Source organism: Sorghum bicolor, chromosome 9, assembly GCF_000003195.3.
Source record: "Sorghum bicolor cultivar BTx623 chromosome 9, Sorghum_bicolor_NCBIv3, whole genome shotgun sequence".
In the NCBI taxonomy this organism is placed as follows: domain Eukaryota; kingdom Viridiplantae; phylum Streptophyta; class Magnoliopsida; order Poales; family Poaceae; genus Sorghum; species Sorghum bicolor.
The window spans coordinates 50,299,558-50,369,659 of record NC_012878.2 but is presented as its reverse complement, the minus strand read 5'-3'; the positions used below and the strand labels follow the sequence as shown (position 1 = coordinate 50,369,659).

Genomic DNA, 70,102 nt, shown 5'->3' with positions numbered 1-70,102 from the left:
GATCGGTCCATAAGAACGTGGATTCGCCATTGCCAATCTGCAGAATTGTGGCCGCACGAAAAAGAGCAAACACACGTTGCTCCCTGCATGCGGTTTGCTGCCCACGCTGTCTATCCTTCCAGACCCATCTCACTCTGAGAGCTATCCCTGAACGTCGGAGGTCAGAGATGCCTAGGCCTCCCAATTCCTTAGGCCTGCTGACTTTGGTCCAGGCCACCTTGCATTTTCTAGCGGCAACAGCGTCTGCACCTGCCCAAATGAAAGCACGGCGCAGTCGATCAATGGAGTCCAGTGCCCATGGCGACAGTCCTAGGGCAATGGATGTATGAATGAGTATGGCTGATAGGGTCGATTTCACCAGAGCCGTTCTACCTGCTTCATTGAGTAATTGACCTTTCCACCCTGGAATTTTTGAAGCAACTTTATCAATGATATGCTTATCGTATCTTATAGTCATAAACTCCACTAGTCTTCTATCTCAACATACAAGTTATTAACATCTACAATCTCCTACTAAATGTCACGTCATCTCTAGCTACTAATGTTTAACTTTTTAATGTAAGGTATCTACGCCGTCTCCATAATTACTATTTTTAATAATATAAAAGATATACAAGATATCCATATATTGCTATTTGTTTTATTGTTCCATCGTTTTATAATTCTAGTTCTTTTTTAGATAATGGATATAAAAATCCGGCCTCTACATCCAGGAATGTACACAACCAATTATTACAATTTTTAGATATAAAAAGAAAGAGCAAGCCATGGTCTTTAACAGTGACCAGGATGCTAAAATAAACTGTATAAATGCTTCCGTCCTTTATTTGAAATGTCTAAGGCAATAATCTCCAACTTTTTGCTTATCGCCGAAAGGATGGCTTTAGCTTGCTCATCACGCTGCAGCGGTGCCCAGAAGCGAAGCCAGAATGCTCCCCTGAAAATAACCTGCATAATAGAGTTAGTTTTGAGTTCGTTAAAGATAACATCATTCCGGCATCCCCAAATAGCCCAACAAATGGTAGAACTAGAATTAGTTGTTTTAATGGACTCTTTCATTGCGTTGCCTAATTTTGATAAGAACCGATGCAAGCAGTCACCCAGGAGTGGAGCTAGTTTAGCAGGAGCAGAGCCGCAGAGGAGTGGGCAGCAGCGTGGTTCACGATGGCCATGACACCGCTGGAAGAGGCACGTTTGATGGAAGCAAGAAGGCAGAAGTGCAGAACCACCCCAGATGATATATGAGGGAGTTCGATGAATTCCCTGTGCCGAGGCCATTGCACGTGTATATGATGCTGTTGTGGCAAGGAGTCGCAATAGCTACAAGGGTTTGGCCAGTGGAAGAGGACTAGGAGTCAGCCTCGTGGATAGGCGCGGACGAAAAACTCAGAACTTGCTAGCTCGCTCGACTTACTTATTAGTTATTCGACTCGTTTGAATTTTTAATTAATAAGCCAATTCGGTTAATTAACGAGCAAGGTTGAGTCAACTCGCGAGCCAAAACAACCCAAGATAATTCATATAACAACAACAACAACCCATATATATCTCTCGGTCAGTCCATATATCCCGATTAAACACTAAAATCCTATATCAATAGAGACCATGGCCCCAACCAATCACATCACCGGCCTACCCCACAACATCATATTCATGCAAAATTCATATGTATTTTGTTTCTTTCATTTTAATATGCATGTGATTTGTTTATTGCTAATTTGCGGTTATAATCTCTGTGTATTGTGTTTTTATGTTTTGGCTCGCGAGCCAAACAAGCTCAAGCTCATTAACAAGTCAAGTCGAGCTTATCTTCTAACTCGTTTATATAATAAGCCATAACGAGTCGAGCCATAATGAGATAAGCTATAATGAGTGGAGTCGAGCTGACTCGATATCCGAGCCCTACTCGTTGATGAGGCTGAATTTGAGCGGTGCCTCCATGTTTTGATTTTCTAGGAGTAAAATTTTCTCTCTACTCTCTTTTAAGCATTACTCCCCCAGTCCTCAAATACAGACGTATCCAAGCAACTTTAGGATATATTATGTGGTGAAACAAATGTTGTATGTAGCCCTATTGGATTACCATATTTGGATCGATATATATATATATATTAATGGTAGGTATGCATGTGAATGTTGTTCTTCGAAGGGTACATCTAGAATTCCTTATAATTTAGGACAAATTTGAATGCTTGAAGAGAGAGAGAGGGTAGAATAATCATAGATTTGGTAAGTAATTAATCTAAAACTGTCAAATATGCTCTAGCAATGTCAATAATTGCTCATTCCCAGCGAGACCGGCCTAAAAAAACTCTCAAATATGTATATATTGGGAGTCAGAGTGAGACTGGCTTTTCACATAAGCAAGGTAGAGGGCTTATTTGGTTCCTCTTGCTAAATTTTCGCCAGCTAAAACTACTTTAGCTAGTCTTAGGTGACTAATAGGACTAAACAATTTTAGCTTTTTTTTAGTTAGTGTGTTTGGAAATTTAACTATTAAAATGACTAAAATTTGGCTCGCTAAAATTTAGCAAAAGAGGACCAAACGGACCCTAGAACCATTCGCACCCTAATTATTAGACCGAGGGATTCAAAAAGACCATCAGTTAGCTAGCTTATTTTTATCTCATCTCTCATGTTTATCCTTGAGAAAAAACCAAACTTGCATCTCCACCCACCCAACATATGCATGTATTTTCTCTCCATTCCAAATTGGAAGTCATTCCAAAAATCTTGGAGAGACAAAGAATTTTCACATTTGACTAAAATTTTAGAGAAAAATACTAAGATTTGTAACGTAAAGTGAGTATACTATGAAAATATAATTAAGGAAGAATCTAATGATATTTAGTTGCTATCATAATAATAATTATTTTATCATATAAATTTGGTCAAACTTAGAAAAGTTTGACTCTCCAAGATTCTTGGAATGACTTATAATTTGAGATGGAGGGAGTATGTAGAAGAAAACAAACTGGAGTTGCAAACGGACTAATAAACGGCCTTGAGAGCTAGTATTTTCTGTGCCGATCGAAGTATACTAGTATTAAACTGTTGACCGTACTTACTTTAACAAACCACCTGATTTATTAGAGGCGGGCATAGATTAACTCTGACCTGTGCGGGTGTGCCCGCCTCCACTTTAAAACAAGAAAGAACGTTACATCACGCACACACGCGCACCAAAGCCAGAGCCCAGCACACGACAGTCGACACCACCACCACAGCGCGCACACGCACCGAGCCGCGCGCACACGCACCTCGCGGCGGGAGCGATGGGGAGCAGCGGGGGCAGCAGCGAGCACTTCCTGCGGCAGCTGAGCTCGAGCGACGGCGGCGGCAGCGCGCCGCACCAGCTGGTGCAGCGGGAGTGGGAGTGCGGCGGCGGCGGCACCGGCAGCAGGCGCGGGTCGCGGCGCTGGTCCAGGACGAAGAAGGCCAGCAGGGCGCGGGGACACCGCCGGTTCTGCAGGACGGAGGAGGCTGCGGCGGCGGCTGCGGCGGGGCGGAAGCGGGTGATGGTGGTGGTGGACCAGAGCTCCGGCGCCAAGCACGCCATGATGTGGGCGCTCACCCACGTCGCCAACAAGGGCGACTTCCTCACCCTGCTCCACGTCCTGCCGCCGCAGAGCGGGAGCGGGATCGGGACCAGCGTCGGCGGCGGCCGCGGCGTTGCGGAGGACGCCTCCGCGCTCGCCAACTCCCTCGGCGCGCTTTGCAAGGCCTGCAAGCCTGAGGTGCGTCTGCTTCTTCACTCATGCGCAGCTACAAGTTTGTACAAGCTGTCCACAACGTTACACTACAGCACGCCTCCACTGTTTTCTACAGGCCTGCAACTCCCACACATTTTGTTTCAGAACCTTCAGTTACATTGAACTGAAGAGATAGGTGTTTGACACTTTGACATTCTCTTTTAGGAGCTTCATTTGATTTGGCAAATATAGATATTGATTTGGAGTTCGTTGTAGGAATTTTGAGCATGCCATGAGGTGTTCAACAATGTGCATTATGACCTTAATCTGCGCTAACAATCGTAAGGCATGTTTTCTTTGTAAAAAACTAAAAATGAATTGATTCCTGTAATATACATATACAACTTCTATAAAAATTCCTGCGTTCCAAGGGAGACATAAGTGACTGAACTTTCAAGCTCACAAGTTAAGAGAGCTGAACCCTGATGGAAATAAAAAAAATGCTACCTTTACCGAGTTCGTTAGTCCAAACTCAAAAGCTTTGCTTCTTTATGCAGTGCATGCGGTGAAATTTGTACTTACAGAGTCATGCGGTTGGTTGGTCCTGTGGCTTTTTTTTCTTGGATCAAGTTGTTTGGGTTCTTGGGCCACTGGCTGCCTGGACGCAAGAGTTATGCGAGTAGGTGGCTGTGGCTAGATCAGATCCGAACGTTCATGAAAAGAGATGGCATCATAGCTACCCTTTTATTGATGGATCATGGCAGGCCTAAAGCTAAAAAGGGGTCTCAACTTCCTAAAAAGCAAGATGCTCAGAGTTTTATCCTGATCACACAAACAATTGAGAAAGAAATGCCTTTATTAGGAACTACTAATAACAAGTACTGTACAGTCTCTGCACAAAATTTCCTGAGCTTGTTTACTTAGGAACTAATAACAAGTACAGTCAAACTGTAACTTTTTCCCCTCTTCCCCTTTATGCCTTATCGTTTGTTTGTACTCCCTCCGTCGTCATTCTAAGAATCTTGGAGAGTCAAAGTTTTTCAAGTTTGACCAAATTTATATAGCAAAATAATAAGATTTTTTGTAGCAACCAAGTATCATTAGATTCTTTGTTAGTTATATTTTCATAGTGTACCCATTTTATGACATAAATCTTTATATTTCTCTCTATATTTTTTGTCAAACTTGGAAATGCTTTGGAATGACTTATAATTTGGAACGGAGGGAGTAGTACACAAGAAAAACTACTGTGGCATATTTGAGTGTACTTGAGCCACTGTGTGTTGCAGTGGAAGCATGCGCAGCTGCTCGTCTTTTAGCCCGTGAAACGGGTGTGTGTGCGCTCATGCATCACGGTGTCTGATCTCTGGTGCGATATGATATGATACAAAATTGTTTGGTGATGGACGGTTACAGGTGGAAGTGGAGGCGCTTGTGATCCAGGGGCCCAAGCTGTCGACCATCCTCAGCCAGGTGAAGAAGCTGGAGGCGTCCGTGCTGGTGCTCAGCCAACGCAAGCCCTCGCCTTTCTGCTGGTAAGCACTGCACACAAACACAAGATGCATGTCATGTGCACGCACCTCCACCTCGTCACGGATCGGATCATTCAGTTGGGTTGGCGTGTGCAAAGGTGAAAGATAGAGGGGAGGGAATAGAATCTCGCGGAGCTGGCACAGCCTATCACACTGCTCTTCGCGCCCATTATTCTTCAGAGTTCAGAAACAAATGCCTGAAACTCCCAGAGAGCATCTACAAATTTAGCAGCTGAAGCTGAAGTTTTCTTTCTTGGTAGCAAGAACTGTTTGACAAGCTGTCAACTTTAAGAAGAACAGGGGCTTTACCAGAGAATAGTGCAGGGACAGGGATGGGATGGTCAAAAACTACTAGCAGACAGCAACAGCCATGTGCCATCCATAAACCGGAGAGGCCTTTCCCTTGTCCTTGCAGTTTAAATTCGATGATCCACCGGACGGAGCAACCACAAAGCTTGTCCTTGCAGTTTAAATTCGACCTCCAGAAAGAAAGTTTAAAACCACACGAAAAAAACTTACATACAGCGTCAGAAAATTTACTACAGGGAAAGTTACCTTTTCACCACTTGTATAATCAAATTAAACTGCCATTTTTTGTAGTTGTTTCTGTATCATGCGTGGGTGCCCGTTGTGATTGTGAACAAACATTGCAGCTTCCTGCGGAGCAGCAGCGAGGAGGTGGTGGAGGAGTGCATCAACCGGGCGGAGTGCCTGACGCTGGCGGTGCGGCGGCAGAGCAAGGGCGTCGGCGGCTACCTCGTCAGCACCCGGTGGCAGAAGAACTTCTGGCTCCTCGCTTGAATTGATCCACAAGGCCTCCCCTCCTTGGAACTTGGATGCAAGATTTCACTGCCCGGGCTAAGCTTTGTACAAGGCCAATAAGTAACCACTACTGCATCTACTACTCCAATGTCCTCGGGTTAGAGTACTATTGATCTACTATAACCTCCAATGTCCTTGGGTGTCCAGTCAGCGTGCGTGTGCCTCTCTCTCTCTCTCTCTCTCTCTCTCTCTCTCTCTCTCTCTCTCTCTTATCTGATGTGCTGCTGTATTCTATCGCCTTGGTTTAGCTGTGCCGCTGTAGTCTGTAGCTGTTGTGTAGTGAAGCTGTGCTGCTCCCGTTTACCCTGTCTGTTCTGCCTGCGGGAAATCTGTCTGTTTGTAGAGCAGGGTGTGCAGGAGCGCAGGACGTACGTACGTACACTGCATTGCATTGCATTACGTAAACTAGAATTTAATTGTGTATTGTGCGATGTGTTTGTTTGCTTGCTGAAATGCTGAGTACGGAATGAACTGATGACGATGTGTTTGACCAACTGTCCCCTCTTGCTCCCTTAACATTGTCCTACCCTCTCCAAAACGCTGGAAGCCTGTCGTCGTGTCAAACAAACTCTGATTCCATGTCAAAACTAGGCCCCGGCATTTGACTGGTACTACTACACAGTAATCAAACTGCTAATTGCAGTGACTACAACCTGGCCCAGAATCCATAACGCGCATCAGTGACTGTGGCTCAGATCAGCCAGCCCAGGCTCGTAACACACGGTCGGCATGGTAGCCACCGGCAACGCACGGTGTCCCCGTCCCCAGTCCCGACACCCCAGCCCAGGATCCGAGAACAAACCGGCCGGCATCGGCCTCGGGCCCGACGGACTGGAGCCGATGGACACGGCGACAAATCCGGCAGGGAGTCAGGGACCATCGCTTCCTGGCTCGCCTTGAATCTTCTTCACTGCCGCACAGGGTGAGTATGTGTGGCGCCAGCACAATTATGGCCCCGCCCGCGGACGGAGATGGCAAAGCTGACTGACGGGAGCCGAGCGAGCCGGCTGGATGGATGGCCGATCGCGCGCTCGGCGCTCGGCGGCATCGCAGCGGGCGCGCCATGATGATTGGTGCGGTGCGGTGCGTACCGGGCGGGCGACTGGTGCCGTGGTGCGGCGACGGTACGTAGCTGTGCGCAGGCTTTTGGCACCACGGGTGCTGCTGCAGGCGCGGGCTAGCTCATCATGAATCATCATCATTTCCCGGGAGTTGAAGGCTGGGGGGTTGGTCTCAGTCTCAGGCTCTCGGCAGCTACGCTGTGGTCGTCTGCGGAGCAATTCATCACACTACGGGGCTGCCCTGATTGCGGCGGTTATGTACTACGCTTCCCGGTGGTGCGCGTCGTGATGGTGTACAGCGATCGTCTTTTGCTTTTTCAGTTCTACTGTTTGATCTCGTGCTGGAAGGATGGAGAAGAGGAGGCGGCAGTTACGCTTCGGCCTCGTGATGGTGTTGTACGGTGAACTTTTTGCTTTTTTCGGTTCTACTGTTTGATCTCATGCGGTAAGATGAAGAAGAGGTGGTAATAAGGGTATAGAAGATTGCGCAAACTGACAATGAAAAGAAAATTCTTGGACCCTTTTGAAGGGAGGGATTTTATAGAAATTTCACAGAAAACAGTTTATTTTCATTAAAAAAAATTGTACAAAATAGGAAAAAAATCTCGTATTTAAGGAGAGCCTAAACTGAAAACTGGTTTATAGTACAACATACTAGGCGATGTTGAATCTCTTTAAGGTCATGATTTTTTTCTTTCCTTTTTTTTTCCTTATAGTCGGATTCTCAGCCTTGTTTAGTTTCTATAAATTTTCAAGATTCCCCGTCACATCGAATCTTTGGACGTATGCATGGAGTATTAAATATAAATAAAATAAATAATTAATTTACGAGACGAATCTTTTGAGCCTAGTTAGTTTATATTTGGTCATTAATTATCAAATAAAAACAAAAGTGTTACAGTAGCCAAAGCTGAAATTTTACCTCAACTAAACAAGGCCTTATTGAAAAGAAAAACAAGCATCCTACAAGACGCTTTGATTATTTTTTTTATTGATTTTTTTATCGCCACTTCAGAATTTATTTTAAGAAATCACTTCAGAGATTTGAACTGTACAATCAAGATTTAAGAATCGAAAGAGCCCACGGCATATGATGGTTATAAATGAATTGATTATAAGCTAAAACTAACTCGGCCTAATCGGTTGGAACTTTTGTTTCCTTATTATTAGGGGGAAAAAAACATGGTCTAACAATCGAGCTTGGCTGAGCTCAGCATTTGGAGCCCAGAGGCCAGAACCCGGCTCTGTGTGCCGAGCACTATGGGGCCGCGAGTGTTTGGTTCGCGGGCTTCTCTTTTTTTTTTCCTTTTTTTTTTCCTTTTTGGGATTCGTTTGCGGGCTCTTCTTGGATACAGCGGGAACATGACATGGGCTGGAGATAGCGGCCCATAGACATGGCCCCCCCTGCGCACTGCAGCTCTAGGGGAAGAAATCCACTTTACATCCCTCAATTTATGCGAAAGTTAGTTTTTTCATCTCTGAACTTCGAAACCAGGTAAAATATATTTCTTAACTTTTGAAACTACGCATATTACGTCTCTGACATGGTTATGAGCGGTTTTAAAGGCAGTTTTGTCTTTTTCATTTTTATTTATTTTGGTTAAATATTTACAAAATTATAGTAAATCACATAAAATTTATAAAATAGTAAATCTAATTTTGTTGGACTCTAGATAAGTAGATCTACACAGTGAACATATCATATGGTATGCTTTATTATAAAGTTTTTGTTGTAGCTTTAGATCTGTGTTTTTCTATAATTAATTAGAATAATTCATAGCTATAGTTTGTATGGTCCAATTGTGGTGAATTTTTTATATTGGGTAATTATTATATGTTTAAACAATGTAAAAATTTCATACTCATTAGATCATGATAGCTTAGTTATAGATTTATTAAGATTTAACAAGCATAAACCTAAATAAATCTATAACTAAGTAATACATGATCCAATGAGTATGAAATTTTTACTACAACTCAAGCATAGAATAACTAGCCCACCATATAAATTTTATCACAATTGGACCATGGAAACTGTAGCTATAATTAGTCTAATTAATTTTAGAAAAGCATAGACCTAAAGCTGCATAAAAAAGTTATACTAAAATATACTATATTATATATTCAATGTGATAAAATTTATACGAATCTTTTGATTCTAGTTAGTCCATGATTGAATAATATTTGTTACAAACAAACGAAAGTACTACAGTATCGAAGACTTTTCACTTTTCGGAACTAAACAAGGTCAGCACCACCAACAGCAGCAGCACTGCAGGACGCAACGCAAGTACTACGCCACCTTTCAGACTACAATGACGGAATGACGCGTCTCTGCAGCTGGTGCATCTCGTTGCCAGCTGACCTGACCTTATCACAAAACAAAACCCGGCCATCCCGTCTAGAAATGGCCATTGCCATAGCCAAAAAAAAAAAAAAAAAAAATCGGCTAGAATTCCGAAGGCCCGATGGCGCGCCCCTGATCCATCACGCCAAAGCGAAGTACGTGGAGATAGGCCAGCGGGCACTAGTAGTAGGCAAATTAAAACGTGAGATGTCCATCCCCGCACGCCTCAAGGACCACCAAATATGTATATATATGGCTCACTTATCGATCGGGTCGCCGTCGCCGTCCTAACCTCGGCTACGCACGCCTGCCATTCGGCAGCGCACGCGACGCGGATGCTTACGGGCGAGCACCGGGCGTGCACGACCGGTGAACATTTCAGACGAAATGGTGGTAGATATTATTTATGTACCGGCACGGCACAACTGCCATCCAGTTTTGGGGCATCCCCGGTTTCGACTTTAACGGGAAGGACGCACATGTTCAGTCAAAAAAACACTGCCCATCATCGTCATAAGGTCGCAGTTGTCATCACTGGTCGAACATGGTCGCCGTCCGAACTGAGAGCGGGATGCAGCGACCAACTCTTGTTGTACACTAAAAGCGTGTTTGTTTGAGGGATCGACTCATCTAGCTAGCTAGAAATGCAGTGGTCCATGTCCACTAAATGGCCATCTCTTTTTTTTTCTTGACGGCAAAAGAAGAATTATATTAGATAACAGCTAGGTACATTAACATATTACAAGTACTTTAGATTGTATAAATATTCAGAAAAAAAATCATCTAATCTGTAAATAACTTCAGATCTCAAAACTAGATCTATATCACGCTTTGTAGTATGGATGACCGCACATACAAACACTCGACAAAAGGCCTGACAACAAATGTCCAACAAACGACAGCCAATATTCATGTAGATGGAGTTGAGAAAAAAAATTTTCTCTTTGGTGTCTTTTTTCTTCTTTCTACCAACGAAGAATGAGAAACATTGGTCCAAAACTTATTCTCTCTAGTCCTTTATCGTGGCCAAATCTAACCATGATAAAACGAAGAAAAGATCAAAGAAAATTATTCCATGGCGTCAACATCATATCTGTCTTGATGTCACAGTTTGGAAATAAAAGTCTCCATGTTGTCAAACTGGTGAGAATGTCAACGTTGTAGCTGTTGTCCGCATCTTCAACGGAGCCGTCATGAAGAAAATAATTTTACCCTACCATCTCACCGTCGCCGAGAGGAGGAGGAAATAAATCTCCGTACCTAAGAAACTTGGTATGAAAAGGCTCTAACCCTAAAGACTCGATCTACTTAAAAAACTTATTGAAAACGATGGATTCCTACTCCTTCTAGCCTCCGGTAATATGCTAGAGGAGAGAGGGAAGGGAACCAGCGGTGATGAGAGCGGGAGCGACAGCAACAGAGCCCTAGCGGCAGATATGGCCACGAGCTTATCCAAGTGATTACTCCCACTAAATGGCCATCTAATGAATATTGGTTTGGTTGCTCACTAAGTCACTAGTATTACACTAACACACCCCGTACGCTTGCAAGGGGCCGGGTGAGATGGTGATAGATCGAAATCACCATCTCATTTCAGTATTTTATTCCTCGAAACAAATTAAACTGGTCTCGTCAAAAAGAAAATAAACAAACAGATTGCTGGTTCGGAGCTTATCCATCATCAACCTGTCATTAAGCTGATGAGTACCTTCTAAAAAAAATGTGACTACAAATTAACAAACACAAAGCGCGTGAGAGCGCCGAAGTCATGCAAATGCATATACGATGTTAGATATCTTCTTCTGTTTTCATCAGACCCCCAAAGCCAGATATTCATTCACACAAGAAACGGAACAATCAATTAATAACTGACCAACTTTTATCATATAGACACATAGCAAGCCAGCAGGAGATACGCGGGCATATCCCGTGCCAGCCAATGCTCTGCAAACGTGCCCGTTTCTGCTGCCTCCTCCGTTCCTCCTCATCATCAGGTATAAGTAGCAGAGGAACACACAAGAAAGCAACTGCAAGGAACGATCGAAACTGGTCCGGGAGCCGGGAGAGGTCCAGGCACGCACGACGCCAGCTAGCTGATCGAACACCAAGAAGGATACCGCGTGAAAGCGAGAGAGTGAGAGAGAGAGATAGATGGCCGTCGCCAAGGAGGTAGTAGTCGCCGTCGTGACCCTGCTTCTCGGGCTGACGGCGTGCACGACGACGTCGTCGTCGTCGTCGTCGGCGGCGGCGGCAGGGAGGAGTGCGCGGCGATGGAGGGAGGAGGACTGCGGTGGTGGCGTGCGAGGAGAGGTGACGTACGACCACAGGGCCCTGGTGCTGAACGGCACCAGGAGGATGCTGTTCGCCGGGGAGATGCACTATCCACGGAGCACGCCGGAGGTAATGCTGCTGCTGCTGATGCTGCTGCTGCTGCCCGCCTGCACTTTTTCTTGCATGATTTTGCTCCGTGTAGTGGTCTGATAAGCTAAGATCGATGTCACCCTGTAGTATATTGATAGTGTATATTTAGGGCGGGCGCAGGAATTTTAATTACCTGAGTCGTCAGTCGTGTTTGATTGCGCGTGTTTGTGTTAATTAGAAGAAAATGGATGCATGAGTGACGATATGAAACTTTTAGATTTGTCCGAGACTCTCGGAGCAGAGATCGACGTGGAAGTGGAGAAGTATGCACGGTCGTACGTACGATTAGTCGAGTTCGAGTAGGCGGGGGCACTAGAGACGTAGTACGAGTACGTTCTACGGAGCAAAACAGCATTTCTCTCACAAGTAGTACTCGGCAAAGCATATGAAACTCGGCAAAGTTCCGGTTCCCGAAGCGAGTCACAGATGGAGGACTGCAGCAGGTGCGTTTGCCTCCGCCCCCCACGGCGCTCGGCGCTCGGCGCGGCGTGCGTGTTCCACCGTCCCCCGGTGCTCATATGCGTGCATGGTTCGCGCGCCGGATGCACTGCATGCATGCCCACGGCGCCCTCTTGACCACTGAACCTAGTACCGCAACCATTTTCGCTAGTCCCTAGTGGGAGTTGGAATGGACTATCAACGCCTCCACGACGATCCACGCCCGGCCGGCCGTCCGGCTTTAACGAAAGGTGCCGGCCGGCCGGGAAGCGACGCCGCATGCAGCAGGGCGCAGCTGGCACAACTGCTTGTTTGCGGTTGATTAAACACCATCAGTGTCTGATATGGTCGCCGCGTACTGGAAAGCGCAAAAGCGGAAATAACCTACTAGGTGTACGTCAACGTGATTTGCCAACTGAAAGTGTTGGAGGCCGTGACCTGCGCCCCTGCACTCTTGATCTCTTCTCTGTTCTAACGTATGCTAGTTATTGTCGGGTGCTCTGTCTTGACTTGAGCGAGCATGGTATATGGATGTACATCGTTTAAGTTTATCTACCAAATCTACAAGATATTTAACAATGTTTTTCTCTTACAATAAATTAGTTAACAATACTTTCAGCCATGACACGTTCGAGTTCGAGTTCGAGTTCGAGTTCGAGTGTAGGCTGTGTAGCTAGTAGTCTCTGGCGGTAGTGGTACCATACTCGCTAGGACCGAACTGGACGTTCCGTTGGTTGATGCGCACTTGATTTGAGCATGATATGGCTGACAAATATATACAGTATATATATAGAAATGAGAACATATTCTCTCCGAGTTCTGACACCATTAAAATCGGACTTGCTCGTGAGCATGGCTACATACTGGAACGGCTTGTATTGTATTCCTGGATCGAGGCCACACAAGTGGACGCACGCATTGGCTCCGCCAACGCCGGCCGTCCTCCCTCGTGCAGGTCCAGCATCGTGGGATGCGGCTGCGCCTGCAGTAGCTCGGTGCCTCGGTGTCTCCTTCGATGTTGCAGCATCAAAGCTTCAGGCTCTGCAGCCTGGCAATCTTCAAATTCCTTGATTGCATGTGACATAATTGGCTATTGGTCAACTTATCTAGCGTGGGAACATGGAAAAATTCAGTAGTATTTCACATGCACGTTCGGAATGGAATTTTTTGAATCTATACAACTTCATGGATTCGATCTGTCTTCGCAAATTTCGGACACAGACAGAGCAGAGATATCAGCAACGAGTTTAAGAAACTGAGGCCTTGTTTAGTTCTCAAAAAATTTCAAAATTCTCCGTCACATCGAATCTTATGGCACATGCATAGAGTATTAAATGTAGACAAAACCAAATACTGATTACACAGTTTACCTGTAATTCGTGAGCTGAATCTTTTGAGTCTAGTTAGTCCATAATTGCACAATATTTGTCACAAACAAACAAAAGTGCTACAGTAGCCAAAACCAAAAAATTTCCTCAACTGAACAAGGCCTGAACTGACCTCTGAACTTCGTTTTGAACTTAGTTCTGAAAAGGATGAGTTTCCTATTAAATGGCTTCTGAATTTCATGGCGTGTACTGGCATGGCTTGAAATAAAATGGCAATAGGATATGTGCCTGTGTATTTGAGACCTGACGATAGCCTCCGAGCAGTATCTGTTCGCTTCTGTATTTTCAGCTTACATGCTTAACTAATTTGGTCAGTTCCTCAGCTCTCTAAAAAAATGTCAGTCGTTTGTGTTCTGAAGTTATGCTGTGTGTGTGAACATGTGAACAATTGGACTTTTGATCTTGTCACCTTGCTGTTAAGTCTTAACTGCTGTGATCATGTGCACTTTTGAGAAGGGTGCTGTTATAGTGCTCTAATAATTTTTTAGGCTGCAAGCGATTGATAATTAATATAGATGATTTTATAGAAATATTATATATACATTCATCTAATTAATTTGTATCAAAAAAAGTAACAAAGTGACTTACAAAGATCTTATTAATTCTTGATCATATATGGGTGTGTGCATTAAACAGTTTGCGGTGAAATAGATGGTTTACTACAAGTTTCCATTTACGCGTGTGTTGTGACGTGGTGACCTGGTCATTTGGGTCGCGTGTTTGCTGCATTCATTTGTTTGCACATGTGTACGCATATAGGTCTACGGCTACACAAAATAAAATAAGGATGAACACATCTCGATCTCTGGTCAAATAACACATCTCGATCTAGGGTGCGTGGTATCAGTGTCCACGTAACATGCAGAGAGTTTTGGGATGCCCCGATCACTGCAAATTGCTAGCTCTATCACACGGTTCATCTGAATACACAGCACGAAACCGACAGCAGGTGTAGAATGTAGATAGCATCTTGACTGCAGGCCTTGTTTAGTTCCTAGAAAATTTTGCAAAATTTTTCAGATTTCCCGTCACATCGAATCTTTAGACGCATGCATGGAGTATTAAATATAGACGAAAATAAAAACTAATTACACAGTTCGGTCAAAATTGACGAGACGAATCTTTTGAGTCTAACTAGTCCATGATTGGACAATATTTGTCAAATACAAACAAAAGCGCTAGTGTCGATTTTACAAAAAATTTTGGAACTAAACAAGGCCATCCACACTCCACCACAGCCAATGCGAGGTCTTGAAATTGCCGCTCTCGAGGCTGCACGAGCAGGGGACAAGATGCAAATATATAGTATCTGTAAGCCTATTTGCTGGTTGTAACGTGTTTAGCACTCTACTCTTGTTGGCGGATACGATGCGGTATGAGACCCCAGAGATCTATACTGCATGGGATCACTCGTGTGCCAATTGTTTGCAATGCATACCTTGACCAAAATTTGCAGCGCCGTCGACGAGGTTTGGCAAAAAAGTAGATTAGAGACCCTTAAAGCAGACAAGCATGCATGATTTCCCCAACGTCTCAGCGAGTATATATATATGCATACAAGCTTCTCCCTTTCAACTGACTTGAGCATAGACTGGAAGCTGGCCCTGAAGTATATATCCTAGTGATCATAGAAATGCCAATAAACATTGCCGCCACAGCGTTGCTCGCTGTGTTGGCAGCCTTGTTGTGCATGCCACCGGCCACGGTGGTGGCAGCGATCCGGTGGGTGGAGGAGGAAGATGGGGCGCCAAGACAGGTGTCGCTGGATGCTAGGGCCTTGGTAGTCGATGGCACCAGGAGGCTGCTGTTCGCCGGTGAGATGCACTACACCAGAAGCACCCCTGAGGTCAGTGCACGCCGTTGCCTGGTGGGAAAAAATGCCACAGAAAAAATGTAATCTCTATTATCGGCAATTTATCTTTGCATAATAAGTGATCATAGATATCAAGTTGATTATAATTCGATGCGGTTCAACGCACAACTAGTATGATCATATCAGGGAGCTGATGGACATGAACTGCTCCCAATCACCCAGAGCTACTGATGCATAGTGTACCCACCCCAACTAGTGGTCTGGCCACCGTTATATCAAGCTCAGAGCAGATCTGGAAGAGCTACGGAAATACTTTCTTGCTCATTGCAAAAGAGTGGTTTTACATTAGTTTCTGTATGCCACCAAGCTATTTAAGCCCACGTTTTGAACGGAACGCTCAGGCAGAGAAAAAAAAATATGTGTCTCCTCTAATTGGCCTCACTGACCTTACATATAATATTGTCATTTCTATAAGCACACATGCATATTTTATAAACAATTATAAATCAGAAACTGTGTGTCATACAAATGGCATGTTTTTTCTGTGGTGTACACACTCATTTGGGAACGCCTCAGTATTTTTTTTTTGGTGTGTCATTCAGAGTGACCATCAATCATGAGTTTCAGGATTATGGTAATCACAGCTGAATTGGCTTAGAGGCCAGGGTGCCAGGCATTTCAGAAAATGAGGGCATGCACACACAAAATCCTTTGGTTGAGAGTTATAGACAAGAATATGTAATGCAAACAAAGGTTTTTTGGGACAAACTTCAAATATAATAAATGAACTTAGTAACGTTTTCTGGCTTATGCACTGCATGTTTCAGTTATACCTTTTCTTCTTAAAAAGTTCTCAAAAAATTGCAGATGTGGCCAAAACTCATTGCTAAAGCAAAGGAAGGTGGCCTTGATATGATACAGACCTATGTATTCTGGAATGTTCATGAGCCTGTGCAGGGCCAGGTAGATGCTCTTCTCATTTTCATATGAACACCTGTCAAAGCACCTGAAAAATATCCTGTGAGTGAGACGCCAAGTACTAAGATGTGTAAATGGTATCATTTCACCAGTACAACTTCGAGGGAAGATATGATCTTGTCAGGTTCATCAAGGAAATTCAAGCTCAAGGCCTCTACGTAAGCCTCAGGATTGGTCCCTTCATAGAGTCCGAATGGAAATATGGGTATGAATGAAATAAATACAAATAAAGCATATATTCTCGCTGACCTAAAATATTTTAGAGAAGCATCACAAAAAATTATTTAAGGGACTAAATAACATCTAAGTAAAATAAAACTGGATATTACCTCAACAAATGCTGAATACCTTTTGTTTGGTCCATGCAGAGGATTTCCGTTTTGGCTACATGATGTCCCAAACATTACCTTCCGGAGTGACAATGAACCCTTTAAGGTAAGCAAACTTGTGATGCGGGATTTTTAAACTCACTTTTTCTTTTTTTTTTAAATGAAAGACCAGACAAATAGTAGGGTTTAATTTACCAAGATCCAAATGAAGCACTACTTTAGTACTTTCATCAATAATTTATCATGGTAAAACCTGTTTTAAGGCATCATACTAAATTACTTACATTTGATCTATGCAGCAACATATGCAAAGATTTGTTACAGATATAGTAAACATGATGAAACATGAAGGGCTTTACTACCCACAAGGAGGCCCCATTATAACTTCTCAGGTCTGTAAAACAACAAAGTTATCAATTTTTGGCGTGCACGTCATCTAACTACATAAATTACATGCAGATTGAGAACGAATACCAAATGGTTGAGCATGCATTTGGCTCAAGTGGGCAGCGTTATGTCAGTTGGGCAGCTGCAATGGCTGTAGACCGACAAACAGGTGTTCCCTGGACGATGTGCAAGCAAAATGATGCTCCAGATCCAGTTGTCGGTATTCATTCTCATACTATTCCACTTGACTTCCCCAATGCTAGCAGAAAGTTCCAACGAGTCTAATAACAACTTCATGATTAGATCAATACATGCAACGGGCTCATTTGTGGAGAAACATTTGTTGGACCAAACTCAGCTAACAAGCCTGCATTATGGACAGAAAATTGGACCTCACGGTATATGTGCTACAATATTTTCACTTGTTAATTTAACATTTTCTAATCGTGATGGAATATAACATGCTTAATGGTAGAGTGTTCATGCATCCAGCTATCTTATATACGGTAATGATACAAAATTGAGGTCTCCAGAAGATATCGCCTTTGCAGTTGTGTACTTTATAGCAAGGAAGAATGGAAGCTATGTGAGCTACTACATGGTATTAACTTCCTGAAAAATAATTGAATATTTCCTAGAAATACATCTCAGCTTCTCATTTTTTTTGTTGATTATCATAAATGACTTGTTGTTGTCTACTGATTATGATAAAGTATCATGGAGGAACAAACTTCGGGAGGTTTGCTTCTTCATATGTAACAACAAGCTACTATGATGCAGCTCCTCTTGATGAATATGGTAAATATTTGCACAAAATAGAAGCGTGCTAAACATATTTACACAATTCTTATGACAAATTATCACACTAATAAATTTAATTGAATCATATCCAGGTTTGATTTGGCAACCAACATGGGGTCATCTCAGAGAACTGCATGCTGCAGTAAAACAGTCATCAGAGCCACTACTATTTGGGACATACTCCTATCTTTCTTTAGGTCAAGAACAAGAGGTAAAATTACAGAAAGGAAAAGTTGATGCTTTATTTCAATAGACTCCACCAAGATAAGGACATAATGTATGATGTACTACAGGCACATATTTTTGAAACAGAATCACAATGTGTGGCTTTCCTAGTCAACTTTGACCGGCATCATATATCAGAAGTAGTATTTCGTAATATATCACTGGAACTGGCCCCCAAATCGATCAGCATTCTCTCGGACTGTAAGAGAGTAGTTTTTGAAACAGCTAAGGTGAGTAAACCTACATACCCTTTATGGCATATCCTTTATTTTTTCCCTCTATAGCCACAGGATAGAGGAAGATGTCTTCATTGTCCGATTTTTGCGTGTGTGTCACAGGTAACTGCTCAGCATGGATCAAGAACAGCTGAAGAAGTGCAGTCTTTCAGTGACATTAATACTTGGACGGCATTCAAGGAACCAATTCCACAAGATGTGAGTAAAGCTATGTACAGTGGAAACCGGCTCTTTGAACATCTATCAACCACTAAAGATGATACCGATTATCTATGGTACATTGTTGGGTAAGATAAAGTTTCCCAAAGATCTTTTGCTTCATCGTTTGATCTTCTTTATCACAGTTACTTGTTTCATCACTATCTTAAACACGTGATAAGGGAAAACTCTCTCAAATGCAGCTATGAATATACACCGAGTGATGATGACCAGCCTGTGCTGATTAATGTTGAGTCACGAGCACATATATTGCATGCCTTTGTCAACAATGCATATGTGGGCAAGTATCTTACTATCTTATTAAATTACTGTAGTTTTCCCAAAGTTCTTCAAGTATATTTATCTCTTTATGAAACCATACAATGTTCCAGATTACACTATTCTCTTTGTTACAATTAATGCGTTAAATTATATGTATGCTCTTGCTCTGGGAGTGTTCCCTCTTATCTAATTTGTGTTTGATACAAGTCTTTTCCATAACATTTTAGGTAGAATACATGGGAGCCATGGTGGACCTGCCAATATCATTCTCAACACGAATATTTCTCTAAAGGAAGGGCCAAACACCATATCATTGCTAAGTGCTATGGTTGGATCACCGGTATAAATCATATAACCCTACTATGTAGTGAACTATACATAGTGAACTATAAAGAATTAGCAATTAGAGAAACTAAAAGTGGGGATCAAGATGTTCTACAATGGCCAATAGGTTCTCCATATACAAAGTAAATATTGTATCAAACTTGTGATAAAACTTTGTTATCCAATCAGCTTTACATAACATATATTGTCAAAGTAAATGGCGTATCAAACTCATGAAAAAAACGTTGTTATCACATCTATTTTACATAGCATATATTGTCAGGCACAAGTACCAAAACTTTCAAAACTATATCTCATTGAATAACATGCATTCAATATACTGAGCTTTCATCTACTAACTTAAAGGATTCCGGTGCTCATATGGAAAGGAGAGTATTTGGACTTCAGAAAGTGAGCATACAACAGGGACAAGAGCCAGAAAATCTGCTAAACAACGAGCTATGGGGGTACCAAGTATGTCCAAATAAAGTTCATATTAGAAATGAAAATAGAGGCCAATATTAGATGCATGATTTTGAGTTTTCTGACTAAATGCAGGTTGGCTTATTTGGGGAAAGGAATAGCATCTACACACAAGAAGGATCAAAAAGTGTTGAATGGACAACTATCTACAATTTGGCATATAGCCCACTTACTTGGTACAAGGTATAGAGTACAGACAATGGCTCACAAATCACAATTCCTGTCTGTCCACTATTTACAGAAAGTAACCATAATCAGTATCATTTGTTCTGTGACCCAGACTACATTTTCCACACCCGCGGGAAATGACGCAGTGACACTGAACCTTACTGGTATGGGTAAGGGCGAAGTATGGGTCAACGGAGAGAGCATCGGACGATACTGGGTCTCTTTCAAGGCTCCTAGCGGCAATCCTTCACAATCTCTGTAAGTAGAGTTAGTTCCCAACTCCCGCTCTCTCGCCACTATATCCTTCCCTTCCCTACAATCTCACAAGCAAATGTTTCACTGACCCAACATTCCTAAGGTATCACATACCACGACAATTTCTAAACCCTCAAGACAATATCCTGGTCCTTTTTGAGGAAATGGGAGGCAACCCACAGCAGATAACAGTGAACACAGTGTCGGTCACAAGAGTATGTGTCAATGTGAATGAGCTCTCTGCTCCATCGCTTCAATACAAGAATAAGGAACCAGCAGTAGATCTCAGGTGTCAGGAAGGCAAACAGATCTCGGCAATTGAGTTTGCAAGCTACGGAAATCCTATAGGTGACTGCAAAAAAATTCGTTTCGGAAGCTGCCATGCAGGATCATCAGAATCTGTTGTAAAACAGGTCAGAACACAGCCAAATCATCTCTAAGCTATCCACAGCTATGCCATAATGTTCTGTCATGTTAGCTAGTTTTTATAACTTCTTTTATCTTTTTCAGGCTTGCTTGGGTAAAAGTGGGTGCTCTATTCCCATAACACCTATCAAATTCGGAGGCGATCCATGCCCTGGAATCAAAAAATCCCTTCTAGTTGTGGCGAATTGCAGATGACACAAGACAGTCATACAAGTATACATCACAACAAAGAAATTAGACAAGTATTAAAAAATAAAAAAGATAAGTTGCAAAATCAGCGAGCAGCAGAGAGGAAGGGGAGCATAAATCAAAACAAAGCAGCAATTTTTATTAGGCAGGCAGTTGATGAATTGAGCGTAGTTGGTAGACCCCATGTACCAGATGTTTTGACCTGGCATAGATACGTGTTATCTGTACATCGATTTTGCCTGAATGACGGCTCATTGTTTTATGGTTTATTGTGATTTATAAATAATACGCGATATCATTCATTTGTTGCGCCTCCCACATTCGGCTCATTGTCTTATATGATTCAGAAATACGCTATGTAATTCATTTCTAGCGCCTCCCATTCGATCTGATCGCATCCCCTCGCGCACCGTCCAACTGCCACCGGAAACCCAATCCCTTTCGCGTCACCGGAAGTGCGGCGACATCAAGGATCAACTAAGGGGAAATAACATTCACGTATAAGATTGTCAGGGAGGCAGGGACAAGAGAAGGAATCACTTACAACAGCGGTCGTCGCTGCCCAAAGCAACCACCAATCCATCCCCGCTGGAGATCCCTGGAACGGAGGCGCTCGACGATCTCCTCGGAGGGACCGAGAGAGGTGGGGTGGGGGCTAGCGCCGGCCACAGCTTCCAAGAGTGTAGCTGTAGGATCGGGGAGGCGGGCCGGGATCGGAATCGGGATCGGGGGGATCGAAACCGCGGCGGCCCGCGCGGGCGGACGCAGCGGCCCGTCTACTTGCTCGAGTCCTGTACTACATGTGATTGGTTTTGAGGACGAGTCGATCCCGTGTCCAGAGATTTTTTTTTTTTCCCCGAATGCGTCCAGAGATGTTTGATTTAGGAACACCAGGATTAGAGATCACAATAGATATGAATGAAATTTTGATGGTATTAGTATATTATTTCACGATCTTATTCTTGTGGCTATACAATTTGATGGTATTGTAGTATATTATTTCTATGAATGAAATTTTGCATCGATCTATTATTTTTATATATATGCAATATACTAGATATATGGAGATTTGTTGATTTCATATCCTTAGATCATATAAGTTGATGTCTTTTTGTTGATCTACTAGTTGTCTATCTGTGGTTGATTTTGTAAGAAGCTTACATGGGAATGGAGAATCTCCGTCAGGAATAGGGATAGGGAAGAAATGATCCCCTATGACAACTGTGGGGACGAGGAAAGGAAAATTCTCCTCTATGGAGACAAGGACGAGAACTTACGATGTGAAATTCTCTATTAACATCCTAGGAATATGCTCATTCTTAACCCCTTCTGTTAGTGGCTTGTCCCTAGTTTACTGTCCCTGACCCAAATAAAAATGAGGGATGGCTCCATCTCTTCACAATAAAATAGAAAATTGGACCATCGTAACCCAAAAAAATGGATTTATCCCATTCTATTTGTTCCCAAAACCAAACTTTAAAAGACAAACCATCAATATGTGTGTAGTGTGGCTATTCCTTCCTTTCCAATCTATCCAACTCAACCTTTGTTGTTAAAAATAAAAAAACTCAACCTTTCCTTGCTATCGTGGATATGGTGTAGAGTGGGAAACGATCTACAGTCGGCAAATTAATTTACTGATTAATGTCGAGAACTACTACTGGCTTTTAGCCTGCTACCATGTCAGGCCTTGTTTAATTCACCCAAAAACCAAAAAAAATTTAAAATTTCTCGTTACATTGAATCTTGTGGCACATGCATGGAGCATTAAATATAAATAAAAATAAAAACTAATTGTACAGTTTGTCTGTAAATTACGAGATGAATCTTTTAAGCCTAGTTATTCCATAATTGGATAATATTTGTTAAATAAAAATAAAAGTGTTACAATGTCAAAATCTAAAAGTTTTTTAATGGGCCTCAGCTTATCGCCAAATTGAGTTCCCAATAGAACCCTATATGCGTTGAGCAGCCCACTGGATGCTATATTTGCAATTTCCAGAACTTACCATCCTTTTCTGCAATTAATCATTAAAAATTATTAAAAATCTAACATAGGAGGATGAGGACAAAAATACTACCCCGAGAAAAGGACTAGTACCACCTATGGCTCAACACCATAATAAAGTGACCAAAAACTTTTTTTCCCGTTGTTCGTGATGATATCTCAGATTTTTTTTTTATTGATTTTTGCTGCATTTTTTCCTTAGAATTTGCGCCTTCTGCCGACACTCCAGCAAATAACAACAAATCCGGCCTTAATCTGGTGATTCGGAGTCAAAGATGATGTCTCCGAGCCATTCATTCTCAGAGATAGTATCTTGCATGTTACATCAGGTCATTCGCTGATGGCAAAATATCGGCATCGAGGGTGAATTTAGGAAAGTTGTGTGATGTCAAATTCCAAGCTAATAGTCTAATCCATTAAGTAGATTTTAATTCCTTCAAAATAAAGGATCCAAACACCCTTAACAGATATTAGGCATTTGTGCTTAGAACATCCGCAACTGCAGAACCACGGCACAGCAATGGCAATGCCGCTTCCCCAAAAAATTCCCTCTCCTCTCTAATCTTTGGAGCTCAATAGTGTGGATGTTATCTTAATCACCTCTCTCTCTCTCTCTCTCTCTCGCTCTCTCTCTCTCTCTCTCTCTCTAAAAATGCGAATAGCCTGCCTTATGTAAAGGAAATCATTAACCTGACACTTACTTCAATTTATTTAATTAACTGATTGTGAGCTGATGGTGCTTTGTATGATTGTGACTGCACACACCTGATTCCTCGCATCTAATATAAGCTGGGTCTCACTGACCTGAAAATCATTATCAGAATATCAGGTGACAATATTTTAACTACCCGTTGCTCTAATAATAACAATGCTATCCGTTGGGATATGGATACGTTTACATCAAGGACAAGTTGATAATAATATCAGCACATCTTTAAAGAACCACATTCTCACCTTTCACTACGTGAAAAACTTACTAAGAGAGCGCCCCCCCCACACACTGTAGGGGCGGCTAACATTTGAACCGCCCTTACAGTGTGGGCAGCCAACCAGGAAGCCAACCGCCCTTGCAATGTTCTCTATAGGAGCGGTTGGTGTTAACAGCCGCCCTTACAGGGGTGGTTGGTGTTACCAGCCGCCCTTACAGTGGAGGAGGAACTGTAGGGGCGGCTGGTCTGTAGCATAAGTAGCCAGTCTACTCTTCTTCCTCCCCGAGCCACTCACTTCCACTCGCAAAAAAAGATTTGGGAGGCCTTGGGCACCTCCCTAAAATCACTCTAGGAAGGGGAAGAGGTTTTGAACTTTAAATCCTTTGGTGGAGAGCTTGTTTAAGGTAAGAAAATGCTATTCCCACCCTCTAATCCATGTTTTATTGGTTGGTTAGTGAGCAATTTACATTTTGGTTTTCTCTCTCTTCCATGGAGCTTGAGCTTTGTATTAACCAAATTAGAGCTTATCTACGATGCTATTAGTGTAGAATAGGTAGAGACACCACCTTGCACCATCAATTAGGTGATATAGCTTGATTTTATTGGAGATTAATTGTAGTTTCATGTATGGAGAGAAAAGGCATTCTAGATCTAGGGTTTCCTTTTTTGTTTTTGTTTCATGAATTTGGAATGTGGTTGGCATGAATAGTTATTGGTAAACTAATAGTTGTTGTTAATATTAATTGTTTCTAATAATGGTAGATAATAATTGGTAATATTAATTATGTCTAATAATCGTTTCTAACACAATTATTATTAATAATGATAGCTAATAATTGTTGCTAATAATGGTAGATAATAATTGTTACTTATTAATTGTTGCTAATAATGGTAGATAATAATTGGTAATATTAATTATGTCTAATAATCGTTTCTAACACAATTATTACTAATAATGATAGCTAATAATTGTTGCTAATAATGGTAGATAATAATTGTTACTTATTAATTGTTGCTAATAATGGTAGATAATAATTGGTAATATTAATTATGTCTAATAATCGTTTCTAACACAATTATTACTAATAATGATAGCTAATAATTGTTGCTAATAATGGTAGATAATAATTGTTACTTATTAATTGTCTAGGGTCCCGAAAACGTGCGTGTAGCAGTGAAAAATTGAAATTTCAAAAATTTCGTGGTACAAACCATCTCAGATGAAAAGTTGACCATTACACCAAATGTGTATCTTGATAAGGGGAACAAACTTTGTATTCATGACTTTTGCATCTGAGACCATCTCCGGTCCGGTCAAAGTGTATTTTGTCAAAAATCCAATGTTTGACTTGGTCAAACTAGGTCAAACTAGGCAATAAAATAACTCAAATGAAAAAAATTTGAATACAACATAGTTAGACCTCATCAAGGTCTACCTTTGATACACAATACATTTTTGCATTTGGAAAAGTTATAGTAAACTCAGTTCACATGTTTGGAAAACCCAAGGCGTGGCTTGGTCAAAGCTGGTCAAACAAGGGAGTAAATGACCTCAAATGAAAAACTTCTGAATACAAGGTTGTTAGAGCTCATCAAGATACCCATTTCATACATAGGACATTTTTGCATTTGAGAAAGTGTTTGTAAACTCTAGTCACAAAGTCTTGAATCACACGTAGACTTTATGAAACTACATGTGGGACTTGTGGATTTAGAAATGCACTTTCTTAACGCTTTGTCAAATGCAAAAATGTCCTATATATAAAATGTAGATCTTGATGAGTGGAACAAACTTGCTATTCATGACTTTCAGAGTTGGGGCCGTCTAGGGTCCCGAAAACGTGCGTGTAGCAGTGAAAATTTGAAATTTCAAAATTTTTGTGGTCCAAACCATCTCAGATGAAAAGTTGACCATTACACCAAATGTGTATCTTGATAAGGGGAACAAACTTTGTATTCATGACTTTTGCATCTGAGACCATCTCCGGTCCGGTCAAAGTGTATTTTGTCAAAAATCCAATGTTTGACTTGGTCAAACTAGGTCAAACTAGGCAATAAAATAACTCAAATGAAAAAAATTTGAATACAACATAGTTAGACCTCATCAAGGTTTACCTTTGATACACAATACATTTTTGCATTTGGAAAAGTTATAGTAAACTCAGTGCACATGTTTTGAAAACCCAAGGCGTGGCTTGGTTAAAGCTGGTCAAACAAGGGAGTAAATGACCTGCAATGAAAAACTTTTGAATACAAGGTAGTTAGAGCTCATCAAGATACACATTTCATACATAGGACATTTTTGCATTTGAGAAAGTGTTTGTAAACTCTAGTCACAAAGTCTTGAATCACACATAGACTTTATGAAACTACATGTAGGACTTGTGGATTTAGAACTGCACTTTCTTAACGCTTTGTCAAATGCAAAAATATCCTATATATCAAATGTAGGTCTTGATGAGTGGAACAAACTTGCTATTCATGACTTTCGGAGTTGGGGCCGTCTAGGGTCCCGAAAACGTGCGTGTAGTAGTGAAAATTTGAAATTTCAAAATTTTCGTGGTCCAAACCATCTCAGATGACAAGTTGACCATTACACCAAATGTGTATCTTGATAAGGGGAACAAACTTTGTATTCATGACTTTTGCATCTGAGACCATCTCGGGTCCGGTCAAAGTGTATTTTGTCCAAAATCCAATGTTTAACTTGGTCAAACTAGGTCAAACTAGGCAATAAAATAACTCAAATGATTCAAATTATTCAAATTACATAAATTATTCAAATTTACATAAATTTGATTTTTATTTCTAAAAACTTGATTTTTATTTTTTAAAAAAACATGGAATAGTTCAAAATTATACACTTCATATAAATAAATCAAAATTATACACTTCAAAATTATACACATCAAAATTATACAATTCAAAATTATACACTTCATATAGACAATTGTTTAAATCTATTCTATTTAAAAAAATTAAAATTTTGAAAAAAACCACTGTAAGGGCGGTTCTAGACCTCAACCGCCCTTACACTGCTCGTGCCCTAAATAAATAGTGACCGCCGCCGCTAGGGCTATTCGGCTAAGTCCTGGGCGTGACTCTCTTCTTCTTACGCCGCCGCCAGGCTGCCAAACTCGCCCGCCGGCGCCGCCGCAGCCACAGCCGCGAGCACTCCTCCCCCCCTTCGTCTCCGCCTCCTCCACTCCCCGAGCTCTCCTTGGTCCCCGTGCCGCGCACCACTCCGCTACAGGTCACCGGTCGGTCGGAACCCTAGCCGCCGCAGCCACAGCCGCGAGCACTCCTCCCCCCCTTCGCCTCCGCCTCCTCCACTCCCCTAGCTCTCCTCCCCCCTTCGCCGGTCCCCGTGCCGCGCACCACTCCGCTATAGGTCACCGGCCGGTCGGAACCCTAGCTGCCGCCGGGAGCCAGAGATCCGCGCACGGCGGACCGCCCGCACGCGTCCACGAGCCGGGGACCTCCGTCGTCCCTCTTCTTCCACGAGCTTGGCGACCTGCTCCGTCCGCGACCTTGGCGACCTGCTCTGTCCGCGAACCCTAGATGTCGTTGGTGGGCCGGAGCTCCACGCGTGGCGACTTGGCCGCCCGTGTCTTCTTCCTGTCGCCTACAACACCACACAAACGCGCGCGACTGATCTCATCTCGTTCCGGCGCAGGTAACCCCAAGCTCTCTGATCCAGTCTCTGATCCAGTCTCATGTTTGTGCTTTAACAGTAGGATTTGTGAATGGTGTCCAGTCTCTGATCCAGTCTCATGTCTCTGATCCAGAAAATATGAGCGCTTAACTTATTTAATTGTCACCGATACAAACAAGCTAAAGATCAACCCAAATTGGATAGCAGAAATTCTTGTATCTCTATCCTGATATCTAAGAATTTGATATGTGCTAATATCATTTCTATGTCATACCACACCAGTTTTGTATATCATAGATTCAGAGTTTAGTATGTAAAGCATTCATAAATTACATATGTTTGAGAATGGTGTATAATCTATGATTTGGTTGAAAGCATCTACGGTTAATTTTAATTGCTAATAGCTATCTATTCGTTCTGTCTAATTTCTATCTGAGAGATTTGATGATCTAGATAGTGTTAGGGTTTTTATTAGTGTGTATTGTTGATAGACTGTGATTTGATGATCTGGATAGTAGTAGAGATTTGATGCATCATTAACACTGAATTTTTTTAGCTACTAGTAGTGTTTGTGTTTGCTCGAGTTTAGAACCATGAATGCAGCATGCATCATTATTGTCCAATTGTGTTGATTTGTGGTAGCTTACTGTCCAATCCTACTACAACTGCTTTTGTACTCCAACTGTACTACTACTCTGTACTAATCATACATCATGACAGTTTTATATACTGAGGCATAATTACTGTTGTTTATATACAGGCTGCTTATATGCCATTGCTCTCTACTACTATTTGTGGTGGCTTACTGGCATAATTTTGAATTGATGACATTTTTTGAACTGTGCTCCTCTATACTACTACTATACTCTCTCTCCTCTACTATTATTTTACCGATGATGAAATTGTCTAATTCAATACATTATTTTAGAATATGAGCTGATGATCCAAAACTTATGAGTAACTTGGCATCATTACTAGCCGCCTCTATAGTGCCTTCTTCTCTGTTTTGATGCCTTGATGCTCCAAGTTATTGATCAAATGATGCTAGACATGTTTCTGAGACCTTTTTTAAACCTTTCCCTCTCCTCACCTCTCCCTCCTCTCTGCTCCTTCTATCTCTCTTCTATTTCTACTCTCATCCTCTCTCCAACACTACTGCACTAGTCTACTACTAGTGCTAGCTGTTGCTCTACTCTAGTACTCTACTAGTACTACACTACTGTTGGGGCTTACTGTAATCCTACTACTACTCCTGTTGTGCCCAACTCTACTACTACCCTCTCTATGACAGTTTTATAAACTGTGCTCCTCTATACTACTACTACTCCTCTCCTCTTCTATTTTTCTTCTATCCTTTGTTTTGCCGATGATGAGATTGTCTAAGTCCATTCATTATATGGAATATGAGCTGATGATCAAGAACTTGTGAGGAACTTGGCATCGTTACCAGCGGCCCCTATATGACCTCATCTTCTCTATTACGATGCCTTTATGCTCCAAGTTCATGATCAAATGATGATTGACATGGTACTGAGGCCTTTACTACTTGTACTACTAGTTTTTTTTCCAAAATTTCTTGCTCGATGATACAAAAGGTGTAGTGAGACAACATGACAGTCAAATACCCATAGCTTCTCCTAGACCGAAAGCTTCTGTGGGAAACTCGTCTCGAATGGAGTGCCATTGGATACTAGCCTCCCCAAGAGGTTTTCGGTCTTGTAGTGCAAATGGGTTTTCTCTTAACCTATTACTGACTGTCATGTAAGTCTATGATCTATGCTCACCACAGAGCAGCGGATGGCTCTATAAAGCAGCAACCCGCTAATTTGAGGGCACATGAGTTTCTTCTTCTTCTACTACTACTACCGATTACAAATTTGTCTCCTTTGTCTGTTCTCTCTCCTATCTTCTCCTCTCTTCTGGTGCTGCTACTACTAAAGCACTGCTATTACTACTAAAGCACTGCTGCTCTCTCTTCTCCTCTCTTCAACTTACTTCTCTGTTTTGATGCCTTGATGCTCCAAGTTCTTGATCAAATGATGGTAGACATGTTTCTAAGGCCTTTTTTAAACCTTTCTCTCTCCTCACCTCTCCTTCCTCTCTGCTCCTTCTATCTCTCTTCTCTTTTCTACTCTCATCCTCTCTCCAACACTACTTCACTAGTCTACTACTAGTCCTAGCTGCTGCTCTACTCTAGTACTCTACTAGTACTACACTACTGTTGGGGCTTACTGTCATTTTAATTTGTGGCTTACTGTAATCCTACTACTATTGTTGTGCTCCAACTCTACTACTAATGCACTAGTCTACTACTAGTGCTAGCTGCTGCTCTACTCTAGTCCTAATTCTACTACTCTTCTCTCCTACTTCTATGATTTTTCTTCTCTCCTTTGTTTTGCCGATGATTAGATTGTCTAAGTCCATTCATTATATGGAATATGAGCTGATGATCAAGAACTTGTGAGGAACTTGGCATCGTTACCAAATGATGATTGACATGGTACTGAGGCCTTCTCTGTTTTGATGCCTTCTTCTTTATTTTGATGCCTTGATGCTCCAAGTTCATGATCAAATGATGGTAGACATGTTTCTGAGGCCTTTTTTAAACACTACTACTACTACTACTACTACTACTACTACTACTACTACTACTACTACTACTACTACTACTACTACTACTACTACTACTACTACTACTACTACTACTACTGCTACTACTACTGCTACTACTGCTACTACTGCTACTACTACTACTACTACTACTACTACTACTACTACTACTACTACTACTACTACTACTACTACTACTACTACTACTACTACTACTACTACTATAGCACTGCTGCTGCTACTACTACTAAAGCACTGCTGCTACTACTAAAGCACTACTGCTCTCTCTTCTCCTCTCTTCAACCTACTACTACTACTACTAAAGCACTGTTGCTCTCTCTTCTCCTCTCTTCAACCTACTACTACTACTACTACTAAAGCACTGCTGCTCTCTCTTCTCCTCTCTTCAACCTACTACTACTACTACTAAAGCACTGCTGCTACTACTACTACTAAAGCACGGCTGCTGCTGCTACTACTACTACTAATGCTGCTGCTGCTACTACTACTACTACTACTACTACTACTACTACTACTACTACTACTACTACTACTACTACTACTACTACTACTACTACTAAAGCACTGCTGCTCTCTCTTCTCCTCTCTTCAACCTACTACTACTACTACTAAAGCACTGCTGCTACTACTACTACTACTACTAAAGCACTGCTGCTGCTGCTACTACTACTAATGCTGCTGCTGCTGCTGCTGCTACTACTACTACTAAAGCACACTTTATTCCTTTCATCTGTTAGAACAAATCACGAAATGACACAGACAACAAGCAATGCAGCCCGATCCAACGAACATGAAGAGCACCCTAGCCCTAGAGAGCAAGAAATACATGATCAGTTTTCTCAGGAACAGTTTGATGAAGAAGTGGGCAATGGTGTAGCATTTATGCTTACTCAGGAGGAGTCTGGCAAGGAGCAAGGGGGAGAAGCGGGAAGAGGAGAGACTGATGAAGGATCTAGCAAGGACGATGACTCAACCTCGGGATATGAAAGTCTTGAGGATCCACACACATGTGAACCTAGACGGAAGCCAACGACAGATGAGTTGGACAAGGACTTTGACCCAAACGAGGAGGTAGGGATATAAAGGTCACTTAGTAAATCATAAATTTTGGTAACGATATGGCTGTGTTACCTCTACTAACACTTTGACCTGTTGTTTATACAGGTCCTCCTAAACCTCCAAAAAGACCACGTCGGCGTCCGACACGTTTCGCCGGACACGACGGGGCAAGGGAAAGGAGGGCAGAGGCAACAGGCATAGAGACTACCATTGTGGCCTCTGCTCCGCAACCTGAAGGCACAACCTCGGCCTTGACTACCAAAGTGAAAAGGAAAGGAGGGGTCAGAAAACCAAACCACTATCCAAATGCAAAAAATGGTTTATGTGATTGATGAGGTTGGGGAAGAAGGGCAGATCCTTAAGCCAAAGGAGTTCCAATCAAAATTTCGCAATGCAATTGGGGCCCTAGTTAGAGACAAGTTGAACCCATCAATCCGTAATTGGCACGACTATCCAGAGGACATAAAGGATGACCTATGGAAAAATCGTCTGTTGGTCAATTTTAATTTTAGGATTCCGGCAGAGAAGCTACCCCTAGTAAGACGACGTGCTATGAAGATGATGGGAGAATCCTTCCGACGTTGGAGGAATGAGCTGAACACCGAGTACATCAAAAAGGGGTTAACTCCGTACCATAAGTATGGACACATCACTCCTGCTATCTGGGCGTTGCTCGTGGCTGAGAAGACTGCACCAGAATCTTTGGCCTTAAGTGAAAAGAACAGCTTGCAGGCGAAGAAGAACATCCACCACCCTCGTCTAGGCCCCAGTGGCTACGAGGGCAAGGAAGAGATGTTTAGAAAGATGGAAGAGGAGGCCGTAGCTGCTAGGAATACAAAAGTAATGAAATTGAAGCCACGCACCAAGCATTGGGTCTTTGCAAGGAATCTTGAAGAATCAAGCAGCAGTCTGAAATTTGCCAAGCCAGAGACCGAGGAGGCAGTGTCAAGGATAATGAAATACTCCCTCCGTATCTGAATTAGAGGACGTTTAGGACATAAGTGTGATTACCAAGGAGTCATTAATTAGAGGGTATTTTTCCTTCTTTGCCCTTATTAAATAGAGCTGTGGATGAAAACTAGACGTGAAACAAACTGAGTCCAATTGGCTATTGTAGTGAGGAGTTGGTCCTAGACATCAAGGTCACGGGGTCGATCCTTGGTGCCCACAGTTTTTTCATTTTGCATGTGCATGAAAATTTTGCATAGCACTGTTGCGCGGGAGTGGGATGCCGCTGCATGGCGCCTTTTTATAAGGATTCGGAAACAATTTTTTTCAGCATTTGCATGGCGCGTCTGGGCGCGTTTTTTTGCAGCAATTTTTCCCTTGCGTGCTTGAGCATGCCTGGCTGACACTTGAGTACCTGTACACTGCTTGTGGCTATTTAACACACCTCCTTGCTTCTGCAGACAATGTCATTTCTCTTCTCCACACTCCTCTTCTCCACACATGGCCAATTCTTTTGATCTGAACATCCCATTACAAGATGAAGACAATGTCTTTGATCTGAACATTCCATTAGAAGATGAAGACAACGTCTTTGATCCGGATGCTCCCTTAGAAGAAAATAATGGTAATACGATTCTTTGTTTGATTTTGTTGTTTCCTTCAAACCCCATATTTTCTTAGCTTCTTATTTTTTGTTTGGACAGGCTTTGATTTAAACATCCCACTTGATGAATTTGGTGCCGTTGATTCCAACTATGTACAAAACCTCACTGGTATGCATGCAGTTGCTACTATTAAACGTGCTTGTTTTTGTCCTTATTTTTTTCTCTATAAATACAGCATGCTGTGGATAATTAGAGCTGGTTTTTTTCCTAGCTAATAAAAGAAATTGATGTGAAGATCATGTTCAGCATGCTCTTGCTGTTGCCTATCGTACCATGCATGCCGAGTAGTACTTGCTATTGCTATGAACAAACTACATTATTTTTTCTCTACAAATTATTTGCTCTTGCTGTTGCCGTACAGTGTCATGCACGCGGAGTAGTTTGTTGATGCATTTCTGTTCTTGCTGTTGCTCTACAAATTATTTGCTCTTGCTGTTGCCGTATAGTGCTCTTGCTCTCTTGCTGTTGCCGTACAATGTCATGCATGCTAACAACACTAATTATTTTTGTTTAACAGAACATGTCCAGCAGCCCCGTCGAAATAAAGAGATGACAGACCACCTCCGCAAACAAGTTTTTCAAACTTTGTTGGCTAGAAGTAAAAATGGCAAGCTAGGCAAGAAGGACACCACCATTGTTGCCGAGCAATTTGGACTCAAAATTCGGGCAGTTCAAAAATTATGGAAAAGAGGTAAAACACAACTTGCAAACTCCATTCCGGTTGACGTTTCAAGTCTAAAGAAGGGTAGAGTAGGCCGCAAGCAAATCCCTGTTGACTTAGATGCATTGAGAAACATTCCTCTCAAACAAAGAATGACTATAGAGGATGTGTGCAAGGCACTAAATTTGAGCAAATGGCAGATTCAAAGGTTTTTGAAAAAAGGGTATCTTAGGCGCCACTCTAGTAGCATCAAACCCTATCTCACTGAAACTAACAATAGGGGTAGGTTACAGTGGTGTGTTGACATGGTTAATAGAGAGTTGCTTCATGATCCAAAGTTTAAGGAGTTGTATGACTTTATTTTCATTGATGAGAAATGGTTTTACCTACATCAAAAAAATGAAAGGTATTATTTGCTACCCGAAGAAGATGTACCACATCAGACTTGTAAGAACAAGAACTACATCCCTAGGCTAATGTTCTTGTGTGCTTGTGCACGACCAAGGTTTAGGGATGGGGTTTGCACTTTTGATGGTAAGATTGGATGTTTCCCACTTGTTCATTTTGAACCAGCTATGAGAAGTAATGAGAGGACCGGTCATGTTCGTGGAGACATGGTTATGAAGCCAATTACATCGATCACTAGAGATGTGATTAGGGACTTCATGATCAACAAAGTGTTGCCGGCTATTAGAGAAAAATGGCCAAGAGAAGATTTGGGTAGACCAATCTTCATTCAACAAGACAATGCACCCTCTCATTTGAAGTTGGATGACCCGGAGTTTTGTGCGGCCGCTAAGCTAGGAGGATTTGATATTCGCCTAATTTGTCAACCACCAAACTCTCCGGATTTCAACATTCTTGACTTGGGTTTCTTTCGAGCAATACAAGCAATTCAATATAAGAAGGAGGCAAAAACTATTGAGGCTCTAGTTCTAGCCGTCAAAGAGGTAAATTGCATAATTCACTACAACATCAATTCACACATGTTTTGTTGCACAATTGTTTTCTCATTCAATCATTTGTTGCACAATTATTTTGTAGGCATTCATGGAGTACTCGCCACACCTTGCGAACCGGATGTTTCTAACACTACAAGGTGTCTTCATAGAAGCAATGAAAGTGAATGGTTGCAACAATTATCAGATACCTCACATGAAAAAAGAAACACTAGAAAGTGAAGATCGGCTGCCATCTTGCTTGCCTTGTGATCCATCGTTGCTTCATGAAGCCGAAGCTACTCTTGCTGCATGAAAAAATTATAATGATGCTAGTTAGCTTAAGTAGTAGAGTCAAATCTTGTAACAATTAAATTAAAACTTCAGCTAGTTATCTTACCGAGTCGCAATTATCATCCTTCCTGGCAGCAAGCTCGTTGAGCTTATTGACCACATGAGCAGGTAACACGACATTGTCGAGATCATGAAAAAGCTTGCAATCGAACTCGCGCTGGCCATTTAGCATGGCCCAGGCTATGTATTCTATGTGGACGAGCCCACAACGAGAGCATGGCCAGAACGTTGAGTGTGCACGATTCCACGCTTGGCGATCCTCATGGACGAGATGACATCAACCGCATACAAAAGCACCCGGCGGCAAGGAATCCGGTACTACCTCCATGGAGTCCGCAGCAAGAAGTTCCGGCGTGACGGAGTCCACAACGAGCAGCGCGTCGGAGTCCGCGGCGAGCAGCGCGTCGGAGTCCGCAGCGAGCAGCGCGTCGGAGTCTGCGGCGAGCAGCGCGTCAGAGTCCAGCAGCAGCATCGGGTCGGAGTCGATGCCGTCCAGCGGTTCCTGCGAGTCCAGCAGCAGCATCTCGTCGGAGTCGACGCCGTCTAGCGGTTCCTGCGAGCCTAGCGGCAGCAGCTTCGGGTCGGAGTCCACACCGTCCGCGACGAACAGCGGCTCGATGACGTTCACCGTGGCAACCTCCGACTCTAGCCCGGCGCCGTCCGCTCCTCCGGTCTCCATAGCGCCACCAGTGTCCATGGCAGATTTGTGGAGACAAATAGACGCGAGGTAGGAGAAGCTAGCAGTGAGATAGGAGAAGCTAATACGACGCGAGGCTCCAGTGCTAGAGTGAGGGAGATGAAGCAGGCGTGCGAGCAATCCCTTCACTCGAGGACGGCGCGGTTAATGACGAGCATGTGAACAGGCTTGCTGGCGCTCGCGATTAATGACAAGAGCATGCTAACGGCTCGCTGGCTCTTGCGAGTAACTGACGAGAGCATGCGAGGGGCATGAGCGTCCAAACTAACATTGAAATGGGTGAACGTCATCCTTTCACACAAATGACTTCAAACACACGGCGTCCTCCTTTTAGGATACGGAGGGAGTATTCTGAAGACATCGAGAAGGGCTCATTCACTCCTTCTAGAGAGAAGGACGAGCTTAGCCTTGGCTTGGGAAACCCCGAGCACCCAGGCCGTGTCAGGGGGTTAGGGAAACATAAGACCTGGAAGGAAGGATTTCGAGAGGATGTGGAGATGTACAAGAAACATGGTAGAAACTGGGAGGAGAGTCTTGCCACCCTAGTGAAGACCCTAGTTGCCAAGGAACTACATGAGCAAGGACTGTCTACTGAGCGACGGTCACAAATGGAGCCGCCTAGGGATTTGGTTCTAGTTGGTAGCCCTCCAAATGTTCAAAGCAGCCAAGGTTCCAATGCAGCCTCCGCCTCAGTCGATCACATACGGGTGCCAACTCGTTGCATCCTGTTGATTCCCATCGGTAGGGGACAGGAGATGGCTGAGGTGGCAACGGGTCTGGCACATCCTCCAATTCCAGGCGACATCTGGCACCATAAACCGGTCCCGGCTGACTATAGTAAGGTTGAGGTGCATACCGTGAATCTCGAGTACGCGAAGCATAAGATTGAACACCCAACTAGCGAGGGGATTCGTGAGCTTGGACTACTCATGAAACAGTTCATCCTCTGGTACAAAAAGGATATTGTGTTGAATGTTTCCTCGCCAACTCCAAGTGATGTACACCTGGAGAGAGTCCACCTTGAGGATGGAGAGGTGTATTCACCGTCTCATGAGGACCACTTGATGCATGAGAGGGTACCAGCTTCTCCAACCGCTGGTGAGGAAGGGGTCGAGCCAGGGCATGATGAGACGCCACATGAGCCTTAAATAGGTGAACCTTCTCTAGCTCGTGCGAAGCTAGAGCATGAGACGCCACATGTGCCTCAGAGTCCGCAACCTTCTACAGCTCGTGCCGAGCCAAAGCGTGACGAGACACCACATGTGCCTCATAGCCCAAAACCTTCTACAGCTCGTGCCGAGTCAGAGCATGACGAGACACCACATGTGCCTCCTAAGCCACAACATTCTCCAGCTCGCCCCGAGTAAGGCCATGATGAGATGGCACAGACTTTTCAACAAGCATCGCCGACACATGAAGAACTACTCCCTCTAGTATGTGAAGCTCGTGAAAAGATCCCCATCATGATAAGGTCGACAGGGTCAAAATCTTTTGTGGATATGAACGTCTCGGGTATGTACAAGTGGTATGCTCATGACCAGTTCAAGCCTGAGAACCAAGGCCCGAACAAATTTGCCTACAGGATGCCCACTGACACCTCAGACTACACAACGATAACAAAGTATCCAGATGTTGAAACCATCAAATGGTCAAAGGATTGCCCGAAAGAATATGTAAAAGGCAAACGTTTCCTACCAAACCGGGTCTTGTGTAAGATGCCATATGGAATGAGAAGGTTCCATGATTGGTACTACTTGCATGTTTCACGTACAGAACTGAATGTGTTGGAAGCAGTAATACCTGCTCGCACATTTGGAGGCCCTGCTTCGGGTATTGCCTTTGACTTCAGCGACATCCAATCATGCTTTCACCTTAGTTCAATGTCGATGAATCTGATTCGCACTTAGTGCCTGTAAGTCCTCTTCCTCTTGATATGATCTGAAAGTAACCTAGTTGGATTTTGCTAAAACTAACTTACGTCATGATTTTTAGAATGCAAGCAAACTTTATGAAATCTACACGCTCAATGAAAGCCGGGTATGTAGACCCTATGCCTATAGCACAAATAAATTTTAATTACCCATCGAGATGGGAATTGGATGCGCCACAGCTAGCTGCTGGAGGGACGTTGGCGGAGAAAGAAAAGATCCGTGCGGCCAAAATAAGAGAAGAGTCTCTTAAGGTTGCGGCGTGGATTGCCGTATGTTTAAAGAATCTCCAACACTTCGAAACAATATGGATTCCATACCACTTCAAGTAAGTTCGATTAATTGTATACTTAACGATTGTTCGGTTTATCTTATTTTGATGCAAAGGTACTTATGTGTTTATTTAAAATTGTTGTAGCAATCACTGGATAGTCATAGGTGTCGATGTCGGGATGAACATGGCATGGATTTGTGATTCTGCAGATTTTGACCCTCACACATATAAAGACTTCATGTCAATTCTCATTACGTAAGCAAATTTGTAATCCTAGTAAGCTTATATGATTCACTTTAATATCGACTTCTGCATACTATAAGTCACATCGATTCTCATTCAAACAGGGCATTCAGGGCCTATGTCAAGAATCACAAAGGAAGGCATGATCCAGGTCTGGGGAGCCACTTGCGTTTCAAATCTCTGTGTTCGGTAAGTGCGACTTAGTTTGGCATAAAATTACTAATTTTTTCAGTACTTATACTTGACACATCTTCATTTGCAAATTGAAACAAAGTTTCCCAAGCAAAGGCCAGGGAGTCTGCATTGTGGATACTATGTATGTGCTTTCATCAGTAACACAAAAGGCTACAGGAGACACCCTGAATTGGTAAGTTTGAATCTCTTAGTGGGTTGTAGTATGAAAACATAGTATTTCTCACTTAGCTTTGCAATCTTTTCTTTACACTAGACCTAAACTTGTCTTTTACGATCTTGTAGTGGAAAGAAGAAAAAGGACTAAAAAGGGATGTCTACAGGGATGATGACCTCTTAGAGATTGTGGGTGACCTTTGCAACTTTATAATGGACCATGTTGTTTATTACAAAGGTGATTACCATAACCCACAGTCCGACTTAGGTAGCAATCCTCTTTACGAGCACCTCCGTCAGTGGGATAGGCTATGTCTAGGTCGTTGATTACATGTGAACTTGTTGGAATGGACTGTGATCGATTTGTGTACTTGAAAAATTTCGGACTCTTTTGGATGGATTTGTAATGGACTTGGAAACATTTTGGACTTGAAATGTGTTACTATAAATGTGGTGCTGTGTATATGTATGAATATTTATGTTGTGAATCTGTGATGTTGAGAATCTGATTATATATGTATATATGTATGTGGTGCTGTGCTGTGCTGTCAACTCGATTATTGTAATTTTTATTTTTTTTCTGAAAAATAACTGTAGGGGCGGTTCTAGATTGAGCCGCCCTTGCAAATGCAAACAATAGAGGCGGCTGAGACACAAGCCGCCCTTACTAATGCTCACTATAAGGGCGGCTGGAAGCACCAGCCGCTCTTACAGTGGTCACTAGTAAGGGCGGTTGTTGTTTCCAACCGCCCTTACAGTGGGCCACTGTAAGGGCGGCTGGTATTGAACCGCCCTTACATTGCATAAGGGCGACTGGGCAAAAAACAGAGCTTATTTAGCCGCTCCTGCTGTACCTGACTGTAGTAGTGTTTGCATACCAAAAACACAGAAAGTAGGTGCAATGATTGGGAAATTCAGAGACTGAAGATGTAGTACATGTAAGGCCTTGTTTAGTTCCCAGAAAATTTTACAAAATTTTTCACATTCCCCGTCACATCGAATATTTAGACGTATGCATGAAATATTAAATATAGACGAAAATAAAAACTAATTGCACAGTTTGGTCGAAATTGACGAGACGAATCTTTTAAGCCTAGTTAGTCCATAATTGGATAATATTTGTCAAATACAAACGAAAGTGCTACAGTGTCAATTTTCCAAAAATTTTCGGAACTAAACAAGGCCTAAGATTTACAACTTGGACACTGCCTGATGTACAATCGTATCATCGTCATCTGCTTCGTGTCGCCTGTGGGGTAGCTTTTTGTGACCGCAACTAATTTTTTCCACGTGTTGTGTGGCCGCATTGGCTCCAGGGAGATAAGTTCATGACGTGTAAGCTGGAAATACCTCACGGATCTAGATCAAGAATCCTATAAATCTTCATTTCTTCAAGGTTTTTCCCCCCTTTCTTTAAGTCCGTATGTATAGATTTTTCACATTCTTGTGTGGGGCTGAAGTGACCCCCTACCTACAAGCAAGCAGTTTCTACTCTCTTGGCCCTTGCACACTTGTCTCTATCTTCTTTGCTCTCCGTGACTCCGACATCCCATTTCTCTAGAGTAATGTTCAATTAGATGTTGCGAGGATTTTTCAGGGAGCAGTAACTTATGGATGGAGCTGTAAAAAAATGCTAGAAATTGTCCTACTCGTTACATGGATCGTCAGAGGTTTAGATGGCAATGAGTAATAATCATTTCAGGAGACTCATTTCCGCTCCCCTTGTACCCCTCGCTTTCGACATGCACACATGCGTGCTTGGATCTTGACAAAAGTTACACACTGCCGCCGTACGACCCCAAGTGTACGAGTCTTTTTGTTCGGCTGCATTTCGGTTCAGAGTTTTCACCTTCTGCCGACAATCCAATGGATGAAAAAAAATAACCTAATAAATACAGGGGGGCCTTAATCTGGTGATTCAGATAAATGCTTGGCCTGACGATTGACGTAGTACAAAGTGTACAGCACGAGATTAGCGTTTCTGCACGCACCAGAATACCAGATGGCTGAAAACGCCACTGTGCTGGCCGGTTCAGTTGCAACTTACAAGTGCCGCAGCCCTGCGTGCTCCGGCCGGCTGCCGGGCTCGCCTGCGTTGTTTTGGTCGCACGCACCTGACAAGTACAGCAACGCAAACGGACAGCGTCCGGAACTGTACGTGTTCCCACGTACAGTACGGTACTACGGTGTTTGCTCCGGCAAGCAAACGTGCATCTCATGGCCAAGAGAGGTCGACGCTACCACTGTTAAAATAGTAGAGTTCTCCTAATATTTCTAGTCAGTAATAAAACACTTCCACTACTCAAAACACTAGAAAATTTTCATTATAAGACATTTACTAGAGAAATTTTATACTAATTTTTGAATACTAAAACATTAGAAAAACCCCATATCACTAAAAGAAATTGTAAAATCTGAACTTGACTTTCAAAACCATCTTCGTCCATCTAATCGAATGTCCTATCAACTTGTACAAGCTTATCTGCTCTGTCAATAATGTCTTTTTCACATAATAAATCAGCGAACGAAACGAACAGCACAACAGCTACTCGTAAGTGGCAGCGCGCAGTGGCTGAGTGACTGCTCCGGCCATATCCAACATTTGCTGGCAGGTTCGACAGTCGACACATGCATGATATGATGCAGGGCCCTCGCCACGGCCACAGTAATGTCTCCCAACCAATCCTTTGCCAAAGAACATTTGCAGGCCTGCTCCCAGCAGACCCCTTGCGCGCGCGGCGCCTTCCCCGACCTCTCGCTCGCTCGCTCGCCCACCCACACCTGACGCCTGGCGAATGGCAATGGCGCATTGGCGGCCCAGTCCTCCACACGTTCCGACAAGGCATGCATGTCATCATCCATCTCCCCCAGCCCCTTGTTGCCCTACACGTCCCACACCCACAGCCACTTGTGCGCGCCTCGCTCTCGCACCAACCGCCGGCGCCCGGCCGATCGATCAGCCCCGCTCCCGCGCGTTCCTTTCTCCCTTGGTCTGGTCCTTCCCTTCCCATGTCTCTCTCTCGGCAGTCCAAGCATCATCTCTCGATCCACTCACTACCCTCTCAGCTCGCTGCCCCCCCGTTATAGCAGTGACAGGCTACCGCACCCTCCTGAATCCTCTCACAGTCTCACACGCACGCACGCACGCACGCACTCGCTCTGCTAGCTGTTCGTCCATCCGTGTCTTTCTCGGGCGCTGACGAGCGGCGAGGCTACAGGGCCGGGTGGTGGCCGGCCAATGGGGAAGGGGGACAAGCCGCCGCCGGAGCTCTACTACGAGATCCTGCACGTTGCCAGGGACGCCTCGCCGCAGGGGGTCAGGGCGGCGTACAGGAGCCTGGTCCGCCAATGGCACCCCGACAAGCACCCGCCGGAGTCCAGGCCGGAGGCGGAGGCCCGGTTCAAGGCCATCACCGAGGCCTACGAGGTCGTCCGTTGTTCTTGTTCATGACGCCACTGAATTCTCTTGCTGCGCGTGCGGTGGCGCTGTGACTGCTGATTAATTATATCGTCGTGTACCGTCTTGCATGCACGCAGGCGCTGCTGGACCAGCAGGTGAACAGGGCGGCGGCGTTCGCGGCGCGCGACGGCGGGAGGAGGAGGAGCAGCAGCCCCGCTGACAAGGACCACCGTGCCGCGGCGGCGGCGGTGCCAGGCATGGCGGCACGGAGCAGCGAGAAGGCCGGCGGCGGCGCCGCGCCCTGCACGCCGGCGCGGGAGGAGCCGCCGCTGCCGGTCAAGAAGGTGTACAGCGCCTGCAGCAACGTCGGCCGGGGCCGGCGCGCGTTCGCCGAGTTCTCCAGCTACGTGGTGCGCAAGGCGCCGCCGCTGGAGCGCAGGGTGGAGTGCACCCTCGAGGAGCTCTGCAGCGGGTGCAACAAGGAGGTCAGGTACACCCGCGACGTCGTCACCAAGAACGGGTAAGCTGTCGCTCACCTATGATCGCGTAGAGACGAGCCGTAGGACAAATTAAATAGTGACATCATCCATTCATGCATGTATATGTCGGTGCAATTTTAACTTTTTATAACTCTGCGTATACGTATATGCTAGCACCTAGTTTCCTTTTCTGTTTGACTAGATTAAATATTCACCGTACAGTGTAACATTTTGGTAGGCGCTATCCTGGTGACATTCTGGTATAGCTCAACTTTACTCGTGAAGTTGTTATTTTTTTTAAAAGACACTAAAAAAATTATTGTGACCTTTTGAAAACACTCTACGAGGCGGACAAAAATTTCAACCGCCTCGATTAGTGCTAGCCATTAACCGAGACGGTAATTTTTATGAGCAACTTTCTAGATAAAGCTAAGCTGTTTTGAAAAAGTTGTTTGACAAAATAATTTCACCAATAACTTTATGCATGGCTGAAAGAAAGAAATAGAGGAGATAGTTAGGATAAGCTACTTTTTTACGCTTCATTTCAACTCATATCTTTATGAGAGGAGAGTAAAAATAGCTTCATATAACTGTTTTAGAAAAGAGTGTTTAGCAAAAAAAAACAATAAGCTGTGTCAAACAGAGCCTTCTTTTTGCAAAAGGGTAAAAGAAGCTTGTATTTTGAACGATTCGGGCAAACTGGCTATGCAAGCAGAGCTACTACTACTACTGTGACACCAAATCCACTTTTATGCCAAGTCATGCGGTGTGTTTAATGCAACAAAATCTTAACAAGCTCTCCACTTAATATTTGTTAGAATGCCTTGACTTCGGAGACTAGCACCTATTAGAAGTGGTCCTTTGGGGCATTAGGTGGTGTGTAATCCTTCGCTGCCTCTGCTTGCATGTGAGGACGCTGGCCGATCGAACAGGGACAAGCTACAGACACTGACCCTGCACTTCCCTGCCTTGTGCTGCTGATTGGACTGGACTGACCACTCACTTACCGTGCTCTCATTTCATTCACGCTAGCTAGCTAGCTAATGACGGATCAACCTCAACCTCGTACATTTTCCTGTCCTGATGACCAGACTGATCACCAAGAAGGAGGTGACGCAGACGGTCCGGGTGAAGCCCGGGATGAGGAAAGGCGCGGCGGTGACGCTGGAGGGCGCCGGCGACGAGCGGCCGGGCTGCCTGACGGGCGACGCCGTGTTCGTCATCTCCGAGAAGAGGCACAAGCGGTTCAAGCGGCTCGGCGACGACCTGGTGCTCAGGGCCCGGGTGCCGCTGGTCAGCGCGCTCACCGGGTGGCAGCTCTCGTTCAGGCTGCTCGGCGGCGACAAGTTCAGGTACGCGTTCCGGGACGAGGTCATCTGCCCCGGCTACGTCAAGGTCGTCAAGGGCCACGGCATGCCCGTCGCCGGCGGGGACAGAGGCGCGCACGGGGACCTCATGGTGAAGTTCGACGTCGTGTTCCCTGAGAACCTCACGGACCAGCAGCGGAAGGGGCTCGCCGAGATCCTCAGAGGCTGCGACTGAAGCTTGCTGATGATGATGGACCGAAACTGAAACTGAAACTGCGTCCTGTGACGGCTTCGTGTCGTGTAAAATTTTGGTAGGCGCTTCTGTTGCTGTTGATAGACAACTCGGGACAGGACTCTACAGCGTGTACATAGATTAGAGGTTCTGTTTTTCAACTAATAATGTACATGGTTGTAAAAATTTACAAGAGCGGGATACGGCGCATCTTTGTCGTCTGTTTCTCATACGTCGCTCCATGCCTCCATCTGTTTCAGTTACTCCGTGACAGGTTCAATTTCTAGAGTTGTTAAGTCAAACCTTTAAAACTTTGATCGAATTTTTAAAAATATTAAGATTTATAGTATTATTAGATTTATCATGTAATATATTTTCATAAATATTCATTTTATATTATAGATATTGATAATCTTTTATATAAAATTGGTCAAACTTAAAAAAGCTTGACTGCCACGAATTATAGAAATTAAAACTCTCAGGACAGAGGGACGAGGGAGTACCTTACTCAAAGATCGCGTATCATGTATGTTTGCACAGATCATCAAACATGACAACAATCTTGCTGCACGGTAAACACCAACCTTGCATTCATTACGCCGTTACACAGTTTTAATTAATACTATCTCCAGTCCATTTTATCTGGTGCACACGTATATCAAGATTCAAACTTTAAATTTTTTTATTAATAATTAGGTTAATAATTTTTAAATAATATAAAACAAACTTTATATATTATAAAATAAACTTTATATAATTAGAATCCAACGATTATAAGTTTATAAGTATAAATAATATAATATAAAGTAAATGAATGTCAAAATGTAACCTCGAGATTGTGTCATTCTAACTTGTACATGATAAAATGGACCGGAACAAGTATACAACAGTAAAAACAAAAGCTGTTCCAAGGTGCCTGACAGTTCGAGAGAGCCAAGAGGGCAGAGACACAGCTGCAGCTACTATTACTGATGAACAGATCTTATACTGTTCCAAGCTACTATTAGCTAAGAAAAAGCAAAATACCGTAAGTTGGTACAGAGCAATTCAGATCTGTTGAGAGATTTCACGAACCTCACGTAGGGTACAAGAAAGCTGAATCAACTTGGATTGCACACCATGGCCAGCTGCAGGATTCGTGTCTGCCAAGGAGTAGGCTTTTAACCAGGGATTGCATGCCGATGATGGAAGCGCGGATCACATAAACAACAAGGATAGCTTGGGCAACCACTTTAGATATGTCCTGCCACCGGTGTTTGCTCGTCCATAACTGCATTGCAACCCGCAGACTTATCGGAAATGCTAAATTTGACACTAACCAAATGAGAATATACTCGTCCCAGCTGTTTGCAGGGTCCAATGTCAGCCCAACTACCGCTGCAAATGCGATGACCATGGACAGGACTGCTCCAAAAACCAGTGCAGCAGACAAAATGAGGTGAAAACGGCGGTGCCTCGTTAGTCTGGCAAACACAAACAGAATTATCGCTATTGTCGATAGATGGAAGGACATGCTGTTTGCAACCATGAATATCCAGAAACCTGTTCTTTCTCCAAATACTGGCTTACCGGCATCCTTGCCTTCTGCAATATAGCCACCAGGTGGAGTGCAAGCAGCAGTGACTGAACCAACTACAATAAATATAGAGATGTATAAAATGCTCCTGGACACATTAGCATAGCTGCTTGATTCCTTCTTTTCTTCCAAGCACCACTTATCTGTCAAATTTCTAGCCTGGTGGCATGGGCTGCCGGAAGCTTCACAGAGGGTTAAGCATGTGATGATGGAAGTGTTCGTGAACTGCATGAAAAGAGAAACAGAGTAAGAAAAAAATGTTTTTTTAAACAAAAAACAAATGAAATTTTGGAAGAGCGGAATGCACACAATGGTAACTTACTGATGAAAAAGTATAATCACTGTGTAACGTACTGAAGGCAACATCTAGAGGTGTTAATCCCTCATTGTTCATAATGTCAAGATTAACCATAGTATCCATCATGAGTAAGGAGAAGATCAGTGTGTGCCCCTTCTTTACAGCCAGATGTAGTGGCGTGTTTCCTTCACCATCCCTTGCATTCATCATCCTTGCAGACTTTGGATTTCTGCAGATGTGCCACACCACCTGAATCCTGCCATGTTCAACGGCGCAATGTAGAATATTTCTGCGTTTGTTGTCAAGCAATTCATCATAGTTCAGGCATATCTCCATGAACTTGCAGACAATATTAACGTTACCCACTATAGAGGCAATGTGCACAGGATATAGACCCTCATTATCTGGAATGTATGCAAGAGAGCTGTTTGCTAATAAATGTTTCACTGGTCCAATGTTTTTAGCTAATGTTGCATAGTGAAGGGCAGTTCTCCCATAATCATCGGCCACTGTGGCAAGTGTTGGATCCCAACATTGCAGGGACTCGCCTATTTCTAAAATCAGAAAGAAAACATGATTACCACTTGACAAAATCCAAATTACTCATCAAAATGAGAACCAAGATGATGAACTAATCCATGCAACACATATCTATAAGGCATCTTCAATGCAAAGAGTCCAAAATGGCCCTAACTGTACACATAGATTTTGCTAGTTGCTATAAACACAATGTTGAGGAGTTCTCATGGACTCTAATATTGGAACCTAATATTTGGACTGCTGGTAAAGTAGGGATGAATGTAATGTCAGACATAATGTTACTGTACACCGTTTGCCTGCTAGGAGGTAATAGCTCAAAACAATTTGAGCCATTGATTGTTACATTTTATAAATTAATTAAATAAATAAATAACCTTAAAAAATCTTATCAAATATAGTAATCACAGGAGAACACAGAGGCAGGGGTTACATTAAGCACAGAAAATATAAAACAGAGAATAGCTTCAGCATGATTAATTTTATCAAGTTTTGCTCTCAGATACAGGTTACTACTCTAGGTAGCCTTCCATGGTCATATTGGCTATCTTAGATCTCATAATAGTTTGAAAGTTCCAATTAGACAATTTAAGGTTTTAGACTAACAATTAAAGGCTAACAACAAAGGTATATTACCAGACAATCAATTTAAATATTTAACAACAGCTGCAAACTATATGATGATTATATTGGAGTCATGCATAAGTAATGTGCTACAGGAGGTAATATAATTCTTCATCAGCAAAAGAATGAACACCCTGAAACCTTCTGATTGATACTATCACACATTCACACTAATCATCAGTAAGATGCTATCACCATTGAGCAATAAAGCGCTGCTCACAGCGTCACAGTCATGCAATCATCCCCGCCTCCAAAAGAAGTAGCAAATTGGATGATTAGGCAAACATTTAAACTGACTAAGGCAACAAGGGAACTCAATCTGTATGCCTAAGCGGGAAGGCCCAGTGAAAATGGTGGTTCAGTCCCGGAAGATCCACCTCACTGATCACGTCAAGGAACATCAACGAGGGATCAATGGGAGACACTAAGGTGTGGACCAGACTGTGCTGCTCGGTCCAAAATGCCGGTCTGCTTTCCCTTTTCCTTTTTTTTTTGTATTTCATTTTATTTCCATGTTATCTTTTCTCACAGAAAAAATAAATGGGAAACCCTCATACATTGGACTACAACTAAGATCACTTAGTGCTTAGTTACAGGCCACTTTCTCTTCCCAATGGAGACACTTGCATTCACTTTTTCTTCACTTTCATTTCTGCACTAGATAAGTACCTTTTTTCTTTGAGATTGTCCTGTAAGCAGGCTTATCTAGTTTTTTTGTGGGTCAGTGGGCTTATCTTTTGTCAACAATAAGTCATACTATTATTCAGTAGATCAACATCCAGTTAAATAACCAGTTAGTCCTAACAGAGATCCAACGACCACAAAAAGATGCTTTGATTTTTTTTTTTAGAAAAAAACAGACGATTTATGGGTAGTAATTTGGTCTGAATTCTTGCAAGAATTTATTTTATGAGAAAATGCTACACTAGCTTTTGAGTGTACAGAGTTCATGGCTCCAATAGAACTGTAAGAATTCAAGTTACCTCTGCTGATGTAGACTGCAGCATGCAATGCAGTTTGTCCATCTGGCCCAGAGTAGCTCACCGGTGTCACACTGTTTGAAGATTCTCCAATCAAGACTTTGACCATGTCTGCCCGATTGGATGCAACCGCCAAGTAAAGCGGAGACACATGTCTCTCATCTTCTACTGCAGCCAGCCCGCTATCCTTCGACATGAGTCTCTGCAACAAAAGCACATGGCCATTCCTGACCGCTTCATGCATTGCAGTCGCCCCATCCAAATTCCTCGCCCTCAAATCTTCTTGCTCATTGATAGCACACTCCATGAGGTAATCAGCTACATCTACATGCCCAGCCCTCGCAGCACAAATCAGAGGTGTATCACACAGATTATTCCTTGCCTTGACAAGCGAGATGTCCTGAGCACAGACCATCTTGACAAGCTCCAGGTACCCACAGCTGGCTGCAATGTGGAGCGCCGAGCTTCCCTCTGCCGTGACTCCTTTGAGGCAGCTCTCTTCTCCCTGCTCAACTGTTGCTGAAGACTGTAAGCCTAGAACTTGTTCTAATAGGCCTGCATCGCCTGTGGAAACAGCTTTGAGCAATTCGTGCTTCATTGTGTGTGGAGTGTGCCTTGTTGCTGCCATGTATTCCAGTGCCAGATGAAGAAGTTGCAATGGAATACATTTGCATAGCCAGAATTGCTATGTTCGTCTTTAACTTCTCATATATACATAGGGCCGCGTGGGTACTAATGGCTAACGGAACTTCCTAGCAAGCTCCTTCTTTGTTAGTAACGAAGTCAAACAATTGACACAACATTTTGCTCTAGTTATTCGGTTGCTTAGAATAATGTCCACTATACATACAATCTGGCAGATCAGACTTGTGAGGCCACTAATTTGCAAAGAAAAAGACAAACCTAGCAAGCTGTGACCAACTTCATGCTTAAATTAATCAGGTGGATCTGGGTTTACACTGTCCCAAACAAAAATAAAGCATCCAGCACAACCTAATCCAGTATCATATTCCCTCTGTAGTTCTACGCCCTTGACGTATGATACAACTAGTGAAGGTTTAGTTAAGTATCACCTCTGAGTACACACAGACACAGCTCAGCTGCAGCCTGCAGGCACAAGTTCATTGTATTGAAATATCGGTGACCGATACAACAAGTCCAAAATCACGCATAACTGCAACTCAGGTACACGCCTTAGCTGAAATCAACATCACACATTGCGATCGCAAGGCCTCCATTTTCATTATGTCCTTCCTATTGCGAAACCACAAACCCCTCAACCCCCAACCAAAGATAATCAATAGATGAAATGGCGAAGAGGGTAGAAAGTTGATTACCGAGCTGCTTGCTCAGCCACCGGCAGCGGCGCCAATTACAGTAATCCCTCATTGCCCGCGCGCGGGGCGGGGCGCTGGCCGTCCGCCCCCTCACCTCCTAGGGTTACACGGTGCCAGCAAGAAGTAACCTTGCGGCTGCTCTTCCCGTCTGTGGTCTGCCCGAAAGCCGGCAAGAAGCAAGGCCGCAGGAGGCAGGACGCAGGAGCAGAGAGCGGCCGCGCTCGAGCCTGGACGGGGCTGCATGACTTGGATGGGCTGGGCTGGCGGCGGGCTACAGGACTGACAAAGCGTATAGACGACAAATGTCCTAAAGTTCGGCCCAGATTCTGGAAAAACTGCAGAAACCCCCTATATGCCGATTTGATTTTGTTTTCCCCCCTATATAAATCATTTTGTGGCAAAAGTACTCCTGGTATTTTCAATATGATTTGATTTTCCTCCATTTTCATTGGTGTAATATAATTGGGCGATTGTTTATTACTTCATGATATGTATGGGCATGGTAATTGGCTACTATCATAAGCATAAAGATGTAGATTCAGTGGCGAACCAGGGGCTAGCAGGGGCAGTGCCTCCAAAGCCTAGTCATTCCTTTAAATACCTATATAAATATTAATATTTATAGTATAAAAAATATCAATTTTATCTATTTTTTGTTCAAATATGATGACTTTAGTAAGAAATAGTGTAGTATTTGTGGGGGTATAAACCCCTATACCCTCATAGGCCTATATGGGTCGCACCGTCAGAGGTGGCTTGGCCCACAGGATGAAGACGTGCGGCGCACGACTGGTCGGCGTGCACCGCAAGACTACAAGATATTATACCAAATAGGATACTTTGCTTGTAACTCTGTCCCTTCAGGATATATAAGGAGGGGCAGAGGTCCCCTAGAGGACAGATCATACACATATTCTCTCAACACAAATCAATACAACCAGACGCAGTACGTAGGTATTACGCCAACTCGGCGGCCGAACCTGGATAAAAAGCTTGTCCGTGTATTACGTCACCATCAAGTTCGTAGTTTGCGCACCGTCTACCGATAAACTACTAGCCGACCAGCTTTCGTCGACAGTGGCGCGCCAGGTAGAGGGTGTGCGTACAGCTTCCTAGACGAACTAGATGGAAATTTTATTCATCAACGTCAATTGCGGTGACTCGCTTCTGGCGTCAAACATCTTCGGGCAACACGTTAAGACGTGAGGATCTTGATCGACATGTCATTGGGCTTTGGCGGCGGCATACCAAGAAGTAACTCGACCCTCGCTGATCGGATTTGATCCCTTCACGATGCCCTGGCTAACTCGTCTATGACACGATCCAATCTGGCTTGTGATCGATCGGCATCCAACCAAGTAAAGGAAAGGACGACGTACACCTTGAGGCTCATGCAAGATATAATTACTGGTATTAGTGACTCGGATGAAGCTTACATGGGCTGTCAAAGCATGCGTGCATCAAACCCGAGGTTTTCATCAAGATCAAGGAGCAACGCATACAATTAAATCCGAATCTTGGTCGACGATCATCAATCCACGTCGGCGACAACAGCCAAATCGAAGAAGGCCAAGCTGCATGATAAGTCTGAGACCAACTTTCATTGACATGTATCACATATGCAAGCTTCACGTACTTACATCTACATGCGCAAGTAGCTACTCGGCCTTGATCAAGCAGCGATATGCAAGCAAATAAGGAAGGCGTACGTACATACAAACCGACTACGACGACTTGCATGCGCATATGCATCTATCATGCATACTTACCTACTGATATACACTGTTGAGCCATCAAAAGCAGCAGGCGAGCAAGTTAGCCATCCACGAGCCAGTCGAGCCTTTAGTCTGCCACATCAATCCGTCCACGCTGTCAAGCAAACCATTGAGCTCCATCTGAACTGTCGTGTAACACATCCGAGCAAGTGATCCATCCGAACTCTTAAGCGATCGATCCAAGATGCCAGCGAGATGCTCCGTCTACTTGTTCGGACCACCAGCCGTGTCGTAATGATGATAGTTACCGTGCTACCACAATCGCGACCACCGTTACGACGACAAGTCAAAAAGCTCGGGAGCCAGATAATTTTGTCAATACCGACCAGACTTCCGTCCAAAGATAAGTGTACTTCTAATATTTTATTATTTTTGGCATAATATTTTTTATTATCCTTCAAAAACAACTTTTTGTTTAGCCACACTAATTTTTTCTCCTACACGAGTTTTCCAGAGCCGGTAGTGTCTCCGACTCCTCCCTACACGTGCATGAGATCCGTCCTCTGCGTTCCGGGTGGTCGGCAGTAGCTCTCTGGTGAGGCTGGCAATCCCACGCGTGTCTAGGTTCCGCACCTCATGCTGATTGTTGGCTAGACCAGAGCTGGTACAAGCTCTAGGATGAATTAACTACTTGTGCTAATTTTATAACAAAAAATCTAAAACTTATCTCAGTACTGATTTTTATCTAGAGTTTATTTATACATCATGTACTACCTATTCTCTATATTTATTTTTCAGGAGTTTGGTCCAGTCGACAAGCTACGCTCGGGGACTCGTCGACTATTCCCTACGCTGTGCCCGGGGACTGCTCCGACCACCGAGCACGTTTACGTTCTCAACCACGCTCGGGAACTTGTCGACTATTCTCTACGCTGTGCTTGAAGACTGTGCCGACCACCGAGCACGTTTACGTTCCCAACCACACTAAGGGACTTGTCTACCAGTCTCTACGCCGTGCTCGGGGACTGTGCCGACCATCGAGCACGTTTACGTTCCCAACCACGCTCGGGAACTGGTCGATCAGTCTCTATGTCGTTCGGGGACTGTGCTGACTACCGATCGTGCTCGGAGATTCATCAATCACTACCTGCGCTGTGTTCGGGACTTGCTTTGATCACTCTCCGACCGCAGCTTGGGGACTGCTTTTCTTAGTTACATATGAATTGGACTAGGTAATTTTAATTTTTTAGACCTTGCTACAAGGCTCATACTTCGCCTTCCAGCAAGCTCGGGGACTACATCGGTACGATGCATCTAGCGATGCATGTTAGTATCAGAAATTTTAAGATGATTTTCTTTTTAGACCCTGGCACCACGTGCCTACGTCACCTACTACCAGGCTCGGGGACTAAGTGGGCACACTTCACCTTGCGGTTAATATGCTTGCTTTTTTTAGGTCAATACTTTTCAGAAAAGTAAAGTGGACACACTTCACCAGGAAAGAAATCTTTTTTAATTTAGAGTACCATGCATTCTTCGAACAACCTGCTTCTTCGATGTCAATGTTGATCAACTGTCTTTTGAGTTGGTCAAAATACCGTTGCAACTGTTTGGGCGACTTTTCTCCTTATTAAAGACGTCAAGCCTCACTGATCGAAGAAGCTCAAAACGACGTGTACATCACAATACATGGTGCTCGGGGACTAGCTGTGGGGGTATAAACCCCTATACCCTCATGGGCCTATATGGGTCGCACCGTCAGAGGTGGCTCGGCCCATAGGATGAAGACGTGCGGCGCACGACTGGTCGGCGTGCACCGTAAGGCTACAAGATATTGTACCAAATAGGATACTTTGCTTGTAACTCTGTCCCTTCAGGATATATAAGGAGGGGCAGGGGTCCCCTAGAGGACAGATCATACACATATTCTCTCAACACAAATCAATACAACCAGACGCAGGACGTAGGTATTACGCCAACTCGGCGGCCGAACCTGGATAAAAAGCTTGTCCGTGTCTTGCGTCACCATCAAGTTCGTAGTTTGCGCACCGTCTACCGATAAACTACTACCGTGGGTATACCCCAAGGTAGACTGCCGACCAGCTTTCGTCGACAGTATTTTTTTTAAAATTTCTCCAAACATATAATTATGTATATTTTATCACACTAAAAAATATGGTCGTATTTATTTGGCCCCTCTTAATCAAACTCGCTGGTTTTGATGGATATACATGGACATACAAGTTCCATTAACAATGGTTCATGCTACCACCATGAGTTATGCTAGTTTTGATGGATATACATGGACATGTCCATTTCAGATTCCTTTCGTCCTCTGCCTTTCTCACCTCTTCCTCTCAAATTCATTTTCGTCAAGGTTTCCTGCAACAATTCCGACAGATTCGATGACCTTAAGCGAGAGATCTAGCTACCCAAAGTCAAGCAAAAGTTGGCGATTAGGATTTCAAGGTTTCCATTTTGGGTTAAGGGTTGCTATATTTTCTAATAACAAAGAGAATTTTTCGTAGGTTGGTTGACCCGCGATGGAGCGTAGTATATGTGTTGCCCATAGGGGCAGTTGAAAAGGCTAGTTGGGTGATGTAGGTGGCGGGATGCGTCACCATACGGGAGGGAGTAGAAGAATATTGTGATTAGGGCTAGTGTAGAGGAGGCAACGTTTCGCTGCAGGTGGTGGTGATGGCAGGCGTGAGCAACCTCCTCTCAATTAGTGGAGGGATAGGATGGAGAGCACTGAAGGGTGGTGGGTGGTATGAACAACAATGATGATAATATTGTTGGTCGAGGACGGCAATAGGGGATAATGATGGCCGGGTTAGTTTGGTCAACACACTAGCAAGGACGAAAACATGTTACAACTAGAGGGTGCAAATGTACCCCTCTCAAAAATAGAAAAATAGTAATTTGAGCTAAAATTCTACAATATACACACCTCTAGACATATGTCGAACTCAATGCATACGACGTGTTCCAACGTCAAGCAAAAAATACTAAAAGATATAAATCATAATTATGAGTTATATTTTTGAATAAAAATACCAAAATAAAAATCATTATGACTTTTCAATTCTAGCATGGAATGCAAATGCAAAATGGTCAGTCTTGCATGACCAAAATTGAATACCTATTTAGATATAAGATAGGCTAATTGTTAGTTAGCTAAAAGAATTTAATGCGTCTAAATAAGAAGGCTAATATGTGGGTTATTTTTTAGCTAAATTTTCAATTAGTTGTTAGCTAACTAGCTAATTAACTCTAACTAATTTAGAATATTTTTTAGCTCTAATTGGTAACTAGCTTTAGGGATCGGAACATGCCCTTAGCAATGTCAACAAAGCTCCACTATCTACAAGCCCAACCGACCATGTCGAACTTCAAATACACAAATGCAACTATGATGTCATGAAAAATAAGAAGTTGAGAATCCTTGAGAGAACAACGTCACCTATCTATCCCTCTCTATCTCTGCCTCAGAGCAACCCCTACGTAGACCACAACTAGGAGTTTGAGTTGAGCAAAAGATTACTACCATATAGGCTTTTGAACATGTGGAACAATTATTGTCGCAACGCAACATAAGTAGGAGTGTTGTTTCACTCTATCCCTTTACTCGACGCGCGCGCCATTTGAGATAGCAGAGCACACGCCATCCTCACAACGTCTTCCTACTCTAGCCATCTTACCCTTTCCCCTCCACCTAGGCCACCATGATCCTACCCTTCTCTAACACTGCGATCGGTCGCCCCCACCACCGACCCTGCCCCACCAGTATGCCTCTATTGCTCGGTCGGTGGCACCACCACCGCTACGCCTTGCTACCTTCGAACTGCCACTATCACCCCCACTCATCCCCTCTAGGGTCTAAGAAAATTGGAGATTTCTTCAACACTCCAACCTTAACCTAAGACCATCTTCCTCGCCGCCGCTCGCGGCTAGTGGAGAGGATGTCGTCACGTTGCTTCACTCGCCTCCAACCCGCTCCACGCGCCTACTACCCTCTCCTAACCAAGAGGAAGACGTCTGAGCTTTCCTACTACTGCTCGCCGCGCTGCTCCGCCGCGCCTCACAACCGCCCAAGTGCTCGCCACCCTCTACTAACCAATAGGAAGACACCATGCATCGATAATAGTACTGGCACACATGCGTCCAATAAGATTTTGGAATTTGGTATTTCACTTGTACACCCAGCTCAACAATAGAGACTTCCTTTTCTCTCATCCATATTCTTCCCTTTTCTCAATCCTCTACTTTTTCCGATCAAGCTATAAATACTTATATAACATCTCTACTAGACTATGGCCTTGTTTAGTTCACCCCAAAAACCAAAAACTTTTCAAGATTTCACATCAAATATTGCGACACATGCATAGAATATTAAATATAGATAAAAAATAACTAATTGCACAGTTTGCCTGTAATTTGTGAGACGAATCTTTTGAGTCTAGTTAGAGCATCCCCACCATTTGGCAAATAGACTTTGCATTCATGTATTTGTAAAAAAAATATAAAAAACACATATCCAATAGTGTGGCAATTGAGCTTTGCAATTTTGTTAACTTGGCAAATAGAGAGGAAGGACTCCCATATATGCCAAGCTCCTCCGCGCTTGGCATCGCGTCCCTCGCGCGAAATTCATTGCCCCCGCGCGTGGTCGCACGAGTACTCCCTCCTCCCACCGTCAGGTTTTCTTTTTTGCCAAGTGATTAATGTCAAACCATTGAAGATTGCCTCTTTCCACCTTTGTCATATTTATTTGAGACTTAGCAAACTTCCTAATTTGCCAAACAAACTATGCAAAATGGTTGGAGATGCTCTTAGTTTATAATTAGACAATAATTATCAATAGAAACAAAAGTGCTATGATAAAAAAAACTTTTTGCCTACTCAACTAAACAAGGGCCTTGTTTAGATGTGAAAATTTTTGGATTTCGCTACTGTAGCACTTTCGTTTGTTTGTGGTAAAAATTGTCTAATTATAGACTAACTAGGGTCAAAAGATTCGTCTTGCGATTTACAGTTAAATTATGTGATTAGTTTTTGTTTTCGTCTATATTTAATGCTTCATGTATGTGCCGCAAGATTCGATGTGACAGAAAATCTTGAAAACTTTTTGAATTTCGGAGTGAACTAAACAAGGCAAAGGTCTATGAAACCACAATTCCACACACTCTTTTATCCGTGCAGCATTCGAGCCAGCCAATAAGACTAGCCTCGCATGTCCTATTTCTGCATATGTCCGAGTTCCTCTTCCCTAAAAAGGTACATAACCCATATGGAAGGATTGAAAAGGTCAGGCTTTGTTTAGGCTCTATTTGGTTGGTTTAACTTCTGTCATATCGAATGTTTGGGCATATGCATAAAGTACTAAATATAGACTATTTATGGAACTAAAAATGGTAATTTACGAGACGGGTCTTTTAAGTCTAATTAGTCTATAATTAGACAATAATTACCAAATAAGATAAAAATACTACAACTATTAAACTTTAATACCCTCAACCAAACACCTTCTTTCACCTAAAACCTCAAAAACATTTCAAAATTCCTCATTATATTGATCTCGCGATACATATATAAAATATTAAATATAATAAAAATAAATAATTACATAATTTAAACGAATATTTTAAATCTAGTTATTTTATAAAATAATAATTATTAAATCTCCTACAACTAAAAAGAGAGAAAGTAAGACCATAGTTTGGTGTGACATTGAATCGTTCCCTCGGTCCGCTGCACCCCTACAACCACACCTTCCCTCCCATCGTGACTTCCCGTGCGATTGAGATCTCCTCCTCCAGTCACGCGACTCTAGATGCGATCCTCCCGCAATCCCCTGCTCAGATGGCTCGATCCCTCTCCCCCGCGCCCTCGCCTTTCCTCCCGCAACGCAAGGCTCGATCCCTCTCCATCACTTTGCACTTGCGCTCGTCGCACCCGTGCCGTCACCCTCGCTGCGGGAAATTGGGCCAAGGCACCTGTCTGCACTGCTGCACACCGCCAACGCTGCCGTGCCTCGTTCTGCTCTGTCGCGACGCCGCCACAAGGTCGAGCCACCGCCGCAAGGCCATCATCCCGACCTATGTTGCCGCCTCACCCATTCCCGATCCGCACCTGTCATTCCCTTTCCCTGGACGGAGCAATGAGGAGAAGATGGCACCACCTTACGCAAGGTGCTTAGGTCTACATCGGGCCCTCCGTCGATGACGAGCACCCAACAGGTATGCCCACCAGACCACCCTTATCTTCCCTTCGTGTTGTGCGAAATCAAGCACATGAACCCTGGAGTCCTTTGAATTCAGATCCGTTCTTTGATATCTAGCGACTCCATCAATAAAGGGATGCTCTTGTCGTATATAACTTGCCTTGCAAAATGTGTGCACAAGAAATTAGATTCCCTCATCCAATCCAGTTAGTACCATAGTTACTGTAGTTTGAGGTTTCAGAGTGGGAAGAAGAAGGGGCAGTTCTTTATGATCACACAGATGTAGATGTTGCAAGGCATGAACTTGACGGTCAAGAATTTCATGGACGCCGCATAGTTGTTGATTTTGCAAGGGCACGTAAGCTCTTGCCACCACTGTTCTCTACTACATACATGTCATGTGGCATTTTAATAAATTCTGTTCACTAAATGTTGTGTGTTTTGGAGCTACACCAGAGCTTCACTGAATGTTGTCCAGAACAATAGAGTTAATTGGTTATTCTTTTTGGTTGCTCTATCCATTTATACTTTTTCTGCCCTTTGTTGATCTTGCCCTAATCTCTTCCTGATTTCAAAGCTGTCTGGGAAGAAAGGTGTTACTTGTGTGGAGAAAGGGATCATCTCAAAAGAAACTACCTGAACAGTTCTATGGGTTTCAGGTATTTCCTTTAATTCTTATTTTTTATCAAATTGCAGGAGATTTCGTTGAACACTCCAGCTAAATTGCATATGCCTTTCTTTCTTTAGTAGACAGTTTTGATTGTTTCCCAAGTACAGGAGGGGGAGAAGCTACTTAAGGTCCCCATCTCCTCGTCATGGGTGGGACCAAAGCTGGAATTTCAGGAGCTGTAGGAGAGTTACACAGGTCTTCTGTTCAACCTTGTATGAAGGATAATCTTGTGACTATATTTTGCAGTTGTGTCATTCTTAGTTGCTTGTGCTTGTTGGGGGAAAGTGAAATGCATGTTGTATATGTTGATGTGGTAAGAAAATATTGTTTCAATATTCTATTTGGTAGTTCATACTCTCAACTAACATTTAAATTGAATGCTTACACATGTGACCTGTTAAAACTGCTGCATTAGGTTTCTAAGGGAAAAGCTTGCTCAAAAACTACAACTGCTGAATTATTTTGTATAATGCATAGCATATGAAAGTTTGGCTTTCCATTTCTTTTTGTTAATGGTTGCTTTTGTAACAGGACCATAATTAGATGTGTGTTTCTTGTTAACAGTGAGTTGCTATCCCTAAATAGGAGGAACAGTAATGCTGGGGGCGAAGAATCGACGTCAAGAGATCTCCCAGAACACATGGAAGACCCTGCAAGAGCCTCCCACCAAGAGCGCAAGCTCAATGTGGTGGTTCATATCATGGTGGCAGTCGCAGCCCTATCATCAATGATTAAAGCAATTATGACAAACATCATGTCTGAAGAGTCTTGGTCATTACTGTGCACCTTACCTTGTGTGAGGATTAGGTTCTGCATTCTCAGAAAAGCTCTCTATAGACATGTGGCATGATGTTTGAAGAATTTTGGCTGGATTTGGTGATATGTGCTGCACTTCTGAAGGCTATTGTGACCTTGAGCATCAATTGTGTCAAGTTTTGGTTTGTGAACATCTAAGTTGTGAAGAAGCCTGTATTCGTAGATGCATATGTTGGATGGACACTGCTATCTGAAGCATGCTGGATTGCTATTGATCAAGCGATGATTCACATTGCTGTTCTGCAGACTCATGCATCTCTGGCTATGTTGGGATTATAAATCATGTGTTGCATATTAGCATATTTTTTTTAGTGCTACTTGTGTGCAAAAGTATAGAAGTCAAATATTATCACATTCAATATCTATCTATTTTGTATTCGCAAAAATAGGTATCTATCTATTTTGGTTGAGTAGGTGCTCTTCCTATTGGGTCCTTGGTTTCTATAGTTGCACGATGTTTGATTTTGTCGTCTGACTTTTGACGAGTTTGGGTGTGGTAAATGACTTACGTGTTGTTCAGAAGTTATGGTGTGGGGCCGAATGTTTGGAAAGCCACCAAACAGCAGCAGGAAGTGCAGCGTCGGAGGTGCTATGAAATCTGGCGAAATGTGTGGGAAGCAACCAAACACACACTTCATTTGCGATCTATATGTTTTTGGCATAAAAATTTAGTTGTTGACAACGCACGGTCACGCTAACTACTGAAAATAAAAGCGCTAAACTACCGGATGCCATTCGTCACGTCGGCAACCGAGCCGGCTGAACAAATAGCAGGTGTAGGCCACACCGAACAGAGTACCTACCAACCCCCGTGCGCTCTCTCGCCTCGCCTCGAGTCGGCTGGCCACTCTGCTTCCGTGCTTCGCTTGCTCGCTTGCCTTCCCCGTCTCGACTCCTCGCATTCGCAGCGGCGTCAACGCGTCTTCCTTCCCGCGGTCTCTCTTCCTCCGCCTCTCAGATCCGGCGGCCATGGCGAGGAACCCGGGCTGCACCGTCTTCATAGGTGAGATCTCGCCTCCTCCCCGCGCGCCCCCTTCCTGCTCGGCTGCTCGAGCTCCGAGTCGCCCGGGACGCTCCGGTGACTCCCGCGGAGGCTCAGTATATTTCCCTTTCCTCAAATTCTTCCGTGGTTACGTTGATTTTGCGTGCGGAGGTTAGAACCTAGGAATCTAACCTTCCTAGGGTCGCTGTCCATATGCTTATCCTCTCATCGGCGGCTGGAGGTCTTGCTTCCGCCCCCAAATAGGGACGTTCCGTACTTGCTCCTCTGGTCCGCCGTTGGCGCTCTGTTTACTAGGAAATTTGGTGGGTTCCGCCTTGTATTTTGCCGCTCAGTTAATTGAAATGGTGGTTTGCTAAGGTTCCGGTCTGCCCTCCCGGACTCTTATGTTAGGTTGGTGATTGTCCCCGCGGATCCAAATATAGCAGGAGCTATTTCCCAAACCAGAATTGAGACTTTATCTGGGTTAATTGCATGAGCTTCCTGTCTTCTCTTGTAATTTTTTCCCCTGTGAAGAAGACTTAGGTAGAACCGTAGAAATCCCTTAGGCCTCGTTTGGATGTAGTCGGATTCACATCAATCCACATGTGTTGTGTTGAGGTGGATTGTAGTGGAACTTGAACTAAATTCCACCCCAACCCACAACAACACACATGGATTGAAGTGAATCCGACAACATCCAAACAAGGCCTTACTTGTAAGTAAACATCTCTTGGTGCCATCGATGGAAATTGGACATCAGTGTATTGAAGGGATTATGATGCTATCATGTTGCAGTTCAGCTTGGGTAATTTTAAGCAGTTACAGCGAAGATCTTGATCCTATAATCCTTTCCAAGTAAGGAATAAGAAATAATTGCCTCATGTCAGACTCATCTGTTATGTTCTTTGTTTGACTAGTAGGTGTTCTCAGGCTGCCTGTTTTCTTATTCCTTGCTTCACTCAGGCTTCCTTCTGTATGAACTTCTTTTTGCGGTGTTATGTGTAGCTTCATGTCTATGTTATGCTATTCTGCTACCTATTATGGTTGTTGCTTGTTGCGCAGCTCTGATACTACTTAACGTCTTAACCTATGTGGTTGTTTTGTTATTCTACCTCTTGTTTTTGTTGTCAGACATAATATATTAGTGTTGTGTGTTATTTTTCTTAAATAGGTAACTTGGACGACAGGGTTCCTGAGAGGGTTCTGTACGAAATTCTTATTCAGGTAGGTCGTGTTGTAGACCTGCACATACCTCGTGACAAGGAAACTAGCCGACCAAAAGGTTATGCTTTTGCTGAGTATGAAACAGAGGAGATTGCCCAGTATGCTGTTAAGCTATTTTCTGGCCTTGTTCGACTTCAAAATAAAACACTTAGATTTGCGGTGCGTTTCTTTTTGCTCCCTTATTTTACACATGTTACATTAGTATAGCTGTATAGTTGAATTCTACTGTCCCTTTTTCATGGTATATAAGATTCCCTCCATCCTTAAATGTTTGATGTTGGTTAGTTCAAAATTAAGCTGACCAACGTCAAGCATTTACAGATGGTGGAAGTTTCTATTATGTATGCATGTGTTGGGACTTGGGACTCAGTCTTAGCCCAGCCCTATATATTTTTGTACTTTACTAACTGAGGTACTTTCACTTACTATATTTTTTGTTAGTGTCAGCATAAGAATCAACTCTGAAATTACTGCAATTTTTGACAGATCTCTGGGCAAGATAAACCATCATCAAATGGCAATATCCCTGTAACTCCTAGGTTAAACTCTGTGCCACAGCCAAAGCATCCTCAACATATGAGGTCTAGTGATACTCCTTTGCCACAGCATACAGCAACGAATGGCAGGAGTACTGGGTATGGTATCTCACCAAATCATTCATATGACGCACACTCTCAAGGTGAGGGTAACTCTGGTCATTTTGGAATGCAAGACATTTATTGTTGAATTATGTGCTAAGTCTCACAACTCCCCTTTTGACCAGCACCATCAAGTGGGTTACCGAATAGAGGACTAAGCAACGGTACGTATGAATATAGTAGACGTGTATTTGGTTCTGTCCTGAATGATGTTAGCCGTCAAGCTACCAGGGAAGCTATTCCATATCCGTCCTACTAGCATGTTGGGCTCCCGTCCTACTAGCATGTTGGGCTCTGGTGACTGTGACTCAATATGCTGACAGAAAAGGTCTTTGAAGATGTTGTCTGTTGTCTCAGCCACCTGTAAGGTTATCTCTGTACTCACCATTTCATGCCTGTAAATATGGGTTATGGTGGTAGGACATATGGGTTGTTCTGTTCTTTGCATTGTAGTGAGACTTTTCGCTGATGGTTAGGTCCCTCTCATTCCCTAGTGTGAAGGCCATGCCTCCACTATTGGCTGCACTAGGAATTACCATGCCTAGTTACATGAATGGGTGGCAATATGCTCGCAATTGTGTTTTAACATTAAGTGCCATTAGCTGTTTTAATGTTATAGCAGGGTGTGTTTGTGTTTGAGATATTAGTATTTGGTGGATTGTGCCTTTCATCCTGATCTGGGACATCTGAAGGAGAAACATCGTTTTAAAAGAAAATTGTGAAATCAGTCCCACAATTTATGATGTTTGATTATATGATTATTTGGTTATATATGACTTGTTTGCTTGAGCTGTATGTCTGTCCAGCACAAGCATTCATTATCGCCCAACTGGCTCTCAGGGTGATCAAGTTATACCTTTTCTGTTACTAGCTGCTGTCTGGTATTGCAAGTTGATCTGTTGTCATTTCCAAGTTCATTAGCGTGGAAGCTGATCCTGCTGGATTTTCGCTTCACTGGTGAATTGTCTAGATAATGTTATAATGCTGCTCCATCTTCTTAGTCAGAAATCAGCTGGCTTTCTGAGTTGCAAACCTATTCGTTTGACTGATAAGCTATGGCTAAAAATACTGTTCGATGATTTGTTGTGAGAAAAAAAATACTGTTGAATGACTGACAATTTCGGCAGATAAGCTCAAGTGAACATTGTTGGTGGGTCAGATACTGCCCTTTTCTCATCGGGTTATATCTGGAAGACCATTAATGCGATTGTGGGCTCCGTATCTGTGACTTTTGTATCTGCCTGTGCTCATGTATCTGCAGTAGGTGGAGAAACTGTACTGCAGCACTACTTCAGAAGCCTTTTTCAGCGAAAGAATAATATTTTCTCTCACGCATTTCACCATCACCATAAGCCAAATTTCAGTTGTCAGAGTTTGCAATAGAGGCTCAGACTACGAAATCAATTTGGGACCCAAAAAAAATGACAGTGCACCATTTACCATTACGATACTACTTTTATGGTGGAACAACCTTCGTGGTGATCGGAACCTCAAGTTGCGTAACTGCAGAATTGAACCATCGTTCCGAGACACCAAATTTTGCTTTTGAGGCTGCTGTGTTGCCTGCAGTTTCGGGATAAACGTGGACACCACTCGCCGGTAGGCGGTAGCACAGTAAAGGACTTCGGCCCCTGCATTGGCAACGCCGATGATAGACGTGTACATGAAACGGACTGTTACACTGTTACTATCTTTCGTCCATCAACATGTGCTGCAAGTTATGTTGCACAAGTATTAAAATTTCCGTGGATAAACTTAGTAGCAATTAATAAAATTATTTATCTTTATTCTCTACTCATGTTGTTACACAATAACCATTTAGATGTTTCATAATCTCTACACAGTTGTTAAAAATTTACCAATTACTACGCATGTTCTAATATGTCTTTGCAACTATTGTATTGCACCTTCATAGATTTTAATATGTATTTATTTAAAAGTTTTAGCTTAATCTCTATAAGCTTTTGTTGCATCTTTTTTGTGACAAGTGTTAAGTTCAAACTCTAATATTGATTATATTTTTATTCAAAAATTCCTTTTAGTTTTTTTTATTACAAATGGACTGTTTGTCCTAGACTATAGTTGTAGTTACTTTATCTTGTTTTTTTATGTGGTAGAGGACTAGAGGTGAGTAAGTTATTTAGAAAATGAAATGCATACAACAATTTTATATCAATGGTAATTGGGTCAGATATTTAATATTTTTTTATTTATGTGGGAATTTCTAAAATTCTAGCATGTCTTATGAGTATTAACGTGGAGATCTGATTAGTAATATTATTTATTGTCATCCTTGCATTGTACCTATGTAGGTTTATTTTTTATATGTATTTAGTTGAAATCTAAGTTTAAGTTCTATAAGCTCTTGCTACATTTTTTATGTCATCATAAATCTATATTTTGGATTCCAACTTACGACATTATTAGTTGTTCATTTTTTCATCCCTGTTTTAACTTAAAGATCGAGTGTTCTTTTGTTTTTTATCATAAAATTGTTTTATTTTTATTTAATATTACAGATTCTAGACAACACAACAGTATAAACAATCATTTTATCTTACATGTGGCACTTAAGATGTTAAATATGCTATATCAAAGAATTATATGGGTAGCAAAACTGTTTTATGAAAACTTACCGTGCTTAAAGTTGAATTACCACAATTGATATGTCTACTTCAGTCAAAATTTATAAAAATATTAGTGTAAAAAATTTCAAAATCAGGGAGTATTAATATACTTCGCAAGTATCAATATCTCCTCCTATGGAACCTCTTATCTGACTTTTGCAGCCTGAATGTATGGTGACTTGCTTCAAATGGTCAATATTCTACTAAATCAGCTTAGGGCCTATTTTTTGGGATCTATATTTTTTTGAGCCATGGAAAAAAATTTAGAAGACTTGGGCACTACCCAAAAGTCATTTTTTATGTGGTTGGTTGCTCATAATAGATGTTGGACAGCGGACCGTTTAGTTCGCTGGGGTCTCCCTGCTGTCCTTTTTTTGACCAGACAGCCAAAACCATTGATTATCTCCTCATTGGTTGTCTCTTCACAAGAGAGTTCTGGTTCTATTTCCTGTCACAAGCTGGCCTGCAATCCCATTTCTAGATGGAAAATGTCTACATAAGCCCACAAACTATCTAGGGTGGATTATTTTACCTCCTAAACTATAAAATCAAATATTCTACCCCCTGAACTTTTCAAAATCGGTACAATAACCCTTTTGAGCGGTTTTAGAGGATGGTTTTGTCTTTTTCTTTTTTATTTATTTATGTTGAATCTTTGAAAAATCATAATAAATCATAGAAAAATCATAAAATGAAAAAAATCTAAGCTTATTGGACTCCACATGAGTAAATTTGCATAGTGAACATATAATATGGTATGTTTTAGTACAAAGTTTTTGTTATAACTTTAAATCTATATTTTTCTATAATTAAATAGAATAATTTATATATGAAGTTTCTATGGTCTAATTATGGTGAACCTTTTTTGATGAGCTAATTATTGTATGATTAAAGTATAATAGAAAGTTTGTACCTATTGGATCACATATAACTTAGTTATAGATTTATTTAGCTTTATTCTTGTTAAATCTATGCTTTATCTATAACTAAGTTATACGTGATCCAATGAGTATGGAACTTTTACCAAGTTCAAGCATACAATAATAAGCCCACCCGTAAAAATTTCACCATAATTGGACCATAGAAACGACATATATAAATTATTCTAATTAATTATAAAAAATATAGATTTAAAGCTACAACAAAAACTTTGCACTAAAGTATACCATAATATATATTTACTTTGTAGATCTACTCAACGAGAGTCTAACAAAATTAGATTTTTCATTTTATGATTTTTCTATGATTTATTATGTTTTTAAAGATTTGATGTTAATAAATAAAAAAGAAAAAACAAAATCACCCTCCAAAACCACTTGAGGGGGTATTTAACCGGTTCAAAAAGTTTAGAGGGTAGAATATCCGGTTTTATAGTTCAGCGGGTGAAGTAGACTACACTAGATAGTCGAGGAGGTTAGGTAGACTTTTTTCTTTCTAGATTGGTGGGATAGAGTGAGTAGTGCTGCTAGTGAGTTACTAATGCAAGGAATCAATTCTCTTATAGTTTTTGGAGCATGGACTATATGGACTCATCGTAATAGGTGTGTTTTTGATGGAGCAGCCCTTGATATTGCAAGAAGATTGTTGCTGGAGAGGAGTGAAAACTATGGTCATTAGCAGGGGCTCGGGGAATTTCTCTCCTGACTGACCGTTATTCAGAAAGCTAAGATCCTAGTGCTATTGTCGATCGTCCTTTGAAACAGACATGAGCACGCTTCTATGCTTAAGATCGGAAGTACGGGTGAGTTTTGTGTGAGTTGGCGTGAGTCGGTGTGAGTGTGCGGGCTTACCTTATTGGCTAGCCTGGGGTGTGCTGTATGGGTTCTTTTCCTTTTCCTTTTACTTTTTAATATAATGATGCACAACTCTCTTGTGTTTTTCAAGAAAAAAAAATCAATGTCATTGATATATGGTTTGATATGAGAACATTTTTCCATGCTCCATAAACTATTAAAAACAATTACTTATCCTAATGCATGCATGCATGTTTACTTATCTATAGATAGTGTATAGCATTATGCTTATCTTTAATGTAATAATAGGAGAAGTGTTTAATGTAGTAAACATACACAATCAAAGTATTTATATTTAAATTTTGAGAGATTTTTATTTAGTTTGTACAACCACACATGTGGGTAGTTTAGATATAAACTGAGTGTATAACTTTTATATTATTTGTTTAATTGTGTGTGTAATTTAGATGTAAACTTAGGAATTATTTATAGCATTTTAAGTAGGGGTGGACTTTTAGATATAAGTTTAAGGAGTTATTTTAAAGCCTGTTTGGCACAGCTCAACAACTTCATGAGTTCTTGTGAGCTCTTTTTTTTCTTCTCCTAAACCCTAAACCTAAAAACTCATTTCCAAAACAACTTTATGGGTGAAGTTGTTTTTCTCCAACTATCACATAATGAGTTAAGATGAAGCTGAATATAATAGCTTATCCATCTCTCTATCTCTCTCTCAAAAGTTGTTGTTGAAGCAATTTTACCAAACACTTTTAAAAAAAACAACTCAGTTTCACTAAAAAAAGTTGCTTGTGATGCTATTTTTTTTTAAAAAAAATCACTACTAAAGTTGAGATTTGTCAAACAGACCCTTAAATTATATTTTATAATGATATGTGTTTAATTTATATACTTAGAGGGTTATTTGAAATTATTTATAATAAAAGATGTGAGTACTTTACTTGCAAATTAGTTTTTTTTTTATTTACAATGGCAGATGTGGGTAAGTTTTTATCAAACAGAATCGATCTAATGACTTTACTGACGATGATTATGAAAGTGTACCAAATTGAAAGCCAAATGTTTCTGATCACTGTGAGTATTTTTCTTTGACTTATGTTTTTTCCTAGCACATCCCGCGAGGATTAACATAGAGCCAAATATGTTTGTGATTCTCATGAAAATAAACATGGAGGATTTTTTGTTGCCATAGAAGCAATCCAGCATAGTGGAGCCTGCCGGATCGACATGACATGTTTGCTCCAATGATCCTTTCTTCAGGCTGCGGCCTGCAGGACACCAGTAGCGTTGAGCAGAGCAAACTCCGAGTCGAGTCCCTGCAGTCTCGCACTGGCAGTCTGGCAGCTTAATCGTGCCATCCTAACTAAGCTCACGCCGCCAGCATGAACGGCGAACCACCTCACGCCAAAGGGCCTTTGCCATCTGAACCGCTTCGCCGTGCAGGGATCGTTTGGATGACAGATAGGCGGCGTGTTCCGCGCGCGATGCTCGACCGGACCTCGTCGCGCATGCATTTTGGTTAGCTCCCTGGCTTCTCCGGTTCCATGAGGCGCAGGGATTCGCCGCGCGCGTGTTCACGAACACCAGCAGCACAGCCGTATAGAGAGCCACTGTAAACGTCGCTGCGACGACGATGGTACGTATGTAGTGCGGCGCTACTGGAGCTGCGCTGGCCTGAAATTTTGTATATTTCTGCAACGGTGACCTTGCACTGTTCGTGCCGACATTGCAGGCGCTGCTGACCGAGAGACAGCCGCAGCCGGAGAAGAAGGCGCCACGGGGGGCGAGGCCGATGTCGGGGAAGGGCGTCGTCGTGCTGTGCGCCGCGAGCTTCTTCGTTGGGCTGCTGCTCAGCGGCCGGGTGACGCTGCTCACACCGCCGTCGTCGAACTCGCCTTCAGGCTCGCGCGGCTCCAGGATCCCTCTGTTCTCTGATGGCTGCGACCAGAAGAGTAGGCGTGTAAGTAACTAATGAGCATGCGCTAGTTTTCTGGAAGCACCAACCATATACACGACATGAAATGCTTTTACCTGTTCCTCTCTCAGAAGCTGGACGAGAGCAGCCCCAAGGACATCATGAAGGAGGTGTCAAGAACTCACCTAGCAATCCAGTGGGTAGCATAAGTGTCTCATAGAATAAATTAACCTGGGTCTGAACTCTCTGAAGACTGAGCTAACAACGTGAGTTGCATGCATTCATGCATGCATGGCATGCACACAGGTCCCTGGACAAGTCGGTGTCGTCGCTGGAGATGGAGCTGGCCGTGGAACGAGCCAAGCAGAACGGGGGCCTCGGCGTGAGCGTGCCGTCCAGGGGCGGCGGCCTCCCGAAGGCGTTCGTGGTGATCGGCATCAACACGGCCTTCAGCAGCAAGAAGCGGCGGGACTCGCTGCGGGACACCTGGGTGCCCCGAGGGGACAAGCTGCGGCGGCTGGAGAAGGAGAAGGGCGTCGTGGTCCGCTTCGTGATCGGGCACAGCGCGACGCCCGGCGGCGCGCTGGACCGCGCCATCGACGTGGAGGCCTCGGCGACGGCGGACTTCCTGCGGCTGGACCACGTGGAGGGCTACCACGAGCTGTCGGCCAAGACGCGGACCTACTTCGCCACCGCCGTCGCCACCTGGGACGCCGACTTCTACGTCAAGGTCGACGACGACGTGCACGTCAACCTGGGCATGCTCACCAGCAGGCTCAACAAGTACAGGGCCAGGCCTAGGGTCTACATCGGCTGCATGAAGTCCGGCCCCGTTCTGTCGCAGAAGTAATAACGCAGCTCAGCAGCTGCATCTGTGAATTCTGTGCTTGCTTGACCTGCACTGTCTGCGTGCATGCACTAACTCCCGTACATGGTTGGCATGCCATGGCATGGCATTGCAGGGGCGTCAAGTACTACGAGCAGGAGTACTGGAAGTTCGGCGACGAGGGCAACAAGTACTTCCGCCACGCCACGGGCCAGATCTACGCCGTCTCCAGGGACCTCGCCTCATACATCTCCATAAACCAGTAAGCTAATAAGCTAGTGTTCCTGATTTGGCATCGACGTCGACCGTCGACGTCGCGCCGACCCGTTCGCGCACACAAGCGTGCTCTCCGTGCTGACACAGTTAAACGACGCTTGCTGCTGCAGGCCGATCCTGCACCGGTTCGCCAACGAGGACGTGTCCCTCGGCGCGTGGCTCCTCGGGCTGGAGGTCGAGCACGTCGACGATCGGAGCCTCTGCTGCGCCACGCCACCAGGTACGTACAGGAATCCGCCTCTCGACCTCGACGCGCGTGGCTCAATTGCAAGCTACAAGTACAAGCTGCTGCTGATTTTTGGCTCCTGCCACAGACTGCGAGTGGAAGAAGCAGGCCGGGAACGTGTGCGCGGCGTCGTTCGACTGGTCGTGCAGCGGCATCTGCAAGTCCGTCGACAGGATGAGGGCCATCCACAACGCCTGCGGCGAGGGCGACGGCGCCATCTGGAGCGCCGCCATCTGAACTCCCATGATCCACCAAAACAATGATCAGAACTAGCTTCTTTTAAAAGTTTGTTAGTTTTTTTGGGTTTGCTTCCTCTAGAATTTTCTGGAACTTGGAAACCATCATTCATGGAAGGGTAGCATATAGCACTGTCTCAGAAAATCAGAGCTGAGATACATCATACAGCAGGACCAGCCACCTGCATTCTCATGATGTGCTATTATATTGCCGCAGTCTAGTGGAGTGCTACTACCAGTACACGAGGTGGTTGTCCGCATGTGCTTGTGGAATCCCAGGGCCCTGCTGTTTAATTCTGCAAAATTGCAATGGAGTTCGAAGAATTCCTTTTCCATTTGTGCTTTTGCAAATTTATAACCCATTTAGGTAGTGTTTAGATGTAGTCGGATTCGTATTGTTGGAATGAATTAGAGTAAAATTTAAACTAAATTCGATTCTAATCCATCCCAATACAAGATGAATCTAATAACATATGAACAAGGTCTTATGTGAATAACATCAGTCAAGTACGACTTCCAACACGCAACAAAGTGTGTGCTGCTACTGCAACGCCCCTTGCAGCTTGCATTGAGCCATCAGACAATTTTGAATCTCCAGACGATGCGTAATTATTGTTGAGGAGTTTTTGGCGCAGGCACCAACATTGACACGTGAGAGATCGAGCCTGGCTGGCATAAGAAGGTCCTAAACATGAAAGGGAACAGCTAAACCTACCGGAAACTGCACACGAATCATCCACTGATGTAGCAACCTGCACTTCACCGCACGTGCATTATTTTCCGGAAAAAGTTCTGGCTAGGCCAGGGCTTGTCCTAGCCACCAAATTATGGCCTAAAGTTAGGCAAATGAGCAAAACAGGGCATCAAAAATTTTGTTAGTACTTTGTCAAATGTCCTCCTGTCACAACTTCAAGGGCACTCTGCTAATCCGCTCCCAATGTCTGACAAGCGGCCACTTTTCTTTTCTGCTTTTAATTTTTGTTCTAAGTAACTCAACAAATTTCAGAATTATGGGAACTGATTGAAATTTGTGAAATACTGGTTCCTTTCATTTTTGGTTGTCAGTGGGCAGAGGAT

General features: G+C 43.1%; 6 protein-coding genes and 2 long non-coding RNA genes across 10 annotated transcripts; 6 read left to right on the top strand and 2 right to left on the bottom strand.

Annotated features, from left to right (window-relative positions):
* On the top strand, positions 3,136-6,540 carry LOC8058491. The gene is made up of 3 exons (XM_002441095.2): positions 3,136-3,737; positions 5,109-5,227; positions 5,878-6,540. The coding sequence occupies exons 1-3, from the start codon at positions 3,276-3,278 to the stop codon at positions 6,023-6,025; spliced, it is 729 nt and encodes a 242-aa protein (XP_002441140.1). The 5' UTR covers positions 3,136-3,275; the 3' UTR covers positions 6,026-6,540.
* Positions 11,470-21,057, top strand: LOC8058490 (beta-galactosidase 7). The gene is made up of 19 exons (XM_021447275.1): positions 11,470-11,854; positions 16,382-16,477; positions 16,585-16,697; positions 16,861-16,927; positions 17,121-17,213; positions 17,281-17,424; positions 17,512-17,606; positions 17,701-17,809; positions 17,922-18,006; positions 18,102-18,220; positions 18,303-18,464; positions 18,573-18,757; positions 18,872-18,969; positions 19,178-19,290; positions 19,641-19,748; positions 19,833-19,940; positions 20,038-20,183; positions 20,284-20,593; positions 20,691-21,057. Exons 1-19 carry the CDS (start codon positions 11,606-11,608, stop codon positions 20,799-20,801), a joined length of 2,511 nt encoding a protein of 836 aa, XP_021302950.1. The 5' UTR covers positions 11,470-11,605; the 3' UTR covers positions 20,802-21,057.
* On the bottom strand, positions 14,837-21,648 carry LOC110430163. Of its 2 annotated transcripts, none has more exons than XR_002447467.1 (3): positions 16,438-18,327; positions 15,140-15,565; positions 14,837-14,973 (listed from the first exon to the last, which is right to left on the bottom strand). It is a non-coding gene; the product is annotated as an uncharacterized LOC110430163 (long non-coding RNA). The 2 variants fall into 2 exon arrangements; XR_002447468.1 differs by lacking the exon at positions 14,837-14,973 and adding an exon at positions 21,340-21,648 and having other exon boundaries at positions 15,126-15,565; positions 16,438-21,272.
* Positions 37,375-37,964, top strand: LOC8058488. Its single transcript, XR_002447312.1, has 3 exons — positions 37,375-37,596; positions 37,687-37,797; positions 37,890-37,964. It is a non-coding gene; the product is annotated as an uncharacterized LOC8058488 (long non-coding RNA).
* Positions 40,890-43,783, top strand: LOC8077144 (dnaJ homolog subfamily B member 13). The gene is made up of 3 exons (XM_002441091.2): positions 40,890-41,560; positions 41,671-42,053; positions 43,104-43,783. The coding sequence occupies exons 1-3, from the start codon at positions 41,372-41,374 to the stop codon at positions 43,552-43,554; spliced, it is 1,023 nt and encodes a 340-aa protein (XP_002441136.1). The 5' UTR covers positions 40,890-41,371; the 3' UTR covers positions 43,555-43,783.
* On the bottom strand, positions 44,363-48,776 carry LOC8058487 (protein ACCELERATED CELL DEATH 6). Its single transcript, XM_021446985.1, has 3 exons — positions 47,570-48,776; positions 45,450-45,979; positions 44,363-45,352 (listed from the first exon to the last, which is right to left on the bottom strand). Exons 1-3 carry the CDS (start codon positions 48,192-48,194, stop codon positions 44,627-44,629), a joined length of 1,881 nt encoding a protein of 626 aa, XP_021302660.1. The 5' UTR covers positions 48,195-48,776; the 3' UTR covers positions 44,363-44,626.
* LOC110430206 (splicing factor 3B subunit 4-like) lies at positions 59,073-61,942 on the top strand. Of its 2 annotated transcripts, none has more exons than XM_021447423.1 (4): positions 59,073-59,330; positions 60,481-60,692; positions 61,020-61,212; positions 61,297-61,942. In XM_021447423.1, the coding sequence occupies exons 1-4, from the start codon at positions 59,297-59,299 to the stop codon at positions 61,428-61,430; spliced, it is 573 nt and encodes a 190-aa protein (XP_021303098.1). In that variant the 5' UTR covers positions 59,073-59,296; the 3' UTR covers positions 61,431-61,942. The 2 variants fall into 2 exon arrangements, with proteins under 2 accessions (XP_021303098.1, XP_021303099.1); XM_021447424.1 differs by having other exon boundaries at positions 59,110-59,330; positions 60,481-60,533.
* On the top strand, positions 64,997-69,360 carry LOC8077143 (probable beta-1,3-galactosyltransferase 8). The gene is made up of 7 exons (XM_002441090.2): positions 64,997-67,182; positions 67,279-67,506; positions 67,593-67,657; positions 67,768-68,307; positions 68,424-68,549; positions 68,674-68,783; positions 68,878-69,360. The coding sequence occupies exons 1-7, from the start codon at positions 67,180-67,182 to the stop codon at positions 69,024-69,026; spliced, it is 1,221 nt and encodes a 406-aa protein (XP_002441135.2). The 5' UTR covers positions 64,997-67,179; the 3' UTR covers positions 69,027-69,360.

What these genes read in the sequence shown, in the direction of transcription:
- LOC8058491 (XM_002441095.2), top strand. Translation starts at nt 3,276, where the DNA reads ATGGGGAGCAGCGGGGGCAGCAGCGAGCACTTCCTGCGGCAGCTGAGC. An exon ending in GCAAGGCCTGCAAGCCTGAG is followed by an intron (nt 3,738 to 5,108) that starts GTGCGTCTGCTT and finishes GGACGGTTACAG; the next exon opens with GTGGAAGTGGAGGCGCTTGT. An exon ending in AAGCCCTCGCCTTTCTGCTG is followed by an intron (nt 5,228 to 5,877) that starts GTAAGCACTGCA and finishes CAAACATTGCAG; the next exon opens with CTTCCTGCGGAGCAGCAGCG.
- LOC8058490 (XM_021447275.1), top strand. Translation starts at nt 11,606, where the DNA reads ATGGCCGTCGCCAAGGAGGTAGTAGTCGCCGTCGTGACCCTGCTTCTC. An exon ending in TAGTTTTTGAAACAGCTAAG is followed by an intron (nt 18,465 to 18,572) that starts GTGAGTAAACCT and finishes TGTGTGTCACAG; the next exon opens with GTAACTGCTCAGCATGGATC. An exon ending in GTGCTATGGTTGGATCACCG is followed by an intron (nt 19,291 to 19,640) that starts GTATAAATCATA and finishes ACTAACTTAAAG; the next exon opens with GATTCCGGTGCTCATATGGA.
- LOC8077144 (XM_002441091.2), top strand. Translation starts at nt 41,372, where the DNA reads ATGGGGAAGGGGGACAAGCCGCCGCCGGAGCTCTACTACGAGATCCTG. An exon ending in CCATCACCGAGGCCTACGAG is followed by an intron (nt 41,561 to 41,670) that starts GTCGTCCGTTGT and finishes GCATGCACGCAG; the next exon opens with GCGCTGCTGGACCAGCAGGT. An exon ending in GACGTCGTCACCAAGAACGG is followed by an intron (nt 42,054 to 43,103) that starts GTAAGCTGTCGC and finishes CCTGATGACCAG; the next exon opens with ACTGATCACCAAGAAGGAGG.
- LOC8058487 (XM_021446985.1), bottom strand. Translation starts at nt 48,194, where the DNA reads ATGGCAGCAACAAGGCACACTCCACACACAATGAAGCACGAATTGCTC. An exon ending in TGCAGTCTACATCAGCAGAG is followed by an intron (nt 45,980 to 47,569) that starts GTAACTTGAATT and finishes TTCTGATTTTAG; the next exon opens with AAATAGGCGAGTCCCTGCAA. An exon ending in GTGATTATACTTTTTCATCA is followed by an intron (nt 45,353 to 45,449) that starts GTAAGTTACCAT and finishes CTTTTCATGCAG; the next exon opens with TTCACGAACACTTCCATCAT.
- LOC110430206 (XM_021447423.1), top strand. Translation starts at nt 59,297, where the DNA reads ATGGCGAGGAACCCGGGCTGCACCGTCTTCATAG. An exon ending in ATAAAACACTTAGATTTGCG is followed by an intron (nt 60,693 to 61,019) that starts GTGCGTTTCTTT and finishes AATTTTTGACAG; the next exon opens with ATCTCTGGGCAAGATAAACC. An exon ending in ATATGACGCACACTCTCAAG is followed by an intron (nt 61,213 to 61,296) that starts GTGAGGGTAACT and finishes CCTTTTGACCAG; the next exon opens with CACCATCAAGTGGGTTACCG.
- LOC8077143 (XM_002441090.2), top strand. An exon ending in TCATACATCTCCATAAACCA is followed by an intron (nt 68,550 to 68,673) that starts GTAAGCTAATAA and finishes TTGCTGCTGCAG; the next exon opens with GCCGATCCTGCACCGGTTCG. An exon ending in CTGCTGCGCCACGCCACCAG is followed by an intron (nt 68,784 to 68,877) that starts GTACGTACAGGA and finishes CTCCTGCCACAG; the next exon opens with ACTGCGAGTGGAAGAAGCAG.